Source organism: Dromiciops gliroides, chromosome 1 (genome assembly GCF_019393635.1).
Source record: "Dromiciops gliroides isolate mDroGli1 chromosome 1, mDroGli1.pri, whole genome shotgun sequence".
Lineage (NCBI taxonomy): Eukaryota > Metazoa > Chordata > Mammalia > Microbiotheria > Microbiotheriidae > Dromiciops > Dromiciops gliroides.
In genome coordinates, this window is record NC_057861.1 from 164,677,990 (window position 1) to 164,735,856 (window position 57,867).

Here is a 57,867-nt window from a genome sequence, read left to right on the forward strand (position 1 = left end):
CATCGGATTGGTGGCAGAACTTCACATGGGCTGCTAGGAAAGAAGGGTCTTCTCTCTGGCTAGACTGAATAGATCTAAGCTAGGGTTTCCATTCTATGAGGGATCTGTTCTCAACCTCTCTTCACTAACTTCTAATACACTTTAATAAATACTTAAAAGCCTAAACTCTTGCTGAATTTATCAGTAATTTTAGCCAGATTCCCCCCAAAACTGGGTAGGGGCAGGTTAGGACCCATATTAGATTTTAAACATCACACATATAAATTTTATTGTACTAGCTAAACATTTGCTTATCTGGTAAATACATTGACTAAAATTGAACAAGTAAAGTAGAGACATCCCAATAATTTTGTATAGTTTTCAAAAATATATTTTAAGCAAAGTCATCTCTTTTGCTTTTGCTTTGAGATTTGGTTAGAATTAGTGAAACATGGTTTGGGATAACAAAACTGTTAACCAGTGTTAAAAGTCCCACCAAAATGAGTCAAGAGGGCAAGGGGTTAATGGTAGGCAGAAGAAGAAACCAAACAGTTGCTGAGTTGGAGCCAGACACAGATGGGAATATATGACATCAAATGAGACAGATGAATGGAGAAAGCTAGGACTGAGGAACCAGGGGTTGCAGATGAAAATTGATAAAAGTCATTACTTGGGAGATAAGCTGTCAAGTGAAAAGAAGTGGTAGTTTATTGCCTCCTTCCTTTGAAAAAAAGAAGTGCTAGGCTTTGAAGGCCAAACCTAGAGTCTTAAAAAAAAAAACCAATTAGGAAGGAAGCTGGAACTCTACTGCCTGCCCTAAAGCAACTTACTTTAATGGATCTGTGATCTCATCAATGTGGAGATCCGTTCTATTAGTGCAAATCACAGCCCATCCATTCTTTCTTGCCCATGAACTCAATGTGTTGTGTCTAAAGAATTTTCATTTTGCAACTACCAGGAAAGCCTTCAGGTAGTCCCTCTGCTCATCTCTTGGTTTTGCCCTGTGGTTGCTTCATCTTTTGTTCTGGTCATGTTTCAGGATCACATCCCTTACACCTGTTTTGTTATTATTAGTAATATATTGTAACCTATTTTGCCTCAGTTTCCTCATCAATAAAATGGGGATAATATTAGTGGCCACTTCTCAGGGTTTTTGATCAAATGAGATAATAATTATAGAGTGCTTAGCACAGCTATATAGATATCAGTAGTTGTTATTATTTACCATACCTCCACCTTGTGGATCCTCCACTACTATGATTTGTAAGTCACTGTGTTATTACATGATTCATGTGAATCATGGATCTGTGAATTCATTCTTTTTATGTGATGCAGATCACAACTCATCCATGCCGCCCAATCTGTGCAACTCTCGTCTATGTTCTCCAATAAGTTTGCCACAGGAGATACACCCAAATGCTTTAAAAAATATTTTCCTCATGGGTAGCTAGGTGGCACAGTGGAGAAAGCACCAGCCCTGGATTCAGGAGGACCTGAGTTCAAATCGAACCTCAGACACTTGACACTTACTAGCTGTGTGACCCTGGGCAAGTCACTTAACCTTCATTGCCCTGCAGAAAAAAAAAAGGAGTAAAAATGTTTTCCTCAACTTGTCCTCATATCATGAGGGTGGAGGAGCACTGTGTCTGTCCATTTGTCACTTCTTGCCCTTGCCACATGACCAGCCCATCTTCTTTTTTCTATAGCACATTTCCCTGATGACATCCTTTGCCCCTGTTCTTCAACGTCCCTCATTGGTTATATGTTGCTGCCTGCCTACTCCTCCCACAGGCCTTTCAAATGCCCTCTGTTTGCTATTTCTCTTCAATTTTTCAGAGACTGTCACATCCCATGTCCCTTGGTGATACTACACCACCAGAATTTTGGTATTAAAACGCAGAACTTTTGTTTCTAGGAGCTTGAAGTGATTAAAAGAGCTTTGAAGAAAAAAAAAGAGAGCTTTGTGACATCCTGAAGACAATCCAGGCTGCTTTCTTCCTTTTTAATTCTGGGTTCAACTTGCCATCTATTTGTCCCGCTGGTCTTTAATATACATGCTGATAGACAAGCTATACAGATTGTCCAGCCAACTATTGGATCAACTCCAGTGGGTCCCTAGCATCTCAAGAATCAAATACAAAACCCTCTGTTTGGTATTCAAAACCCTTTGCAATCTTTCCCCACCCCATCTTTCCAGTCTTCTTACACATCCCCCCACCCCTCCTCCAGGTAATCCGATCCAGTAACATTGGACTTCTTGTTCTTCCTAGTACAAGACACCCCATCTCCCAACTCTGGGCCTTTTCACTGGTTGTCCCCCACACCTGGAATGCTCTCCCTCGTTTGTTCTGACTACCGACCTCCCTGACTTCCTTCAGATCCCAACTAAAATCCCATCTTTTACTAGAAGCTTTCCCCAATCCCCCTTAGTGCACATAGCTTGTTTGTACACAACTGTTGTCTCCCCCATTAGTCTGTGACCTCCTTGAGGGCAGGGACTATCTTTTTGTCTTTCTTTACTTCCCCAGCACTTAGTACAGTAGTGCATAGAAGGCACATGGTAGCCACTTAATAAATGTGGATTGCGATTGATCAGACCAAATTCTCTTAAACAGTTACATATTTCTTCCAGGACCCTCTGTAATGTTCCAGGACTTATCGAAGACTGAGTTGGTCAGCTCTGCATCCTTCAGCCATCCAGAGGCCACAAGTCCCAGGCAACAGAACAATCAACAGTATGCTGCTTCCTTTCCAGGGACAGAGGGAAAGAAGAGAAAGATCCACAGGGCCATAGTGTACTACTCTTGATCTCATATAACTTTACAGACTGTCTTCTCATCTTCCAATCTGGTGTTTTCACCTTTGTACACAGTAACAGCAACACTGTACAATGATCAACTGTGAATGACTTAGCTCTTCTCAGCAATAAAATGATCTAAGACAATTCCAAAGGACTCATGATGAAAAATGCTATTCATATCAAAAGAAATAACTGATGGAGTCTGGATGCAGATTGAAGCATACTATCGATATTTAATTTTTTTCATTTTTTTTCTTTTGATCTGTTTCTTCTTTCACAACATGACTAATATAGAAATATGTTTTACATGATTGCACAGTATTGGAGGAGAGGAGAAAAGGAAGGTAGAAAATTTGGAACTCAAAATTTTAAAAAAGAATGTAAAAATTGGTCTTTATATGTAAATTGGAAAATATTAAATACTATTAAAAAGACAACAATGAAAAGCTTATGTTAATTTAATTTTGAGTGTTTTATGGACTTAGCAGAATTCCTCTACATTATACAATAAAAAATTTAAAACTGGAAAAGGTCGCAGAGGCCATCTAATGTAACATTTTCATTTTTGAGATGAGAAAACTGAGGGAGAGTGACCTGGAAAGGTCACTCACATAGTCATCATCAGAGACAGGATTTGAATTAAGGTCTTCTCATTTTTTTTTTTTAAAGGCAATTGGGGTTAAGTGACTTGCCCAGGGTCACACAGCTAGTAAGTGTTAAGTGTCTGAGGCCGGATTTGAACTCAGGTCCTTCTGAATCCAGGGCCAGTGCTCTATCCACTGTGCCACCTAGCCGCCCCAGGTCTTCTCATTTTAAAGCCAGTGCTCTAGTTTCTGTTGGGACCACGCTACTTCCTCATCCTATGAAATAGATATTGGCATATAACTGTAATAATCTTTGACTTTTTTTTTTTAACAAATACTTATCATGAGCACATCAATACAAGACCAGGTATCCCATTAAATGACACTACTTGTTACCTTTGGACAAGCGATAGAAACAATTTTGCCAGTTCCTTTCTTTGCCTTTCTGAGGACCTGTGAACTATCCGATTAGCTGCAATTTCCTTTTGTTTCCTAATTTCATTTATAGAGGAAACATTAATACTGATGTCATTCAGTTCCTCCAGAAATTCTTCTTCTCACTGGTCATTGGATAAGGCTCTCCAGTTAAAATACCAATAGCTACATTAATGTGTAGGGATAGACAGTGGTGTGATATTCTTCCCTGATATTCTGTTCCTGTGTTCCTTGGAGAAGCAAAGAGGCCCCCAAAGGGCTGAAGGCCATTTATAACTTTCTTTGCTTCGTGGATTGCCAGGCCTAAAAATTAGTCACCTAGTGGTCGGCCAAGTGGTGATGGACCTGTCTATACTACGCTGAGCTGGTCACTGGAGAACAAACTCAATCTGTTACCACGACCCTCCTTGAAACTTTCAAGAATGACAGAAGTCCCTGAAGCTTGCATTCTGCTGTCCTAACCTTTGAGAATGCACGATCACCTCCGTTCCATGAAGAAGCATCTGAGCAGTACTTTGTAGAGGTGATCATAAGGACTAAATGCTTAAAAATTGTCTCTCTTGGCCAAAATATGTACCTACTAGGGACAGGGAATTACAATCAGCCAATAAATATTTAGGTGCCTACTATGTGCTAAGCACTATGCAAAGTACTGGTGATACAAAGGCAAAAAAAAAATCAGTTCCTTTTCTCTGGGAGTTCGGTCTAATGGAGGAGACAACATGTAAACAACTATACACAAACAAGCTACCTGCAGGATAAATAGGAAATAATCAACAGAAGGAAGGCATTTATGGGGAACAAAAAAGAATTCCTAAGGAAGGTAAGATTTTAGTTGGGATTTACAGGAAGCCAGGGAAGACAACAGTTGGAGATGAGGAGGGAAGAGCATTCCAAGAATGTGGAACAGCCAGTGAAAACACCCAGCGTCAGAGATGTTACAGGCCACAGACAGAGAATGGGGGTTCAGAGGGAAAGGAGGAATAGGAATACACAGAGAAACCAATCAAAGACAATGAAAACCAGATATCAAAAATGAAGATGAGAGCACCTCAAAGAACAAGTCAATGAGAAAACAGAATTTTATTTAAAATCATTTAATTTATGCAGATGTCATCCAAGAATACACCTATTACAAGAAGTGAAATTGAACTGAAATTCACAGGAGCCCTGGTAAATCCACCGCTTTAAACATGGGGAACCTTAAAGGCTGCACTACTGGGTCAAGAGATCTAGATTTATAATCATGGTACTTGAACTGGTATCTCAGGTCTGACACATCACCTGTTTAACTTTGAGGAAGTCATTTATCCTTTCTGACTCTCCCTTTCCCCAGCTTTAAAAACAGAGAGTGATTCAGATGACTTCTAAGGAGATGTTCAACTTTAATAAGTGATCCTAGGATACCAACTGAACCATGGTCCAACTTCCTTTACAGTCTATTTTGATGGCATATGTACTTGCTTCATTATAGACTGGAAGAATGGCTTAAATGTTAGATCAGGGGCTACAACCTTTGTGTGTCATTCATCCCTTTGGCAGATTAGTGAAGCCTATGGACCCTTTCTCAGAACAATGTTTTTAAATGCACAAAATGCATAAGTTTACAAAAGAAACCACTTATATTGAAATAGTTATCAATTAAAAAAAATTCACAGCCCCCAGGTTAAGAACTACTGTGTTGTTTGTTTTTGGTGGGGTTTTTTTTTTGCAGGCAATGGGGGTTAAGTGACTTGCCCAGGGTCACACAGCTAGTAAGTGTCAAGTGTCTGAGGCCGGATTTGAACTCAGGTACTCCTGAATCCAGGGCCGGTGCTTTAACCACAGCGCCATCTAGCTGCCCCAAGAACTACTGTGTTGTATACATCTAGTCTTTCTGCGGTAATCAGTACTGACAACCTTGGAAGCTGCAGGAAAAGCCTCATTTCTGGCTTTAGTGAATATTTTCCAATTCATACCCAACAGGACATTTTGAACCAAATCAAAAGGAATTTCACCTTGATCATTGGATCACCAATCACAACCATACAGTGTGTCTAAAGTTGATCTTCTCACTGGTGCTTTTTGTCTGCTCCCTCCAGTGAAATACAAATCCTTTAATGCTGACCCTAGCCCAGTGTTCCTGCCTTCTTTTAATTGCCTGAGACACGAGGGTACAGTATTTAGTTCATCCTTTCAGTTCTCAGTTCACACAAACAAACCACAAAGTTGGCTCTCTTCAAGCTGCAGGGATTTGCTGGTTCATTGTCCTATGCAGTCCTTGGTCTACCAGCTCCCAGTCTTGGCTTGGCCTGCCTTGCAGCTGCAGATAAGCAACACTGGCATCAGTTTTTATAAAAATGCAAAGTGATTGGCGATCACTCTATCAGGTATCACAAAACTCTTTGAAATAAGCTTAAAAAACGTTGTGTAAAAAAAAAAAAATTGGTCACTGCAGCAAACACCCCGCCCCCGCAACCCCCCCCCCCGAATATTAGCCTTGGTATAAGAAACCATCATATCATTTAAGTATCCTAAATATGCAACTTCCTTGTAATGAAGGCCTCCAAAGTCTATCAGGGGAAAAAAAAAAATCACAGGCAGCTTTATTTATTCTCATGGTGGACAGTCATCATTGGCCCCCACAGCCATCTGAAGCCAGTAGTCCTGATTGCTAAAAATGACAAAGTTGTATAAGTGTTCTCCCCCTTGTCGAAATCCGTGTTCATTTTCTTTCCAAGACACAGGGCTGTCTGCAAAGCCCTGGACAGACAAGGTGACCCAAGGAGTTAACTTTGGGTCATCAAAATAGTGACTAAAAGAGAAAAAAATTTAAAAAGTGTTAGATAGAGATAAAGAAGGAATAAGAACATCTGAAAAAAATCATATTTCCCCACGTAAAATAACCAGTGAGTTTGGTGATGTTCTAATCAAATAAGTCAAAACGTTAACGTTAGATTACAGCACTAAGAAGATGCTCATTAAATTCCTGCTGCCTTCTGTAAATATAGCCAATGTAAATGGACAATACACATAAAACATACTCCAATTGTTACCCTCCTTGGCCAGAAATTCATTTAACAACGGGCCTTCTGTAAAGTGCACAGTAGTCGTTTCCCTCCCTGGGCATTCCGACTTCATTGTTGCTATGTTTACAGAGTTGTCTTTAATTGGAACAATGAGGAGTCATCCCTCCTTCCTTAAGTGCCACCCTGATTCTATTATGGGAAATTAAAGTACTAAGCTAACATTAGTGAGAGAAGAGAAATTATACTGGAGTGAAAAAGCAAAAGACAAACTCCATGAATGTTCAAAGTTTAAAAAAAAAAAGATTATAGGAATCCGTCTTGATAAATAAAAGCTAAACTGAACAAGGCTCACTAGATTGAACTGGTCCACTAGTTAGCAAGTCTCTTCTTTGTTGTAAACTCCAGAGACTGTGCTTTATCTAACCTTGGAACCCCAGTGCCTAGCACAACATATAGCAGGTATTACACAGGTGCTTGCTGAATGGAGAACACTAATAACAAGTGATCTGCATCTACTACTATTACCTGAAATAAGAATGAGTATGTTTCCTTCGGTACCTAATGTAGTAGGCATGTGATGGATTATTGTCTCTACTAATAACAAATGAGCAATTATTTAACAAAGAACTCTATACTGTGGCAGAGTAAAATATATTGGAATACAGAGCTTACCAGTTTAAGGTAAATAGCCAGCAGCAAATGGATGAGTCGTGAAAATAAATTTACTTTAAAAAAAATTAACATTTTGCTTCCAACAAACATTTTTATGCTCTTTTCCAAAGAGAAACAAGATATTTCTTCATAGTTATTCCTAATAATCATGCTAGAATATCACTTAAGATGGCAACATTACAATCTGAAGAGACCTAAAGAAGGAAAAAAGGTATCTGGGAGCTCTCCCATACTAAGCAATGAGATTTAAGGTCCAGAAGAGAGATCATTAAAACAACACATCTGCATGGACAGATAAACAAGATTTTTCTCACCACAGCTGTTCCAGTAGCAGGCGTATCTTCTCAGAGACTATGAAGCCAGTAATTGTGCACAAGTAAGCTTTTTCCACCAATACACTTGGCTGAGGACAGCAATAGGTTGATACAAAACTGAATGCGTGATTATTTCTGCCACAAAACCACAAAAAAAGAGAGACATAAAGTATATATTGGTATCTGCTATGCAATCATTCAGTGGAATAAGAGCTGGCCCCACATAGGATCACAACCACCCTTGATACCTACAATTCCACATTGCTGAAGACAGCACCAAGCCAGTCAAAGAGTTCTGCTGCACCACATGATTCTTCAGGCTTTCCTTCAAGTGCTCCGCTCTGTAGCAAAGGACACTGAAGATCTCGTGATGTGCTCAATGTTACTTTTGGCTGATGCTCCTGAATTTGGTATTTGGAAAAGTATGATGTGATTGTTGACTCTTCTGTACCTTAAACACACCACATAACCTTGTTTAGAAAAATGTAAATTTAAAATCACTAAGTGCAACAAGCCATTGAACAATTCTATTGGTGCTCCTGAATGATGTAGAGAAAGGTTTGAAGAGAAAGGCTGAAAGACGTTATGAGGCTTATATTCAAAACCATTAAGGTCTTGCTCAGCAGCTTTGTGCTGGGCTCCAGAAAACTGCTCTTCTTCCTTCCCATGTTCCCTGGAAATGAAGCATAGTTTTAAATCCAGCTGATGTTATGTGCCAAGCTGAATAAACCAATTATGTGCTTAATATAGTAATTAAGATTGAGTGAAATAAAATTCATAATTCACATGCAGAATACTGTCATAGAAAGAGAGGTCTCAAGGTTGTCTTTAAAAAAAATAGAGAGAAGGAACATAAATGATGACTTTTTTTTTCATTTAATCTCATATTTAAAATTAGTAACACTGGATAGTCATTGAGCTATACATAACAGTTATGGAAATAATAGCTTGCCTCCCCACCCCCAAGCTCTTAAAAATAAGAGCCTGAATGGATGGGCAAAGTGAAAAGGTTTTTTTGCAGAATAAGACTGAATAGTCCTGGACCATGGACCAATCAGCATCTCTTTCCCACTGGACTAACACACTTTTGATGAGCTGGGAGGATGCATGCCAAGCTATGGATGGGAGTTTTCCCTATCGTCTTGTCTTTACCCCATAATTCCAGAAGTCATGTTTGGAAACATGCAAAAAGCCTGCCATTCCCTGTAGTCCCCAAAACAAACTGGGAACTCTGAGGGGATTGGATGAGTATATTTAGCATATGAAAGTCTTCTGTTTGGGAACATATTGTCTAAGAGTTTGATTAGAGGAGAGGTCACATTAAAATGTTTTCATTTCCAAGTCTTACATTTTATAATAGGAAACCAGGTTTTTGGGCTGGTTCTAATAAAAACTGAAGTCCTTACTCAAACAAATGGCCTTGAAAAGCAAAAACTAAGCAGATCGTAACTCAACAAATATTTATTAAGCAAGTACTATATGCAATAATGTGTTGTGATAAAGGCAACATGGCATAGTGTATTAGAATTTCGAGTTTTAAATTTTTTAATATTTTTATTCTGAACTTGAACACTAAAAAAGAGCATTCCTACACACACAGAATACAAAGAAGGTTGTATATGAAACCAGGAATAGACATTTCATACCACTTGCTTTTTACACACACACACACACACAAAAAAGGTAAATAAATTCCATGTGACTTTCAGAACTGTCCTACTTGTCTCCACTTCCTTCTGAATTTCCTTTGGTTCTCTCCTGGGCTTTTAAAAATGCCTCCTCTACCCTTGCTTTTTTGGCATCACTATGTTTAACCCTCTCCTCCCTTTCAATTAAAAAATGAGAAAAAAAATAATCAACTCTTGTAACAACTAAGCACAATCAAGCAAAATGAATCCACCAACAGTGGCCCTAACCAAATGTGCATAATGTCTTTTTCTGCACCTTCAGCTCATCACCTCTATCAGGACATGGTTCCTCATAGAACTTCTAGAGACATGGCTGATCATTACACTGGTCTATTCCAGTTTTCAGGGAGTCCATTACTAGGGTAAGGTTTGTCAAGTTTTATTCCAAGCAACTTTTTCCTTTTCAATTTTTTCCTCCAGAGCTTTTATTTCATTTTTAAATGTTTGTTTCATTTATTCTAGGCATGGGGCAGCTAGGTGGCGCAGTGGATAAAGCACTGGCCCTGGATTCAGAGAGGACCTGAGTTCAAATCCAGCCTCAGACACTTGACACTAGCTGTGTGACCCTGGGCAAGTCACTTAACCCCAATTGCCTCCAAAAAAAAAAAAAAGTCATCCCATTTATTTTAGGCATCCATGTATTTCTTGGGGAAAATAGATTTTTTTCCTTTCAGTCTTTGCTTGCTATTGTTACAAACTTATCTGAGCCTTCTTTTAGGAGATCTCTAAATGTGCAATACATTTTGATGCTAGTCGGTGCTTTACTTGATTTACTCATCTGACTAGCTGTAGGTCTTGAATTAAGGATTTGTGTCAGGGCCAGGCTCCACCTCCAATTCCCTAGCTATACTTCTGAAGTTGTTTGGTCTTCTCCTAGGTCCCTAAGTTCCTAAGCTGACCACTTCCACCTTCAGGGGGGTAGAACCATTGGCATCCCCTTTCCCCCTCCGCTGATCTCTGTGGCTTAGAGCACTGGATCTTTAGGGCCTTATTTGGTACATCAAGGCTATGAACCTCAGAGCCCCTGACCCTGGATTGTCCGTATCTGGGCACTGCAGCCACATTGATTAGTCCCCCACTGTTTCCTTTACCAGGACTTCTGTCCTCACACCTTGGGGCTTTCTGACCACCTGTATTTTTCATTAGCACCCTCTCTTAAATACTACATTACATCACTTCAAATCAACATCCAGATACTGACACATAAAAATGTTTTCTCAAAGGAGAAGCTATGAAGCACAGAAGAATATAAGGAGCATCATCTTTAGAGCCAAAAGGAACCTTAGGGGGCAGCTAGGTGGCACAGTGGATAAAGCAATGGCCCTGGATTTGGGAGGACCTGAGTTCAAATCTGGCCTCAGACACTTGACATTTACTAGCTGTGTGGCCCTGGGCAAGTCACTTAACCCTCATTGCCCTGCCAAAAAAAAAAGGAACCTTAGAGATCTAGCCTAACCCCCTTGATTTACATGAGGAAACTGAGGCCTGAGGTGGTAAACAACAGGGCCAGGATTCAAACCCAAGGCCTGTGTCTCTACATCCAGGTCTTTATTGTCTCTGGATCAAATTACTTCAAACAGTCAATCAAACAACAAGAGCAACCCTTCTCGGCCCCAGGGAGAAGAACCTGTGCAGCAATATGTGGAAGTTATAAACACAGACTGTGGTTCAGAATGAGTGTCCAATACAGCAGTGGAATGATATGCTTCAGAGGTCAGGGAGTTCTTCATCCCTGGACACCTTCACACAGTCACTGGATAATTATTTATCCAGCATGTCCTAGAAGGAAACCCTGTCAAGTACAGGTTGGAATGGATGACTTCAGGATCCTTCCCACCATTCCCAGATCTGTGGACCTTGGGTCTTCCTGGTTGGGAAGGCAAGAGGGTCTGCCATCTCACCTGACCAGTACAACAGCCTCAGCATGAACAGAGTTCCTTTCTGGTCCCCCCTTCAGTGTTTAGGCAACAGCTTTACATTTAGGAAGGCAGTTTGCTCAGTGAAACTTATGGAAAGTTCCCTGCCCAAAAATATCTCCCCACATAATTATTGGAAATTCCTCCCATTAGAAATTCCTTAAAATGGCATTGGGAGGGCAATGGGAAAGGTTGGGGCTGTTTACTGATATGGTTAGAAGAGATTCATTTAATTAGAGTGCTTTTATTTTTCTTTTCTTTTTTTTCTTTTTTCTTTTCTTGTGGGGCAATGAGGGTTAAATGACTTGCCCAGGGTCACACAGCTAGTAAGTGTCAAGTGTCTGAGGTCGGATTTGAACTCAGGTCCTCCTGAATCCAGGGTCAGTGCTTTATCTACTGTGTCACCTAGCTACCCCCTAGAATACTTTTCTAGCTGAGATAACACTGAGGAGATTCATTTCTGGAGAGGGAAAAGCACTTTGTATAGCATGTGGCATATAATGAATAGGAAGCAAATATAAGCAGCAAAAAAAAAAATAAGCAGCAAAGGTAGGTGGTGAAGGACTGTGTGCTTTGGACAGTCCAATAACAACATAACAAAAGGAGTGTTAGAAATTGGAAGCAGGAGCCTATCAAAGAAGCTCTGTCTACCTGAAAATGTTCCCTCAGGTTGATGCCACCCCTTCCCTCCTTCTAGAGACCAGGCATTGCTGTTTTTAACCAGGATGAGGAAACAGAAATTTCTTGCGATAATCTGACTCCATAATTCAATGAACAAGAACCCAAAGAGTCTTCCAGAAGCAAAGAATAGCTGTAGATTGGTATATTTTACACCACACTGACATGCAAGGCAAAAACACAGGGAGAACCATTGCCTCCCATCCAATGACTAAAAGAATTACTTGAATCTTCTAGGATATGACTGACTACTGTTTAAGAAATGTATCGGCCATGACTATCAAAATGTATAGCCCACACAAAGCTATATTGCACAAAATACAGCATAGGTTAACTAGAAAAGCTAATGGTAACATATAAGCAGCAACAGTAACTATGCAATGGGAGCATTTCTGTTCTTGACCATGGATGCAGACCTGGGGTAAATCCAATGTGATTTGCTTTTCCTGACTAATTTTATATCCCTCCTCAACCCCCAGAACTGAACCACATTCAATGTTCAGCTGACTCCTTACAAATGTTAACTGAATTTCAACTTCACAATATCATCACACAATGAATTCTCAATACCTTCATGATGCCAAGCCAAAAGGAAACTGAATTCCAGTGGTTTCTTTTCATTCAAGGCCCAAGATGCTCTTTTATACTTCTTAGACTCAGGATTGAAGGACGGATCCATCAAATCAAGGGTAACAACTTGAATAGTTAAAAAAGAAAAAAAAACAAAACACAGATTATACCACACAGTTTTATGCTAAATAAGTTACCAAAAAAAGAAGCTTTATCCTTTTACCCACAGCTTCCTAAAACCTAGCAAAAATTATTTTTGTGTTGTGTAGGCAACAATTTAAGAGAACAGTTTTCAACAGATTAATCATGTTTTACTAGTATACCTCAAAGCCTTTTTTTTTTTCCCTCCAAAGCCTTTTTCTAACTGATCTCCAAAGCTTTTGCTATCTCTATGCCCAACTCTCACAGAACTCACAAAGATTCCAAGTGCAGAAGGCAGCCTGTAAAGCAACCCTCTCATCCAATTTCCCCTGTCAGCAACTTCAATTCCCATCCTAAAACTTTGGGAAAATTTCAAAATAACAACTCAACAGGAAAAAGTTAAGAACCCCTGATAATGAGAATGATAACAATAAAATAGCCAGCATTTATGTAGTTTTAAAATTTTCAGAGTGCTTTACAGATATCTTAATTTATAAGATCTAGGATATCACCATTCATCACTTTTTATTGTTGAATTTAAAACCTCTGAGCCAACTATGTCCACATAAATTGGGAGGCAATTTTTGAAGGCAAAAAACCTCCAAATAAATCCTTATCTTCCTGAAACAAAAGAGGATTGACACAAACATTTCTATTTAAGCCTATATAAGGTCACTTCTGCCTTGTTAAAAAATGGGGGAAGCTAGGTGGCACAGTGGGTAAAGCACTGGCCCTGGATTCAGGAGGACCTGAGTTCAAATCCGGCCTTGGACACTTGACACTTAACTAGCTGTGTGACCCTGGGCAAGTCACTTAACCCTCATTGCCCCACCCCCCAAAAATAATAATGGAATCTTTATTTATTGGTTGAGGTCTTTTGTTTTTACATCCTATCCATTTCCAAATATATCCCTTTTTTCCCTACTCATCAAGCCATCCCTTCTATCGAAGATAGAAAATAAGATAAAAGAGACATTTCAGCAAAACCAACTAATACATCAGCTATATCTAAAAATATATTTTAAAAAAAATATATTCAATATTCCATACAAATTGCCCCTCCAACCTCTGTTTAAGAGGAAAAACAATGAGTTTTGCATAAATACTTACTATATCTCATGACTTTTCTGCCAGAGTACTGAGATGGGCGACCTTGAAGTCCAATTTCTTCATAAGTGTCCTTATCCAGGGACAAAATGAGTTTTCCTACACATTAAACCATGATTTCCATGAGAAGCATACTATAAACATAAGTAAGTTTTCTTTGAAATAAAAGAAAGCAAGCCATATTCAATAGTCTGATATTATTAGAAATAAAAGGAATATTACCATTGGGTAACAGGGCAACAGTATTGTCTTGATCGATATTTGTATTGTATGTTAGGGCATAACAGGAACCTGTAACAGAAAATAAGTCCAAAGAGGGGATTAATGGAAAATAAAAACAAACATCACACTGGTAGTAATCAGGTCAGAGAAATCAGATACAGATTTCCTCAGGATGACTGGAACCGAGTCATGGGGATGGCAGGGAATCCTAGTCAACTGACCACTGATCCAAATGACCCCCCCCCAACCATGCATGGTAGTGACTACACCAAAGGAAAGCAAGAACAGGAGAAAAGCCAAGTTGCTACTATATCACTCCACTCCAACAAGTTCAAGCTGGACCTTGAGGAATAAAGCAAGAATTTAAGGGCAAAGGAGATTTGTCTTCTTTTGCCACAACTGATCTACGTAGCATTTTGTTGTTTAATTATTTTTTTTTCCAATTAAGAAGCACTTATGTTCTCTCCCATTTCCCAAACCATTGGGGCAGGGGGCGGGGGGGGGGGGTGTTGGAAAGACCGAAAAACAAACTCCTTGTAACAAACATGCAGAGTTAAGCAAAGCAAACTTCCATGTCGGCCATGTCAGGTAACATATCTCCTTCTGCATATTGAGACCGTCACCTCTCTGGCTCTGATCAATCACAATTCCAGAAGACTGACGACATGGAGTGATGAAGCATGCTACCTACACAGGCAACATTTTCAACAGCTCTGATGCTTGATGCCTCCAGAGTGGAGCAACATTATTAGGATTAAGATGGACAATGATGCTTTTATTCAAAGGAAGGTTTCCCAGACAGCAGAAAAAGATCCCCACAGGCTAAAATCTGGCCTACTCCTAAGAGCCTAGGCAGACATTTTTTACTTACATAAATGAAAAAAGACCATTCAGGGGATCTAAAGCATCATATGCTTGCTAAATTTGGCTGGCAATTGGTTCTAATTTAGAACTTATCTGTTGGGAGAAGAAAGATTTTCCTTTGAAATTCAAATTACGGTCTTCCAATCCCTAGCTCTATAAGCAAGGATGATCCTGGCAGTACTGAAAATGACCCATTCAACTGAAAAGACACTGAGGGAGACCAACAATAATCACTCCTTTTTTCCTTCACATGACCACCCCTGACCTGGGGCACTTAGAAACCAACAATTTTGCTAATCTAAAGATTTCAGAAAGCCATTGTAGTGTCTTATTCATTGTGTTAGGTATTCACTCAACTTGTAAAACACTACTAAATGAGTCAATGGGTCTCCTGGCCACTGCCACAGCACAACTGTACTTTATCTAAACATACTGAAAAGCAAGAGAAGCCAGGTTCCTCTAAAGCACAGACATTCTAGGAAGTTAAAAAAAAATCACAGGAAAAAAACAAAACCCTTTTTACCCAAATTTGGGTTTGGACATAAGGATGTGAGCAAAGTCCCTATGGCAATGTGCGATTTCTTTCCTCCCAGACACTGCTTCCACTAGCTTTTTGCTTAAATAATCTGAATTAAATCACATCCTCCAGACACAGTAGGTGGTATTTCTCTCCTAAACACCTAAAATACCAGGCTTATTCCTGTTGGGGAACATTAGCACTATAATGGATTCTACTATATTTATACCCATGCTAGAAATTTTTTAAAAAGTTTTCTAAAATAGGCTTGATGTAATTCAAAGAGTTTATAAATTCTTTACCATTTTTCTTCTCAGTCTTGTTGTATGCAGGAGCTGATATAATCCAATGGACTAATTTGGAATTATAGCTAAAAATAGAACTAAAATGTTCCATACCCCTCTTCACCCAGAAATTCCACAATTAGGCATATATTCCAAGAAAGCCAGAATCAGAAAGATATACCCCAAAATATTCACAGCAGTAAAGAATTGGAAACAAAACAGATAGGAAATTGATCAGAAAATGGCTAAACAAATTGTGATATATGAATGTAGTGCAATATTGCTGTACCAAAAGAAATTACAAATCTGGGGAATTCAGAGAAGCAAAGGAAGGCTGATGTGACTGGAAGCAAGAACAATGATCAAAACAATATACACAAGGATAACAACATCAAATTAAATGGAAAGAACAAAAAAAATTAAGACTAAATGCTGTGTAATTTGTATAATTAAAATGACCAAGCATGGCATGAGAAATGAGAAAATAAACTTCCTTCCCTTCCTTGCAGAACTGAGGAAACAAGCGTCTGTGGAACATGGCATATCATATCAGACTACATTAATATGCTGGTTAGTTTTCCTAAAGTGCTTCTCCATGCCCTGCCAATACCTGTCAAGCCTATTGCATCCTAGTCTTATACTTCATTAATCCAGCTTTTTAAAAAAATCAGTTTCATCTATATCAGCTACAAGTTGTATGAATATTGAATGGCAAGTAAGAATCAGTCAAATTCATTTCAGGAGGAGTCCAAATGTGCTCTGATGAATTATTCTTATTTTCTACAAGAGATTTCTCTTTCTCTCTTTTTGGGGATTTTGGGGTTTGGACATAAGGATGAGAGCAAAGTCCTATGGCAATGTACTATTTCTTTCCTCCCAACCCCTGCTTTCATTAGCTTTCTGCTTAAATAATCTGAATTAAATCATGTCCTCCAGACACAGTAGGGGGGTGGTTTCTCATGGTAACACAGTGTAAAATACCAGGCTTACTCTTGTTGGGGAGCATTTGTATTAGAATTGGTTCTATTATATTTATACCCATGCTTGAATTTTAAAAGTTCTTTCTAAAATGAGACTGATTTTTTTTGGGGGGGGGGGTGGGTGGGTGAAGCAATTGGGGTTAAGTGACTTGCCCAGGGTCACATGGCTAGTAAGTGTTAAGTGTCTGAGGCTGGATTTGAACTCAGGTCCTCCTGAATCCAGGCCCAGTGCTCTATCCACTGTGCTACCTAGCTGCCCCGAGATTGATTTTTAAAAAAGGAAAAGGAAAGCGGAAGGGAAAAGGAAAAAGGAAAGAAGAGGGGAGAGGAGAGGAAAGGAAAGAATGGAGAGGAGAAGAGAGGAGAGGAGAGGAGAGAAGAGGAGAGGAGAGGAGAGGAAAATAAAGGAAAGGAAAGGAAGAAAAGAGGGTTATTGGAGAATTTAGAAAAAATGCAAAGGTCATTCAGAGGGAAAAGGAGAAACATAGGAAAGCTTTGAAAGAAATATGCTGAATTTATTATATAGGGTTATTTTTAAGTAAGCTATACATAATAGAGATTTGTGATTTCATATTTCTTTCCATTCCACTTGGTATGTGAGATCTTCTGTGTTATGTTCAGAATTACAGAAATATCTTTCTAGATTTATGTATGTAGCTAGTCTACTACTACAGTAGTGGTGCACATTACAATACAACTTCACTGGACAGGGTGAGTGAAATGGCCAAGAAGTAGTTACTCAAGCAGCTATTACAGAATAAGCTGGTAAGGCATAACTTCTAGCAGAACACCTCAAAACATTAGAGTAAAATTGCAAACAAGTTATCTAACCAGGGACTATTTTGGGTTACAACTGAAACAGACCCATCAACTCACAGCTACACAAATCTAAAGCCTTGGGTGAACTTGGGCACCCAGAATTTTTAGTGCAAACAGCCTAATCAATAAGAGTTTTTCTTGCTCGTTCATCTCTTACTAATAGAGTAAGGTAAAAATAAGTTCACAAAACAACATTTTGTGGGGACAGAGGCAAGGATTTGCTTGGGGAATCTTCAGGCTTCTAATGTATGACTGTGTCTTTTAATTGCGTGTGTGTGTGTGTGTGTGTGTGTGTGTGTGTGTGTGTGTGTGTGTGTGGCAATTAATTGGGGTTAAGTGACTTGCCCAGGGTCACACAGCTAGTAAGTGTTAAGTGTCTGAGGCCGGATTTGAACTCAGGTCCTACTGACTCTACGGCCGGTGCTCTATCCACTGCGCCACCTAGCTGCCCCATGACTGTGTCTTTTAACAGTTGAATCTTGAGCATTATTCTGTGTACAATTAAATGGAAAAAGAGCCCAAATGAAGAAATGAGCACTTTACTCCCAAGGCTAAGTGCTGGCCCTCACTGTCCCCAACATAGTGCAGGAAACACCCAGATCAACTCTGCTCAGCTTTCTTTAAAGTCTTTCCTGAGGAAAGACTTCGACACTTCTATTGACTGATTTGGATTTGGACCTGAGGGAGGATCAAATTCCACATGGCAATGTGCTGTCTCGTTCCCTTAAAGCCTACCAGCCTTTTGCTGATCTTTTCTTGGAAGCTGGCTCCTAACGGTCTAGGCTAGCCCTTGGGTCCAAAGCAAATTTGTCAAGCCCGAGACAGTTTTTCTTGAGCAAAGATTTTGAGCAGAGGCTACACCACAAAGTCTAAGTGTTAGGAGGAGAAGAGCCACAAAGATAACATGCTCTGCAAATAGCAGCTGCAGACATAAGCCACAGTACAGTCTTCAGAAAAGGCAAAGTAGGGACTATTGATTGGGCACTGATCTTTTCAGCCACAGAGTAGCTGTGTATTTGAAAACAAAGACAGCAATATCATTTATCTTCATTTGTCCTTATAAATGAAGACTATGTATGTTTTCTAGGGAACAGGCTAGCTAAGTATGGAAAGTCTCGTCACTAGAAGGCAAACCACCAGGTAATGAATTTTCTGGAAATGGCAACCCATGAAACAACTCAGCACACAAAAGCCACTCAGTATGTACCATATGGTATATACTTTATGGCCCTATGGTGACAGTAATGGCATGGCAAAAATAGGGGACACAGCACACTGAGAAATATAGTCCTTAGACTGTCTGCAAAAATTAATTTAATTGTTGGTACTTTTAATGTGTCGACTTTGTCCAGTGATCAATTAGGAGAAATTCTACAAGATGAACTGAACCAGTTTCATGCTGACATGCTCACTATTGTTTGGGGCAAACTGCCTCAGTTTACCCAAATAACTCAGGGAGACCACCAAGTCAAGCAGAGACAAATTTATTACATTCTTGCAAGAATGGGCAAACTCAATAACTGAGTCGCAATAGCTAACACATGCCTTGAGCTTTTATAGGAATGTTGGTGGGGGAGGAAGTCCCCATGCACACTAGGGCGAGCTCACAATCTAACATCCAATCCTGTCTCACCCAGGGTGTGTGTTTAGCTCATGATCAATGTATGGAGACATGCATACGTGTTCCAGGAACAAGGGGGAAAAGGGGAGGGGAAACAAGGTCAAACCGAAGGAAGAGGGAACGGGGGAGTGACAGTGAGAGGAATCACAGTTCTCACTGACTCCCCCCCTCCCCTTTCCCGGCCCCTATTTCTAAAAATATTCAACTTGAATAACAGGAAGAGTCACTCAGGTGTTTCAGCACTGTTTTATAAATTTTAGAAGGATGACAGGGTTAAAATTTATCTTCGGCTATGTTGGGAAATCAAAGAAATAAAGAATAAAAGAATAATCCATTGTTGGGACCCTAGGGTCAAGGGGATTCTGCTCTGAGAAAAAGAAACATGTCACTTAACATCTGGTCTCAACTTAATTGCCGCATCCTGTGCCTAGCCCTGTCCTTTCTTCTTGAGTCCCGAGTATTGAATTGGTGAGCGAACTCCCTGGCCCACTCAACAGGGACTGGGGTTCTGACACATGATGGATTCCAGATAAAACTAAGATGTAGCTGACAAGTGGGGAGACTGAGCAGAAGTAAAAATACTGTTAATTGGCAATAAAACTTAAAGAAGACAGTGAGAATTTGACAAGCAATAAACTTTTAAACTAACTCTACTGGGGTGGGGCTGGGTATCTTCCAGACCCCATCCTCAGAGTTTAATCTGACTCAAATCCATAATCATCTCATACACTATGAATGAAACCAGAAGCTGTAGCCAAATGGATTCTTCTCAACAGGAAAATAATGGACTTAGAGGAGTTTATTTCACTATATAACCAAAGGCAACAAGAAACAGAGAGAAAAAGCTTGGCACTGGAGAAGAGATGGGAAAATGCACCACCCTTTTCTGGTTGAAGGGGTGGGAAAACTATGAGTGTGGAATGTTGTTTTGGCATTAAGTATGGTCAGTATGCTGTTTTGATTTGCTGATTTTAAGAATCTTTGTTCCTTGGGAAGACTTGCTCCAGCAGAGAGGTATATTTATAAGTAATAAAAAGGAAATTCATCAATAAACCCTTTTTTAAAAATCAAAGACAAATAGATTACTATGAAATAATTACAGTTTATACATCAATATTCAAATCAAAATTAGAATCAAGGATAAAAATGAGATAATAATGATGAGATTATGGCGATTCCAATCTAATCTATTAAAACAGTCGGCTCCAAAAAAATGTGAAATGGGCAAAAAGAATGTTGACTTACCCAATCACCTTTTCTTTGCAAAGTTTAAAACAGTAACCAAAAAGAATCCCCGAAAGGCCAAGAAGTAATCTCAGACAAACACCTCAGAGCTGCCAAAGCATAGATCTGACCATGCAACCTCCCTAATTCAAAAAACAACACTGGCATCCTATTCAACTCCAGGATCAAATATTTAAAAAATCCTTTGTTTGGCATTGAAAGCACTTCACAAACAGGCCCCTTCCTACCTTTCAAGTGTTCTTCCATTTTACTTCCCTCCAAGAACTCTCTGATCCAGCCATTCTTGCCTACTAGCTGTCCCTCAGGCACAACTTTCATCCCCTATCACTATGCCTGTGTACTTGTTTCCCCATGCCTGAAAAGCTCTGCCCCTCACTTCTACATCTTAGAAGATCCAACCTCCTTTAAGATTGAGCTCAAACATCTCCATCTGCAGGAGGCCTTTCCTGGTCCCCTCAATTGCTAGAGCCTCCCCTTCTAAGGTTATCTTCCATTTACTCTGTCTATATCTTGCATGTATACAATTATTTACATGTTGTCTCCTCCACCAAAATGTAAATTCCTAGAGGGAAAAGACTATTTTAGCCTTTTTTTCAATGCCTGGCACATAGTAAGCACTTAATAAATGCTGTTGATTGCATTCTTGTGGTTTTCCTTCTGTTCTCTTCTCTGTGTGTTTTTAAAAAAATTTTAAGAAAGCAAAAAGACTTCTTAATTAACATGCATTGTCAAGCAAAGAGAACTTCCCCACTGGTTCTGTCCAAAACTTATTCTCTATCTTGAGTCTTCCCTGTCAAGAGAGAGGGAGTAAGTTTCATTATCAGTCCTCTGAAATGATGGCTGGTCATTGAAATTGATCAGAGTTCTTAAGTCCTTCTTAGTTGTTTTTTTTTGACAATGTTGTTGTTACTGAATAAATAGTTCTCTGGGTTCTGTTCACTTCACTCTTCATCAACTCCAACAAGTGTTCCCAGATTTCCCTGCAACTGTCTTCTTACAATGCAATAATATTTTATTACATTCATAAACCATAATTGATTCAACCATTCCCCAGTTGATAGGTACCCCCTAAGTTTCTAGTCCTATTAAAAAAAAGAGAATATAAAAATGATTGTACATACAGGTATTATTCCTTTTTCTTTGACCTCTTAGCAGTAAAAAACAATACTGGAGCTACAAACTGATGCAAATATTTGGGAAAGCAATTTGGAACTGACTATGCCCCAATGCTGCTAGATCATACATGCAGTTGATGCAGTGGTATCTCTGCTAGGCTTATGCTTCTGGGGGGGACAAAGAAACAGGAAAAGGAGGCATATTTATATGTTTATATATGTACGTAACATATACATATACATACATATATGAGAGCATTTATAGTGGCACTTTTTGGTTGTAGCTAAGAAGTGGAAGGAAAGTGAATGCCCATCAATTTGGAAATGGCCAAACAAATTATGGTAGGTGTATGAAATGTAATATTATTGTGCCATGATAGATTACAAATACAATGAACTAAGAGAAACTTGGGAAGACTTATGAATTGATGCAGGGTGAAATGAGCAGGATCAGGAGAACAGTTTATAGAATAACTCATCATGAATTTAGGAAACTGACAATGAAAGATGCTTCCTACCTCTTGGCAATGAAATGATAGGCTAGAAGGACAGCTAGGTGGCACAGTGGATAGAGCACTGGCCCTGAATTCAGGAGTACCTGAGTACAAATCTGGCCTCAGACACTTAACACTTACTAGCTGTGTGACCCCGGGTAAGTCACTTAACCCCAATTGCCTCACCAAAAAAAGAAGAAGAAGAAGAGGAAGAAGAGGGAAAAAAAAGAGAAGAGAAATGATAGGCTAGAGCAATGATGTTGAACTCAGAAATAGATCCCTGTAGGCACATATGCACATACTGATTTAGAAAACCATAAATTAACATTATCTATGGTGTAATGCATTTTTATTTATTTTGTTAAATATTTCCTAATTTTTTAAAAATTTGTTTCAGCTGTACTACTCTGAATTTGACATCTCTGGGCTAGAGGTTCAGAATACACACACATACACACACACACACACACACACACACACACACACACACACACACACACACACACACACACTTTTACAGACAAGCCTATGTGTCAATTTTTCCTGCATGGCTAAACTCTTATTATAAGGGAAGGTTCCTATGCAGTGCTAGGAGAGTGTTGGTAGGTAGTGACAGCAATGTAAAAAAAAAGAAAAGAGTGCAAATGAAGCATTAAAAAAAGCAAAGATCAGAAAAAAGTTTAGAAGAGAATGTAGACAAGCCACACAATTTTGGTACTATTGTGTTAAATTTAATATACACTTTAAAAATATCAACACATAACAGAGGTTCACAGTTTAACATACAATCTGCACTCCTAGTCATCTTGATTGAAATGTTCATGTTTGTTGATGTGGAAAGCACTACAGCAGCAATGGAATTTTGACTAATATCTTATACCATATGCCACAATAAACTACAAATGGATATAAAACCTAAACATAAAAGGTCAACTAAACAAATTAGGGAAGCAAATGAGATTAACAATTGAAGAGATGGAAGAGATTACAGAAGATAAATGGAAATTTTTAATTACATAAAATTGAACTCTTTTGCACAAGAAAACTAAAGGTAAAATTAGAAGTAAAACAATTAGAGGGAAAATCTTCACAGAAAGTATTTCTGATTAAAAAAGGTCATATATCCAAGATATCTAGGAAATGGATACAAATATATAACAAAACCCATGTCCCAATAGGTATGTGCCTGAAAGATACAAATACACAGTTCTCAAATGAAGACACTTGAGCTAGTAACAGTCATGAAAAACGCTCTACATAATTAGTAATAAAAGAAATTCAAATTAAAATGTCCCTAATGTTATAACTCACATTCATCAGAGTGACAAAAGAGGAAAATAATAATTGCTGGAAAGGATCTAAAAATACAGGAACACTAATGAATTGTTTGCAAATCTGTGAATTGGCTCAACTATTTGGGAAGATATAAACTATACACATAACCTTTGACACAGCACTTATCCCAAGGAGGTCAAGGACAGAAGGAAACATACAAGACTATGCACAGTAGCCCCTTTTGATGTCACAAAAAGCTGGAAATAAAATAAGTGCCAATCAATTAGAAAACTACTAGACATACAAATGAAGTAGAATATTACTGTGTCATAAGAAATGATGATGTTCAGAGTTATATCGGACTCAGGTCATCCTCTCACAGTTCAGGTTCAATGCTGAATCAAAATGATATACTAATAACAATAATAATAATGATTTTTAAAAGCTAGCATTTATATTGCAACTTAAGGTATGCAAAGCACTTAGCAAACATGATTTCATTTGATCCTCACAACAACCCTGGGAAGTAGATACTATTATTGCCCCCTTTTTACAGAAGAGGAAACTGAAGCAAACCAAGGTTAAGTGACTTCCCCAGAGTCACACAGCCAGTTAGTGTCTGAAACCAGATTTGGACTTTGGTCTTCCGGACTCCAAGTCCAGTAATCTATCCTCTTGTTACGCACAGTAGTATACCACTGAACAGTTATCCAAAGATTTGCTCAGCCACAGCAGGAGGATATTCAACAAGGAGAGACACCATGAAGTTGGTTCAGCTGAGCAAAGCTCCCTTGACTGAGCTGCCAATCGTTTCCCATCAATTAAGCATCAGGCACCTCCCAGACCTCCACATGGAAGAGGACACAGCCACTTAGGCCATGAGGAAGTGAGGTCAACAGTCTGAGCCTTCAGTACCCAGAGCAAATTAAGTCTTCAGGATGGTTTCAATACCTTTTAAGGTAAGACTTGCCTAGGGGGTATGCTGGTGAATCTTTAAGGACCTCTTTGGGGGGGGGGGGAACCCACAATTTTAAATGTAACCTGCTTGTGGCCACTGAGATTTCCCAAAACTGAACAATCTCGTTTAGACTCTAATACACCTTGCCCTCACCTAACTTCCATGAGGGCAGAGATCAGGCGATTGCTTGACCTCACAGATGAATATGGCAAATTAAAAAAAACCTGAGAAGACTTGAATGAATTGATGGAGGATGAAGTGAGCAAAACTTGTGCAATGATCACAGTGACGAATAAGAAAACAACTTTGAAAAACTTCAGAACTTCAAACAAAGCTATGATCAATTGTGATTTCCAAAGACTGATGAGGAAGCGTACCTACCACATCTTGGAAAAGAAGTAATGGACTGCAGGTTCAAAATAAGACGTGCAATTTCAGATATGTCCAAAAGTGTTTACTTCTTGACTACACAAACTTGTTACAAGGAAAGGTTTTTCTTGCAGAAAGGGGTAGGGAGTTAGCGGGCAGTGATAAAAATGCCCCCAAAAGGAAAATCAATAAAATATTTTTTAAATGTACAGAAGAAAAAACAAAGTACAAGTGATGCAAACTTTTAAAAAAGGCAAGGTATTCAAAGTTCAGTTTCTTACACAAACCTTTTATATTGAAATGTCTGTGTTGTTAACTCTTAAATCATAATAAAACAAGAAAAAAATTAAAATACAAATGTTTCCTATTACAACCCACTTCCCAGTTTTATGTGACTACAGAAAAGGAAGAACTTTCATAAATACAATAGAAGAAGTTATGTAGAATGAAAAGGCTTTACAGAGGGATAAATGGAACACAGATAAAATATTATATAAAGAAAAAGAAACCAATGTACTGATTATTAACAGTTCCTCAGTGTACCAATCTTCACAAAAATACAATTTTCCTACCTTTTTTCACAAAGTTATTGATGAACTCTTGTGCAATTAATTCATGAAGAGGTAAATCCTTCACCAAGTAGTATGGTCCAAAATCCATGACAAGATTTTTCAGTTCTTTTGATAATACCCCACATTCAGGAATCAGAAATGATACCTATATGAATGTGTAATAGAAATAAAGATCTTATTTTTATGGCAAGTAGTACTTAAATTCATAAGGACAAAACAATTCAACATTTTTAAAGTACATACTATATGTAAGGCATTCGACCCTGGAAATTCAGAGAACAGTCCCTGTCCTCAAGGACCTTATTTTTTTTATTTTGTTTTTTTTGGTGGGGCAATGGGGGTTAAGTGACTTGCCCAGGGTCACACAGCTAGTAAGTGTCAAGTGTCTGAGGCCAGATTTGAACTCAGGTACTCCTGAATCCAGGGCTGGTGCTTTATCCACTGCACCACCGAGCTGCCCCAAGGACCTTACTTTTTGCAAGAATTCAACATATAAATATAAATATATGAAATATATTTATGGCAAGCTAATGAAATAAGCTAATAGCAATTTGGGAAAAGAGAGCACTAGCAAGTGGGGAGATCAGAAGGGCTTCACAAAGAGGGAACAAGTAAAGTAAGACTTGAAGAAAGACAAGGATTCTGAAGCAGAAATAAGAAGGGAAGTGGTGGAATGTTGATTTTGGGGAGCAGCCAACTCAGACATGAAGTTGTGAAGGAAAGTAGTATGAAAAAAAAGTGGAAGGGTAGATTCCAGCCAGACTGCAGCAGGGGGAAGAGGGTACCTTCTTTTTTTTTTTTTAAAGTGAGGTAATTGGGGTTAAATGACTTGCCCAGGGTCACACAGCTAGTAAGTGTTAAGTGTCTGAGGCTGTATTTGAACTCAGAACTCAGGTACTCCTGAATCCAGGGCCAGTGCTCTATCCACTGCGCCACCTAGCTTCCCCTGGTACCTTCTTAAACAAGAAAAATCAGGTTACTTATATTTCAAGGTAAGATAATTTATAAAAGATTTGTTTTATGATATGCACGCCAACAAATAATACAACAACAGTACTGAGCAAAAATCCTTTTTAATTAGGAAGGCTTTATATAGTTTTGTTTTGGTTTTTTTTAGTGAGGCAATTGGGGTTAAGTGACTTGCCCAGGGTCACACAGCTAGTAAGTGTTAAATGTCTGAGGCCAGATTTGAACTCAGGTACTCCTGACTCCAGGGCAGGTGCTCTATCCAACTGCGCTGCCTAGCTGCACCTGTATATATAGTTTTAAGCTATTTAAGCTTAAAACTAAGAGCTGTTGGACACCCTGTATATTGTTGCTGTCTTCTCAATAAAAGTATGGTCAGGCTCTCACTCCAGGAATCCACTAATAATAGCTGTTTTCTCTGGTACCTTTTAAAATAGTTAATTTATATGCAAAGAAAATAAAGCATCATTAAAAATCCCATGTATCCATCGTCATTCTGAGACCAAAGGAAAGATGCTCAACTAATAAACTATAAAGAAAATTATATGTGCTCCCTCTAATGTCAAAAATTCTACAGGGCAAAATAGAGTAATGGAAAAAAATCACTGGCTGGTATGGAAAGGTCATAAGTGTTGAAATCCAAAGCAAAGAGCATTCTTAATATACAAATGAGATGACCAAGTTGCTACTTTATATAATAATAGTAATAATGATGACAATAAATAATAGTTAGCATTTACAAAGCTCCCAACTATGTGTCAGGCAGTATACTAAGCACTTTACAAAAATTATCTCATTTGAGGGGCAGCTAGGTGGTGCAGTGGATAGAGCACCAGCCCTAGATTCAGGAGGACCTGAGTTCAAATCCAGCCTCAGACACTTGACACTTACTAGCTGTGTGACCCTGGGCAAATCTCTTAACCCTCACTGCCCTGCAAAATAAAAATAAATAATAAAACTGGAAGAATCACAGTATTTTTTAATGGGAAAGATCAATCTTCTATGATAATCTATTTTATTTTCTCCAGGGATGACAATGGAGCTATTGTATTTGGACTCTTAACATCACAATTCGCTGATGTTCTTTAGGAAGATACAAAAACTAAATGTATAAAATAATTTAAAATGAAAATGGATGTAAAATACCTAAACTAACATTATTTGAAGCTTTATCTTTCTATTTCTAGCCCACTAATATCTATAAGTTGGTGATAAGAATCAGGCAAATGTCATAATGGGAGGCTTCCTACTTCTTGTCAGGGAGATGGTAGACACTATATACAATCTAGAAGGAATTTCAAACTGAACTATTTAAACAAGCTGTAGATACTTTTTTTTTAAATGGGAAATGTATAAAAGAAGGGCCCCTGGAATGAATTTTTAAAATACTTCTTACTAAAATAAAGACAAGTAATTGGAGAGATATTAAATGTTCATGATTGTCAATATAATCAAAATGATCATACTGAATTAATTTGCAGAAGTAGTACCATGGGTCATTTTATAGAAATAAGCAAAACAATCACAAAATTTATCTAGAGAAACACAAAGTAAAGAATCTCAACAGTAATCAATCAACAAGTAGTTTGTAGTGCTAATTATTTATTGGGACGATTAAAAATATGAGAGATATAGTTTCTGGGTAATTTATTCATTTTATTAATAAGGCTGGTGGGTTATCAGTAAAATGAGGTCTATGGCCATGCCTCTCATATCAAAGACCCCTAATAGCAGTGGGGTCACAGATTATCTGCCCTTCGAAGAGGAGATATTCCTGAGGAATGCCTAACTACTTCTGATTGGTCAACTTAATTTGGATGTAGGCTATATTAAAATTAAGGGCTGATAGCAGATTCACAACCTAAGGTTAACTATTAATCTCTACCCCAGGCCAAATTTTTATTGCCCTAACAAGAATTTAGAAGGGTCATTCTCATCATATCAAGATTTTTTAAAGTTTATAGCTGTGACCAGGGCCAAGGAGAGTTGACTTTATTTTGTCAAGAAGGCCTTTGGAATGGGGAGGTCAGGATTAAGTCTCCAAGATATTAATTACAAATTTTAATTATAGAAATTAATTTCAAGAATTACAAAAATATATCAATTACAAAAATCATTTCTTACATTATTAATATATTTATTAATATATTAATATATTTATTACATGCCTGGCACATCAGGCAGGCACTGTGCTAGCACTGGTAATACAAGTACAAAGAATCAAAAGAATCAAGGAAGGGGACCTATAAGTACCCAATCTCAAACTATATGATAAATGAGTAATCATCAAAACTATTTGGTGCTGATTCAAAAATAGAATAAAATAAACAAGACCCACAAGGAAACAAACATAGAAGTATAGTGTTTGATAAACCCAAATTTATCAACTACTGGAATAAGAACTCCCTACTTGAAAAAAACTTACAGTTAAACTGTAAACTTCCATAAAGCAGTCTGGCAGAAATTAAGTTTTTGGAGGGCAGTGATGTGGAAATCAAGCAGTGTTGTTCCCAGCTGTGCCAATAATTTAAGAGAAACCTTTAGATAAATTATGTAATAAACTTCACACCTTAATTAATTTCTACACCTGAACAACAGGGACAGGTCACAGTCCTTGTTCCCTTCATCACCTCACCAGTAAACTCTACCAAAACAGTTGCTAAATTTTATGAAGCAAACACATTGTTACATCATGATAATTAGGTGAAGAAAGTTGTATCTTCTTTGTATATATCTTTTTCCTCTCTCTCTGTCTCTCTATCTCTTGTCTACCCCATTTGAATTCAAGCTCTTTGAGGGCAAGGGCTGTTTTCCCTTTCCTTTATGCCCTCTGCACTGAGTAACTTAACATATAGTATGTAATAATAAATATTTGTTGATTAATTATTATACTCTATAAAGATAAGAGCTTTGTCTTTGTTTCTCCCCCCACCGCCTATCAAGATTAAGCACTTAATAAATATTTAATGAAGTGAATTTAAGAATCCCTTCAATTTTCAAATGTATAATGGATTTCATATTGCTTACTGTCTCAAGGGGGAAGGAGGGAGAGAATTTGGAATTCAAATTAAAAAAAAATGAATGTTGATGGGGACAGCTAGGTGGCGCAGTGGATAAAGCACCGGCCCTGGATTCAGGAGTACCTGACTTCAAATCCACCTCACACACTTGACACTTACTAGCTGTGTGACCCTGGGCAAGTCACTTAACCCCCATTGCCCCGCAAAACAAAACAAAACAAAAAAAATGAATGTTGAAAAGTTCTTTGGTGGCAAAGTCCTGGAAACTGGAGGGATACTCATCAGTTGGAAAATGGCTGAACAAGTGATATGATGGAATACTACTGTGCTTTAAGAAACTATGATTTCAGGGGCAGCTAGGTGGCGAAGTGGATAGAGCACCGGCCCTGGATTCAACCTCAGACACTTAACACTTCCTAGCTGTGTGACCCTGGGCAAGTCACTTAACCCCAATTGCTTCACCAAAAAAAGAAGAAATTATCATTTCAGTGGTCTTAGAAAAACATGGAAAGATTAGCCAAAATAATGAAGAACAAAATGAGCAGAACCAAGAGAACACTGTATATAGTAATGTTGTTTTAAGGAAGACTTTAAATGAATAAGTTCTTTTGACTATTATAAATACCCTAATTTGGGGGCAGCTAGGTGGCACAGTGGATAAAGCACTGGCCTTGGATTCAGGAGGACCTGAGTTCAAATCCAGCCTCAGACACTTGACACTTAACTAGCTGTGTGACCCTGGACAAGTCATTTAACCCTCATTGCCCTGCAAAAAAAACCAAACCAAAACAACAAAAATAAATAAATAAATACCCTAAATTCACTATAAAGGACATATGAAGAAAGACTTCATCCAGAGAAAGAACTGATAAATAGATGTATAGAATTTTACACACACACACACACACACACACACAGTTGTATATTTGAAAGGAATAGCAAGGTTTGCATAGTGAATTTGCAATTTCATGTTCAATCATCTTTTTTATTGTACTATGTTATAGAAATGCTTGTTTTATCCCACAAAATAAAAAATGAAATACATTTTTTAAAATAATGTTAAAAAAATTTACACGTAATTGGGAAATATTTAACAACAAAAAAATTTTAATAATTCCTTCCAAATCACTCCCTTCCCCAAAGGGTGGCTGACTTTAACAACTGCAAAAGATAGTAAATGCAATTCCTCCTTTAGATTTCAAGGCATTTCCAGTTAGCACCTTTTGGAAATGTAGCCCCTAAATTGGGGTTAACCAGTCTTTTGGCTTAAAAAGAAAACTATCCCAAATCAAGGTTGAGGCCGTGAGGAAAGTGTAAGAACTAAGGGACTCGAGGCTTTAGGAGAAAACACACGCTAGGGAATCCAGCAGCACCAGGCACCTCCACCCTGATCTCTAAACATCTAAAAAGGCAAGACGAGCATCACGAATAGCCTTCTCACTGCCATCTACTCCAGGGGTAACATCCATGGGGGCCCCAAACTCAGAAGGAAACGGGAGTCTGGAATACTGAAGAGCTAAGAGGAGTGTGCCCATCAATCTCCTGGACTTTTCCCAGAATGGTACAGGGCACTGGTTCTGGAGTTAAAAGGCCGAGTTCAAATTGTTCATCTGACACTTAGCCACCCTGGGCCTCACTTCCCCCAATATGTAACCTGAAAGAGATGGACTCTCAGATCTCCCGCAGAAATCTCCCAAATCTAGAAAGGAGAGCCCAAAAGAAAGTCCTACCCCGGCTGACTTGTGGGAGTTGTAGTCTTTCCAGGCCCCAGGACCCTCCGCCAGAGATGCGGCGGAACACTACAACTCCCAGGGTGCTTGGCGCGGCGCCATCACTACCCCTCCGCCCCCCGCCAGCGCCCGCCCACGTGCCAGCTAAAGGAAGTAGTACTCGGCAGGGTGGCAGGGGAGAAGCCATGGTGTGAGGAGCTGACGCGGGGTCCGGGTATGCTTGAGAGCAGCGCGGGCCTCTCGCCCCGCAACCTGTCCTCTGGGGGGCAGTGCGGTCCACGCCAGCAGGAGAGGAAGGGTCAGGGGCGGGACTCACCCTGTAGTTGTGGTAGTGCGTCTCCACGTGCTGCCGGTGCCGGGACTTGACATGGCCGAAGTTGGACTTCTCACATACCAGCAAGTGTCGTGGCGCCTCCCGCAGCCTGCGCAAGGTAGACATGGTCATCTGCGAAACACTCCGGGCCGTAAATTTGTATTTTACGAGCCGATGACCGCGCTGCGCATGCCCAGCACGTCTCTTCTGGTCTCCCACGTGGCTGGTGGGAGACTCGCGGCCCACAGTCCTATGTCGGGATTGGATGAAGCTTCCTGGGGGCGGTCCCAGTAAGAGGATAATTAGGGAAGGCGGGTCTCAGACGCGGCCGCCCTGAAGCCAGCACCTCCCCTTTGCATCTTCACTCTTTCCCATTTCTTCCGTACTCTTTCCTTCCTCCTCTCTTCTTCCCTCCTTCCTCTCCCCTCCCCCTCTTTCTCCCCACTCCTCCCTTTTTTCTTCCCTTTATATTCACCTTCAGTTTAAGAGTCTTCGTTATTAGAGGTTCCTTCCTATAATGCAGGTTGCAGTTAATCCATGCCTGACCATCCTGAGAGACTCATGTGCCTCTCCCCCATAAGTTAACCAAAGGGAATCCAAACGCAAGGGACCATTTTTTTCCTGCCTCTTCCTGACATTACAGTAATACCAGTGGACTAATAATAACAATAGATAACATTTCTATAACTCTTACTATGTGCTAAGCGCTTTACAATTAGTATTTCATTTGATCGTCACAATGCTTTGGGATGTACGTGCTGTTATTATCCGCATTTTACAGATAAGGGAACTGAGACAAGCAGGGGAAGGGGATCAGGTTCTATAGCTAGTCAGTATCTGAAGCCTAGTTTGAACTCAGGACTTCCTTACTCTATCCACTGTGCAACCAGCTCCCCCAGTGCTTAATAGTTCTTAGGCCATCCATACATTATCCCTCAACGTTGTCCGAAGACAGGCCTGGATTTTTCAATCAATTACTTGGTGAATCTTTTATTCCAATGTTAAAGTCAACAAACATTTGTTTAGCACCTACTATGTACCAGTCACAGTGCTAAGTTTCAGGGATACACGAAATGGCAAAAAGGCAGTCCCTTTATAAAAAAAATATATATTTGATATTTTATAAATTTTATAAAATATATATTTGTAAATAGACAAACATTTACATATCATTTTATATAAATATAAATTTGTCTTTATAAGATTTCTAATTTAACATTTTTCTCCCTCCCCTCCCTGCCCCCTCCCCAAGACAGCAAGCAATCTGATATGGTTATATATGTACAATCACATTAAACATATTTCTGCATTAGTCATGCTGTGAAAGAAGAATCAGCAAAAAGGAAAAACCTCAAAAAAGAAAAACAAAAAGTAATTAGAAATAGTATGGTTGGGGCAGGTAGGTGGTGCAGTGGATAGAGCACCGGCCCTGGATTCAGGAGGACCTGAGTTCAAATCCGGCCTCAGACCCTTGACACTTACTAGCTGTGTGACCCTGGGCAAGTCACTTGACTCCAATTGCCTCACCAAAAAAAAAGAAAGAAAGAAAGAAATAGTATAGTCATGTTAGAAGTGAGTCACGTTAGAAGAATCAGAGCAAAAAGGAAAAACCTCAAAAAAACACAACAGCACCAAAACCAAAAGAAATAGTATGGTTCAATCAGCATCCATATTCCACAGTTCTTTTTTTATTCTGGATTTGGAGAGCCTTTTCCATCATGAGTCCTTTGGAACTTTCTTGTACCATTGTATTGGTGAGAAGAATCTAGTCTATCACAGTTGATCAACACATAATGTTGATGATACTGTGTACAATGTTCTTCTGGTTCTTCTCATCTCACTCATCATCAGTTCATGCAAGTCCTTCCAGGTTTCTTTGAACTCTTCCTGCTCATCGTTTCTTGCAGCACAATAGAATTCCATTACATTCATATACCACAGCTTGTTCAGCCATTCCCCAATTGATAGGCATCTCCTCAATTTCCAATTTCTTGCCACCACAAAAAAGAGCAGCTATAAATATTTTTGTACATGTGGGTCCTTCTCCCTTTTTTATGATCTCTTTGGGGAAAAGACCTAATAGTGGTATTGCTGGGTCAAAGGGTATGCACAGCTTTATAGCCCTATGGACATAGTTCCAAATTGCTCTCCAGAATGGTTGGATCAGTTTACAACTCCACCAACAATGTATTAGTGTTCCAATTTTTCCACAGCTTCTCCAACATTTAATATTTTTCTTTTTTGTCATATTAGCCAATTTGATAGGTGTCTGAAGCCCTGTTAAAAAGGAAAAGCCTTTGAGCAGCCAAATATGAAGGGTCACAAAGTACATTGTTAAAGCTAAGGTACTTTATCCAGGCAAAGCTTGTAAAGCCTATTTACTTTTTAAAAAATTAAATGTTCTCCACGCACTCTTTCCTCATGAACCCAAAAATTCACCTTCTCTCTAACTTCCCCCTCCTGTTGAATAAGAAAGAAAAAACAAAACCCTTGTAACAAATATGCTTAGTCAAACAAAACAAATTCTCTTGTTGGCTGTGTCCAGAAAATATGTTTATCAATATGCACTCTGATTCCCTCACCTGTCATTTTTATAGCACAATATACCATCATGTTCATATACCATAATTTGTTTAGCCAATCAATCCTCAGTTGCTGGCCACCCCCTTAGTTTCTAATTCTTTGTCACTCTAAAAAGAACTACTATAAGTATTTTTGTACATATGGATACTTTATACACACATATTTTTTATCTCTTTGGGGTATAGACCTTTCACTGGATCACTTTGATCACTGGATCAAAAAGTATATATAAATTAGAAACTTTTGGGGAATGATTACAAATTTCCTTTCAGAATGGCTGGACCAGTTTAAAGCTCTACCAAGAGTGCATTAATGTACCTGTTTTCTTAGAGACCTTCCAACATTTTTCATTTTCCCTTTTTTTGTCGACTAGTCTGAAAGGGAAGGAGATAGAACTTTGGAGTTGATTAAATTTCTCCAATTTTTAGTAATTTGGAACTTTTTTCATATGGCTATTGATAGCCTGAATTTCTTTCTTTGAAAACTGGCTTCAAATTTTTTTTCACTATTTATGAATTAAGGAATAGCTATTCTTCATATAGATTTGAATCATTTCTCTCTATATATCTTAGAAATGAGACCTTTACCAGAGACACTTATTGCAAAGATTTTTTTCCCCCTAATTACTTGCTTCTTTTCTAATTTGGCTGCAGTCGTTTTGTTTGTGCAAAGCCTTTTAAACTTTACATAATTAAAATCGTCCATTTTAGCTTATGTGGTCCTCTTTTTCTTTTGTTCACAAACTCTTTTCCTAACCATGGATCTGACAGTTTATTCCATGCTAACCCTTTATGTTCAAGTCACCCATTCTGGAGCTTCTTTTGGTAAATGGTGTTAGATATTGATCTACATTTTATTTTTGCCAAACTGTTTTCCCGTTTTTCTTAAATACTGAGTTCTTACCTTGGTAGCTGGGGTCTTTGACTTTATCAAAAACTAGGTTATTATGCTCATTTGCTTCTGAATATTGTGCATCTAATTTGTTCCACTTATTTGTCTCCCTTTTATAAAAAGCCACTATAGAGGATCACAAAGCACTTTATTAAAGCTAATGTATTTTATTTAGGGAAAGCGCTTAAAGCCTATTTACTCTTTAAAAAAATTTTATTTAATTTTTTGGGGGGTGGGGCAATAAGGGTTAAGTGATTTGCCCAGGGTCACACAGCTAGTAAGTGTCAAGTGTCTGAGGCTGGATTTGAACTCAGGTCCTCCTGAATCCAGGGCCAGTGCCACTGTGCCACCTAGCTGCCCCTAAAATTTTATTTAATTTAAAAAAATAAATGTTTTCTATGCCTTCTTTGCTCATTAGCCTTATCACTCATTTACCAAAAATTCACCTTCTCACTAACTTTGCCCCTCCTATTAAATAAGAAAGAAAAACAGAATCCTTGTAACAAGTATGCGTTGTCAAACAAAACAATTTCCCTCATTGGCCATGCACTGAACCAGTATGAAAGCATTTTGATTATGGCTTTGTAATTGCTTTGTATTGGGTGAGATCTGGTACTACTAGGCCCTCTTCCTTCCCACTTTATTTCCCTTGACACTCTTGACCTTTTGTTTCTTCAAATGAATTTTGTTATTATTTCCATTATATATAATGCTTGTTCTTGGTTTTAGATAGCTACTTCTTGACACATTAAGGAAACATCTTTTTATTCCTACGCTTTTGAAGTGTTTTTTAAGAGTAGGAGTGGGTGTTGTATCTTATTTTAAAAATTCTGCACCTATTGAATTAATCATATGAGTTTTGTTGGTCATTTTTGCTTATAATTCTCCTAATATTGAACCAACTCTGAATTCCTGGTATAAATTCAACCTAATCATAGTGCTTAATCATGATATAAAGCTGTAACTTACTAGAAGATATTTTAATTAAAAATTTTAAAACTATTCATTAGAGATAATGGTCTATAATTTTCTTTTTCAGTTTTGACTCTCCCTGGTTTTGTTTAATAGAAAAGGTTTGGTAGGATTCCTTCTTTTCCTATTTTTTCCAGTTTATATAATTTGGAATTAATTTTTCCTTAAATGTTTAAGAAAATTCACTGGTAAATCTATTTCATCCCAGGCTTTTCCCGCTCCCATAGGAGTTCATTTATGATTTATTTAATATATTTTTTCCTAAGATTGGGTTATTTAAATTCTCTTTTTCTTACTCTGTTAATCTAGGCATTTTATTTTTTTATAAAAATTCATTCCTTTCATTTAGATTGTCAGTTTTGTTGGCATTTAATTGGGCAAAACAATTGGTAACAATTTCCTTTTTTTTTGATTTGTTGTTAAATTCACTTCTTTTCATTTTGATACTAAAAATTTGGTTTTCCTTTTTAAACAATCAAATTAGCCAGTTCTTTATCTAAGTTAGTGATTTTCCTCCAAGAAATATACTGCTGATTTATTTATTAATTCAAAACTGTTATTTCACTTCAAAATGTGTTTGTTGCTTCATTCATTTGTAGGATTTCTATTTTGGTATTTAACTTGATTTTTTAATTTGATTTTTAGTTGTATTTTTTTAAACTTGCATACCAAATTTATTCATTTGATCTTTCTCTTTTTATTAATGTAAGTGTTTAGAGAGATATATTTCCCCTTAAGAATTGCTTAGGTGGGAAAGATACCTTTCCACTATTCTAGTTCTCTCCCTGTAGTCACTCACAGTATTGCAATAAAACTTGGGAACTGAAAAAAAAAAAATTTGCTTAGGCCGAATCCACCTAATTTGAATATATTTTCTCATTGTTATTGTTCTTAATGAAATTATCTACTTTTTCAATGATTCACCCTTTGACTCACCCTTTCTTTAAGACTACATTATTTAATCTCTAATTGATTTTTAATCATTTATTCAATGCCCCTTTATTGGATATAAGTTCATTCCATTTCGGGCTATAAAAATATGTTTAATATTTCTGCTTTTATGAATTTGTGTTTTTGTTTTTGTGAAGGTGCCATGCATAGTTGAGAAAGACATATACTTCTTTCTCTTCCCATTCAGGAATTCCAGATGTCTATCATATTTAACTTTTCTAAAAATTCTATTCAGATTCTTAATTCCTATTATATTTATTTTTTAGTTATATTTATCCAGCTCTGAGAAACGTAAATTGAGGTCCTCTAGTTTTATTTTTCTTTTTCTCCCTGTGACTCATTTAAGTTTTCTTTTAAGTATTTAGATATTATGGCATTTTATGCATATATAATAAGTATTGAAATTAATTCCACATCTATGTATATGGTATCTTTCATCAAAATGTAGTTGCCTTGTTTTTCTCTTTGTCTATTTGTGCTTTTTTCCTTCTCTAAAGTCCTGATTCCTACCATTGCTATCTCTCCTTGATATCTTTTTCAGGTAAGTTGTTTTTAACATGAAATATTTTATACGTTCCTCTGTTTTAGAGCTCTTTGACTTTTAAAAATATTTCTTTTTTTCATGGAGTCATTAACTTTTATTTAGTCAGTTCTAATTTTGAAGTAATCTTTTGCTTGGGTAAGATTTTGTACCTTTTGGGCCAAGTTGTTAATTCTTTTTCCAATTCTTTCTTATATAATTCTCTTTTCTTTTCTAGTTGTCCCTCTAGCTCTCTCATTTCTTTTCCAATTCTTTCCTCTAGTACTTCCATTTCAACTCTTTTAAACAAATGTTTGCTTCATCTCTTCCAGGAATTCTAATTGAATTTATGCCCAACATGTTCTGTTCTTTGAAGCTTTTTGTGTAGATGCCTTAGAGTAATGCTGTTCTTCTGGATTTTTGTTTTAAGTATTCCTGTCATTCTAATAGTTCTTTATGGTGGGATTCTATTTTTTTGTTTGCTTATTCTTCCAGCTTTGCTTCATAATTTTAGACTTTGTTTTAGGACCAGGTTCTATGTGCTTTTGAAGGAATGTTTCAGCTCTACTCAGTCCAATTTTTTTTTTCTTCTTGGGTCCTAATAATGCTTTCTTAGGATAGAGTGTTGTGTTATTCAGATATTTCAGGAACAGCTTAAGTTAGGGACCTGTAAGCTTTTCATATGCTCACAGTGCTTTGATCCAGGATGAAGTCTGTGTACTGCCTTTTTAGTGTGAGCTCTGCAAATTGCTGTCCTGGGTTTGAGCAAAATAGCTAAGGGCTTGTACCCCTAGGCATGTTTCCTCCTCAGTCCACACTGGATCTGTGATCCAACTCTGAAGTATGAGAGACACATTGCCAATTGGCCCTGTTCCTGCTTCTACACAAGGTCAACCCTTTTTGTTGGATATGGGCCTTCTTCTTGCCCTGGTACACAGTAGAGTTCAGACTCATGCTTAGTCTCTGCACTGGAATGCTCTCCTCGGTGAGCTTCCCCTTTGTGAGTCCCATAGTCTGCACACCTAGAGAGGTCTATGCCAATCTGGACTGGAAAAATGATTCACTGTGATTTTTTATTTGTAATTCCTGATCGGTATTTAATTAGATCTATGTGGAATAATTGTGGGAGAGAGCTTGACCGTACTGTTTCTTCCTACTCTGTCATCTTGGTTAGCTTAAGCTACTTACTCTTTTTTTTTTTTTAGTGAGGCAACTAAGTGACTTGCCCAGGGTCACACAGCTAGTAAGTGTTAAGTGTCTGAGGCCGGATTTGAACTCAGGTACTCCTGACTCCAGGGCCAGTGCTCTATCCACTGCACCACCTAGCTGCCCCCAGCTACTTACTCTTAATATATATATTTTGTAATAATCTTATCTAACTATTTTTCAAGCCCACACCAAATTTTTTTTTAAGTGGCTTACATAGGAGAAAAGCTGCTACAAGCAAATACATCGATATAGCAAGAAAAGACAGTTACCAACCGGTAAGAATGTCAGAAGACAGGGGCAGCTAGGTGGCACAGTGGATAAAAGCACTGGCCCTGGATTCAGGAGTACCTGAGTTCAAATCCGACCTCAGACACTTGACACTTACTAGCTGTGTGACGCTGGGCAAGTCACTTAACACCCACTGCCCTGCCAAAAAAAAAAAAAAAGAATGTAAGAAGACAGAAGGATTATATAATAATCAGACATGAGGACTCAAAAGTTATGGTGCAGGCATTTATGATATAGCAAATATCCATGCATCATACATCAATATAAGAGAATCAGCCTGGTAGTTGGAAGAGATCTAACGCACCTTAATCCTGAACAAGAATTCCTTCCATAATTGACTCAATCTTTGATATTCATGGTGAAATCCTTAATTTATTAAGACAAGTTTATACTGAAGAAGGTGGTATGTTTAAAATACATTTTTATGAAGATTTTTATCAAAGATGAATAAAGTAAAAATTATGTTTATAATCTTCCTGAGGAGGAGATGAATAAAAACAAAGAAATGATGAGGAACAAATGTAGTATAATAAGAAAAATTGTTTCTTTAAAATTAAGGACATGAATTCAGATCCTTTGATACTACTCATATGACTCTGTATAAACTTACCTAACCTCTTTGGGCCTCCATTTGGTTGTATTAAATCAGTGTAAATTCCTTTCCAGGTCTAGGACTGTAAGTGAGATTCTCCTCTTGGGTAGCTATCAGGTGGTACCAGTGCTCCCAGACTGCTTAGTTTGGGCTATGATAAGCTAGAAGGAGGTGGATAGGAACAGCATGATTCTATTAAGCCAGATGAGGAGAGAGAATCCACTTTTAATTGACCCATCCATAGTTATGTATGTTTGGAATGTGTCTGTTATTAAGAGGGGACATAGTGTCCAGGACTAGGGAGTCCCCATGGTGCTCCACCATGTAAGACCACATTTGGAATATTATGTTCAGTTCTAGGTACAGTTCTGGTTTAATGAATATACAGTTATCCCTTCCATGTCATTTCAACATATTGTGGGTCAACATAAGAAATGGGAATTTTTTTTGGAGTTTTGTGGAAGCTGCAGATAACATGCAAAGGCAAACAATCAACAGAGAAAAAATGGTTAAACTCAGAAATGCATATAATATATGTATAGCATTGTATAATGACAACATTTTATCCTTTAATACTATAATAATTCAAACTGTTTTTCTAGTATTAAGGAAGGAACAAAAATTTTTACATAGATTTTCCAGAATGAAGGGGAACCATGCCCCTATCCCCTACTCTATGGAAGGGATAACTATATTGATAATCTGGAGAACTTTGAGAAGATAATGAAGGGTATCAAATTTGTGCCAATCCTTGAAAAAAGTGGGAATGTTTAACTTGGAGAAGAAAGTACTTAGAGGATATGGTATCTTTGTACTTAGAAGTACTTAGAGGGGCAGCTAGGTGGCGCAGTGGATAGAGCACCGGCCGTGGAGTCAGGAGTACCTGAGTTCAAATCCGGCCTCAGACACTTAACACTTACTAGCTGTGTGACCCTGGGCAAGTCACTTAACCCCAATTGCCTCACTAAAAAAAAAAAAATTAAAAAAAAATTTCTAAAAAAAAAAAAAAGAAGTACTTAGAAGATGTAGTAGATATATCTTTGTAGAGAGATATAAGATTGATTTATTGGGAGGAAGAAGGTATAGTAAGACAATGGTCACTAGCCTTTTAAGTCTTCTCCAACCAACCTAATTCTTGTGATTTTTCTAAACCAGAGGAGCATAATATCAGGTTGGGGAAGGGGAAAAGGTCCTCTCTTCAACTCTTCTCTTTACTGTTTTAAGCAGTAGAATCTTTTTTTCATCTAAACCTAACCTAAGAACTAAAATAGGTTTATGACCACAAATCAGATGAAGGTTTAACTGAGGAATTCAGAGTAGACAGTGGAAAAGAATTAGTTAAAAAAACTGTTCAAAGAAAAGCAGGTGGTCCTGAAGATACTGCTTCACATGAAAGCTATAGCTGAGGCCCAGTGAGAAGCTTTAAGAGCTGCAGCCCTCCGCCGTAGGGGAATGGCTTACTAACTACACATCCCTATTGGATATTGGACATGATTGTATGTGTCCCTGCAAATAGCTGGATGATTAAAAACCAGATGAAGTAGCATCATGAAATGCATAAGGGAGCGCCAGAGATTTGATGATGCCTGGCATCATCAGTGGAAAGCAACACCCTATAGGGTTCTCCCAGCAGGTTGATAACATCAGAAGACATCAGCAACTCTGTAGTATTGGAGTTGTTAATTGTCCTTTTACTAATATACTTTAGCCAAGTGTATTCCCCACATGTGTATGCTGCATATGTGTTCTTTCTGCAGGTTTACTCTTCCCAACGAGGTTGTGTGTATTTGCAGAAGAGTAAGTTCAAAGTATATAGGGTTACTAATTGTTTTTTTTTTTTTGAGGCAATTGGGGTTAAGTGACTTGCCAGGGTCACACAGACAGTAAATGTTAAGTGTCTGAGGCCGGATTTGAACTCAGGTCCTCCTGACTCCAGGGCCGGTGCTCTATCCACTGCGCCATCTAGCTGCCCCAAGGGTTACTAATTGGAAAGAAGGTCTTTTGAAGGTGGTGGAGGAAGGGCAGTGACTTGCCTGAGCTCTCCCCAAACCCCCTCCAAATACCTTCAAATAATTCCATAAGACAGTTCCTGGAGCAGCAGAACCCACAAAAGGACAGGGTGAAATAGTTTTCTAGCCAAAGACAACTTAGAAGGTCAACAGGAAAGGTCTGTTGTACCAGGGTAGGAGTGGAGAATAGTCCAATCCAGCACAGGCTGTACCAGAGTAGACCCAGCCCCAGCAAACCAGGAGCAGGCCTTGAGAGCCACAAGATCAGCAACACCAGTGACTGATTCTGCAGTTTTCAGCCCACAGATAATAAAGGGGGCAAACTGGTCAGGAGATTACAGGGGTCTCTTTGCTTGCACTGAGGCAGGATTCTGTTGCTTTGCCCATACTCGGATCCAGGTTCCAGTCCTGGGGGTAGTCTCAGGGCAAGGAGGAGTACTAATGGTCATAGTAGAGCAGGGACCCTCATCACAATTCCAGGGCAGAAAATAGTGCTTGTGGTCTCTCACAGACTAGAGCACAGGCCAGGAGAATAGTAAACACACCTCTCCTTAGATCATACCACCTTGGAAGAACTGAAAGCACACAGGTCCATAAAGGTATCTCTGAAAACAGTTGCACAAAACCCCCAAAGCTTGGGACAGTGAACCCTCCTCCCTTGTAGCAGAGCCCTACTTTAACCAAGAGGTAAAAGTCAAGAAATAGGCTGGGAAAATGAACAAACAACAGAAAAGGTTACTATGGTGACAAGGATGATCAAAACACACACTCAGAAGAAGATAATAAAGTCAAAGCTCCTACATCCAAAGCCTCCAAAAAAATATGAATTACTCTCAAGCCATGGAAGCGCTCAAAAAGGACTTTGAAAATAAAGTAAGAGAGGTAGAGGGAAAAAATGGGAAGAGAAATGAGAGTGATGCAGGAAAACCATGAAAAAAGTATATGGGGATAGTGTATTATTGTTACTTTTGTTACTAAATAAAGATGGCCAGAAGGTGCAATGGATAGGGCACTGGAATCAGGAAGACTTTCATTCAAATGCAGCCTTAGTCACTTACTAGTTGTGTCACCCTAAGAAAGTCACTTAATCTCTAATGCCTCAGTTTCCTTGTCTGTAAAATGGGGGTAATAGCATCTTCCTCCTAGGGTTGTTGTGAGGATCAAATGAGATATTTGTTAAGCACTTAGCCTAGTGCCTGGCACATGGTAGCCACTTAATAAATGCCTATTCCCTTTCCCCTATGTTATTTCATTAAATGTCTTTTCTTGTGCTAGGAATTTGGAGAAGCTGTCCTAAGCCCACGTATCGAGATGATTAAAATGATACAGCACAAGTGAGGAGCTTTTAGTTCTGGTGCTGATTCTGGTTATGGTTAGGACTGACTCATTTCTGTCTCCTTTTCTCCTCATGAAGATGAAGTTTGCAAAGGTGGCTAATATGGACCCAGAGAAAGTGGGAAAAAAACCCCATCAAGTCAGAAGAGGCACTACATCCTGCCATCCCAACACACACACATTGGCACACATTATATGTGTGTATCTGGAGAGAAGGCCTACCAGAAACCACCACATCAATGAGGTTTGAAAACTACAGTTGGGCAAGAAACAGTTTTGTTCTAGCTTGAGGTAGCCTTTGGCATAGTGGATAAAGCATTGGGTCTGGAGTCAGGAAGACCTAGGTTCAAATGCAGCCTCAGATACTTTCTTCAGCTGCAAAATGAGGATAATGATAGCACTTACCTCACAGTGACAACTGAGATAGTATTTGTAAAGCACTTAGCACAGTGTCTGGCACATAGTAGGTGCTATATAAATGGTTTTTCTTTAAAGCTACCTATGGGGGAGAGGTGAGAAACTACTGTCCACCAACATTCCTTTTGCCTCTTCTCCCACCCCCACTCTACTCCCAGTGACTTTTAATCCTATAAATTCTGTAGTTTAGAGACTTGGAATCCTACCGAAAACACAGGTGAGGACTTTCCCTGTTGAAATAAATAACTAGGGCAGCTAGGTGGCGCAGTGGATAGAGCACCAGCCCTGGAGTCAGGAGTACCTGAGCAAATATGGCCTCAGACACTTGACACTTACTAGCTGTGTGACCCTGGGCAAGTCACTTAACCCCAATTGCCTCACACCAAAAAAAAAAAAAAAAGAATTGTGAAATAAATAACTAGCTATCAATAAATGTTTCTGACAGTAGAAATTGTTCAAGTTTTGAAGCAGAACAAGATATCTTGTGGAGAAGGATGGTATTGTGAAGGTTAATAAAACATGAAACAAAGTATAAACAAACTCATTTTCTTACATAAAATGCTCATACTGATATCAGTTGGAGCTTTTTACCCATAGCAAATACAGTGTAGGACTTCTTATTTTTGTTTGGGGAGGGTTGTTTTGTTTTGTTTTAAAGGAAGGAAATCACTTAACAAGTGACACATACTTTATAATTTCCTTGCATTCCAAATTACTGTTATGATTCATGTGTACATAGATTTATTGTTCTGAAATTCCTTTCAGTGATGCATTTGTTTGCAATTAAAATTTGGGTTTCGTGTCCTGTGTTTCTTTTAAATTTAGGCATTGCTGTTGAGCCTTCATCAGAGCAGTCTTGCTTCTATCTTGTGCTTCTCTCCTCTCCAAATGTTGTTTACTGAAAAGAAAAGGAAGGAAGTTGCCATGAGTCAACTCAGAACCATCCTCACTGCTTTCTTTTTACAGAGAGTATGTTATTCAGGGTTTCTGGATAACTCCCGGCCCACCTCAGAATATAAGCACTCAAAAAAATAAAATAAGCAGCTCAGTACTTTAACCATCATATACGATTCTCCAGGACCACCCCCACTCCTCACTACTACCCCAACATGCACATTTTGGTACTTGCTGTGGATTAGCATGAGATAAGACTGGAAAAAGAGGATGGTCCCAGTACCAGCACAGTAGGGAGACTTGGGTACCACATGGCACAAGGGTGGAAGAGACAAAAGGTGGTACCTTGTATAGTGGGTAAGAGATTCCCCCAGGCTAATCCTGTATCATTGAGGCTGGAAGGAATCTCATGGAATCCACAGAGCACAAGGATGCTAGTGGAGCTGTTTTGTGAGTCAAATCCCAGGTCATGATTATTGCCACCTCTTCCTTCATTCAGAGGTGGTTTTAGGGTAAGATATTTAAAGAAAAGAGAGAGCAGTTACTAATGCCAGTGGAACTAAGACTGGTTACAACTCTCGTTTCTTTTTCTGTAGTTAGGATTAGCAGTGAGAAGAAAGTAAGTGGATACCTTGAGCAAGAGAGGAGAGGAACAATGCCATCAATGTGGTGGATGGTGTGGACATTTCGTAAGCTCCACTGGAGAAGGTCTGCTAGAGGCAAAATTTGATATTTCTGCCCCTCCCCCCTCCCTCCCACTCCAATGGTACTGTGGCTATGCTCGGTACTTATCCCAATGTTGTGGGTTAGTTTATTGGAAAGGCAAGTCCATGAAGATACAGATAATTTAGGTTTGATCTAGGCTGCATTTCTGACCAAGCAAGCAGCGATTCTGCCCCATTCCACAGGAGCGTATTGGACAGTATCCCTGGCATTATAGTCAGATTGTGGAAAGCTTTGAGTGCCACCAGAGAAAGGAGTTTAATCTTCATGTATTAGGCAATAATCACCAAAGAGTGTTGATTAGCAAACCAGCATGATTATATCCACATACAAAGATTTTAGTCTGGCAATAGTATAAAAGGTGAATTAGAAGGGAAAGAGAAGGGATGTCCTTCACAACTATCTTGGCCTTAATTTATCTCACAAGACTCATTCTACATTACTCTTATTCTCACACTCTGTGGTCCAGTCAGATTGGTCTTCTTGATGTTCCTCACATATGACATTCTATTTCTCATTTCTATGCCTTTGCTGCCCCCCATGCCTGGAATGAACTTCCTTCTCACTTCTGCCTCTCAGAATCCCTTCTTTCCCCTCAAGACTCAGCTCAAGCACAATCTTCTATGTAAAGCTTTTCCTCATTTTCCAACTACTAGGGCTCTCCTTCCCTACTATTTAGTGTTGATTTTATATGAGTAAAATCCTCCCTACTAAGATATTGTAATTTTAAGGGGGCTGGGGGTAGCTACCACTTGGAGTTTGGACAACACAGGAAAGCATTAAGTCCTAATGGACCTGAAAAGGACTTCAGCAGAGAAGACATAAATTATTGAAGGAGAAAGAGGAAAGGGTGCTATTCTTGGATTCTGTATTGACTTACTTCGTGTTGGTTAGAACCCCCTTGTTTACTGGGACACATGAGCAGGGGTCAGAGTAATGGCCAGCAGCCATTGTTCATCTACAAGAAAAGGACAAAAGAGAATGGAATAATGGAAACAAGGTACTGACCAGACACTAATAAGACACAATCACACCGAGACCAGCCAAATAATGTGTGTTTGATGTGTGTGATGAATACAAAGAAGCATGGAAATAGCTACATGAACTGATGCAGAATGAAGTGAGCAGAGCCAAGAAAATATACTCAACTACAATAGTGTAAATGGAAAGAACCACTACACACCAAAAAAAAAAATCAAGTGAATGTAACAAAATTATAAAGATCAATAAAGAGGGGCAGCTAGATAGATGGTGCAGTGGATAGAGCACCGGCCCTGGAGTCAGGAGTACCTGAGTTCAAATCCGGCCTCAGACACTTAACACTTACTAGCTGTGTGACCCTGGGCAAGTCACTTAACCCCAATTGCCTCACTAAAAAACAAAACAAAACAAAAAAACAACAAATAAAGACAATGTATTAAAAAAAAAAGATCAATAAAGAGATATAAGAAGACACCCCTAACCCACCCCTTCATGGAGATGGGAGGTACACAGGTGTTATATTGCACATATTTTCAAACTTGTTTAATGTATCAATCCATTATACTGATTATTTTTCTCTTTAAAAAATGCCATTTGTTATATGAGTTAGGTGTCTGGGAGGGGAAGGGATACTTGGGATAACTGATGATGTAAGAAACAGAAGATAGCAATAAAACTTTTTTTTTCTTTTTAAAGAAAGAACTGGTGTGTTGTTTGTCAATTCAGTCCACAGTCTGTCCCCACCTTTTTCATGGAGTGCTGTCTAGGGGAAATCTTCCTACATTTTAACTACAGGAACATTTCATGTCCAGTTAACCTTCCAGTCAGTGCAGAGTAAGGTAGGGGGAGGAGAGATTTATTCCTTTTTTGTAGCTTGCAGTCTTGGATATGGTGTGAGGGACAGCATGGTTTAGTTGTGTTAATATTGGAATTGTATTGAAGTCAGGAAGACCTGGATTCATATTCTGCCTTAGACACCTACTAGCTTTGTAACCCTGGGCAAATCTCTTCTCTTGGAACTCAGTTCCTCATCTACAAAATGCAGGGATTAGACATTGTGACCTCCGAGGTCCCTTCCAACTCCAAATTCATGATTCTGTGACTGGAAGTCTTGATCCTTTCAGTACTCATTTCCTTTTCTATGTTATTTGAAACTGCTCTTGAAGTGTATGGCCTTTTACAATGATTCTTGTATAAGTGTGTGGTTAGAGAATGAGAGCAGAGAATCTAATCCAAAGGGAAATAATATTTTCTCTAGTTCAAACTGAACTGGTGGACAATGAGTTGACTAGAGAAGAGAAATGCTGAAATTTTAGTAATATCCAAAATGTAACCATATCTACATCTCTATCCTACAGCTTCCTAAGGGAACTAGCTTCAGGGAAGTCTTTCTCAAGAAGGAACACATGGAGATGGGGTGTTTTGGGTCAGAGATGTGCAGGCAACTTACAAGGAACATTTTATGGTTCTTGGAAAAACAGGGAAAGAGAAGGTGTTAGGATTTGGGAGAAGGGGCATAGAAAGGAAAGTATTGGCCCCTAAGTTTTATTGAGGGCAAGGAGCATCTTGACAGCTAGGGAAAGAAATTTCGACCTTATTCAATAGTCAATAGAGAATTATTGAAAAGTTTTGTTTTTAAAAATCCTCTTTTTAGTGTTATGAATTGACAAACATGAGTATTTCCTGTATAAGGAACAGAAAAGTGCACATGATACCATGAAACTATTAACTATTGCTTGATTTATGCAAAAGCATATATTTAACATGGTAGTTACAATACTGCTAAGCTTGTCTGTGTGCCCAGCTGAAAATCCTTTTGCTCTCTTCTATTTTTAAGTGTTTCATTGATCTCTCTCTCTCTCTCTCTCTCTCTCTCTCTCTCTCTCTCTCTCTCTCTCTCTCTCTCTCTTTCTCTCTCGGCAGAGGGAATCACCCCTAAAATTATTATTGTGACAAGTTAGCAAAATCAAGCAAAATAAATCTATATGTAGGCCTTATATGTGACTACACATTTCCTTCTGCCAATAGGTGGGAAGTATGATTCATAATCAATGAATGATCATGTGAAAAACACTATACCAAGCCCCGGGCATACAGTAGAATCTATTGTAATTAGGGAAGACAACATATGGAAGAGGTTTCATCTACAAGTTAGATAGAAAGGGGGCAGCTAGGTGGCACAGTGGATAGAGTATCGGCCCTGGATTCAGGAGGACCTGAGTTCAAATCCGGCCTCAGACACTTGACATTTACTAACTGTGTGACCCTGGGCAAGTCACTTAACCCCAATTGCCTCACCAAAAAAAAAAAGTTAAAAAGGACCTATGAACTTTAGGGTACAGCAACAAGGCAGATAGAAATGCCTCTTCTTTAAAGTCATTTTTACTGGGAAAAATTATATAATTTCACATGTCAAACTATTTGAAAGTTTTGAGGACTTTGGTGGTGAGGACTTTCTTTTCTTGGATCTTTAGTAGCTATGGACTGCTGAGGAGGTAGACTGTGGACTCTGTTGATAGGCCGTGTCTCCACAACGGTTGATTTCCTCTATGGTGGCTGCAGGGGCTATGTTTGAAGCAAGATCAGTAGCATGGATGATACTAGTATTTCTGGGGCTCTTGGGCCATAGGTCTTGAACTGTGTCAATCACAACCTGAGGGAATATGACATTGAGGTAGTGGTGGTGATCTGACCCACCTAGCACATGTTACCTCCATTGTCTTCCTCAGAATACCTCACTTTTTCACTTTATTTCCTGCCCCATCAGTGGTGGTTGTTGAGCAGGTAGTTGGGATGGTCCCTTTCCCACAGGGTTTGATTCCCTAGGAGATGGCTGCATGGGCAGGTCTGGAAGAAGGACCAAGTGACCTTGGGAAACTACCCTTCCCAGGGCTCTTGGTTCTGGGTCCTGAGCTCTCTCTACCATGGCCCCAAGAGAGGTGATAGTCCAAGTGGTGATAATGACTTGACCCACCTAGCACATTCCTCTTCCTATCTCTGTGGACACCTTGTGGCTTGAAGTGGTAAGTACAGTTTAGTGACTTGTAGTATATCCTTTGACACAGCAATACTACGACTAGTCTTTCAACAGATTTTTTTTTTTTTGAAAAAGGAAAGGACTCATATACACAAAATATTTGTAGCAGTAATTTTTGTTGTAGCATAGGACTAGAAACAAAATAGGTTTCAATCGATTGGGGAATAGTTGAATTATGTTTTATGAATGTAATAGAATATTATGATAACTTAAGAAATTTTCAAAGATGAATTAAAAGAAACCTGAAAAATTTTACACAGATACATTGTGAAATGAATAGAACCAAGAAAAATCTTTTTTAATATATGTGCAATTATGTAAAATTACCATACTAGTCATTTGTACAAGAAAACTTGAATAAAAGGAAAAAAGGAAAGAAAATGAAAATGAACATGCTTCAGTCTGTGTTCAGTCAATATCACTTCTTTCTTTGGAGGCAGATAGTATGCTTTATCATTAGTCCTTTGGGATTGTCTTAGATCATTGTATTGCTGGGAGTAATTAGGTCATTCACAGTTCATCTAACAGTATTGCTGTCACTGTGCACAGCATTCGCCTGGTCATGCTCACTTCGCTATACATCAGTTCATATGAGTCTTTCCAGGCCTTTCTGAAATCATCCTGTTTGTCATTTCTTATAGCACAATAATATTCCATCACAATCATATATCACAGCTTGTTTAACCATTCCCCAATTGATGGGCATTCCTTTGATTTACAATTCTTAGCCACTACAAAAGAGCCGCTATAAATATTTTTGTACAAATAGGTCTTTTTCTCTTTCTGGGGATATCTTTGGGCTATAAACCTAGCAGTGGTATTGCTGGTCAAAGGGTATGCACAGTTTTATAGTCCTTTGGACACAATTCCAAAATGCCTTCCCAGAATGGTTGGATCAGTTCACAACACCAGTAGTGGATTGGCATCCCAGTTTCCAAGAGAAATCTTAATACAGTGCACACAATATTGTAAATTAAAACAACTTTGAATGATTTAAGAATACTGATCAAGGCACCAAAAACTCACAACTCCAGAAGAATGATAATGCCTCCCATCTGGTAGAGAAGTGATAGATTACAAATATGGAATGAAACATACATTTTCAGATATGACCATTACAATCTAAATTTGTTTTGCTTGACTATATTATTTTAACAAGAGAGGCTTTTGTCTCGAGGGAGAGAAATTAGAGGGGATGGTAGGAGATAGGAATAGTGATGCAAGGAAATGTAAAGAGAAGAAAGAAAAAAAATGCAACATACAAAGAGGAGATGGAGGAGGGGAGAAAGTATTCCAGAGAGAAACATGGATAAGCAGGGCAATGTTGTACTACCATATTAAATTTCATGTATATAAAGAGGAACAACCTATGTGTAGTGGATCCACGGTTTCATATGTAATCTCCATTTTCTTTCTTCTTTCTTTTTCTTTTTTGGTGAGGCAATTGGGGTTATGTGACTTGCCCAGGGTCACACAGCTAGTAAGTGTCAAGTGTCTGAGGCCAGATTTGAACTCGGGTCCTCCTGACTCCAGGGCCGGTGCTCTGTCCACTGTGCCACCTAGCTGCCCCTTGTAATCTCCATTTGATGACCTTCTTTGTTAATTGAAATGTTCATGTTTGTTGATTTCCTAGTTCCTAAAAATAAAAATTGATTTTTATCATCCATTGCTTCTCTTTGCTTTATGAGAAAATAGTTTTCATCAGTGTCATCCTTTACCTTTCTTCATAAGATTTTACAGGCACATTTATATTCTGTTTTTGGTGGTTTTGCTTTTGGCTGCTATGTCTCTCCATTTGGCAAGTAAGTCAGATGTTTGTTGACTAAGGCGTTTTTCTGAGCTCTTTCAATCTTATTATGGGCAACTGATTTGAATTGGTATTCACTGTGAAATATTTATTTCCTCCTTCTCCCTTTCCCTTTTGAATAATTGGGAGAAATAGAATGCCTACTCCAAGGGCATAATGATAGCTGGAGCTGGTAAGTGGAGGAAAGAATATTCACTGGTAACTACTTATGAAAGTGATAGGAACCAAAAAGAAGAGAACTACTGATATAATGTTTTGGCCTTTGAGATAGCATTGAATGATGAGAGAATCCATTTAACATTTCCCTGCTTTAATGACTAATCATGATTCCTGAAGATGATGATAAATTATGCTTCCTTTCTCCCAGCAGAGAATTGATGGACTAAAGGTGGAGAATGGGACATAAATCTTCAGATATAGCCAATGTGTGGTTTATTTTGTTTGACTATTCTTATTTATTAAAAAGAAAGGCTTTTTGAGTAGGAATAGTTATGGATAGAGAAGAAGGAATGTGATACCAAAAAAGGAAAAGAAAAGAAAAAAGTATTAATGAATCATTTTAGAACTGCCCTTGATGAAGTTTGGAATGGGAAACAGACAAGCAGGGTAGTGTTGGAACTACTGGGTTAAAAACCAAACTGTATGTAAGAGAGTCATAGTTTCATATATAATCCTCTTCTCCTGTTCTTTTTCTTGAATAAAAAATATTTGTTTGATGTTTTTCAGGTACAGAATAATAGAAAATAAAATAAGGGGGCGGCTAGGTGGCACAGTGGATAAAGCACCGGCCCTGGATTCAGGAGTACCTGAGTTCAAATCCGGCCTCAGACACGGAGAGGGGACACCATGTCTAAGGCCCTCATGGGCCCCCGCTGGGGGTATCTCAGCCTTCCCCTACCCTGACTCCCCTCATCAGGGAGTATCCCCCATGCCCAGCACCAACAAACTGGGGCAGAAAGGCATGCAGGGCTCTCTGAACCTAGAGGGTGGTCTATTGGCCCTCCCAGCTCTGGGTTCTAGGTCCCCCTCAGCCATGGCTTTCTCTGTTCTAGCTGGCAAAAAAAAGTTTGTTTTTAGAAAATAAAATAAAATTCTGTACTGTCTTTCCTAAGGAACTACAAGACCATGCTTCTGAACCGTGAATGTCAATAGGAAGTTGAAGAGAGGGACATTATTTCCTCATCTCCCTTTCCTTTGAGTGATGGGCAAGAGCAGACTGAGATAGAATTTACTACCAAGACACTTCTACCAGAGGATAGAAAACCCTCATGGAAGTGTAATTGACTCCAGGCATATATGTATGTATATTTATATGTATATGTGTATATAACAATGGGGCAGCTAGGTGGCACAGTGGATAGAGCATTGGGTTTGGAATCAGGTAGACTCATCTTCCTGAGTCAAAATCTGGCCTCAGATACTTAACCCTGTTTCCTGCAGTACCTTATCTATAAAATGAGCTGGAGAAGGAAATGGCAAATCATTTCACTATCTTTGCCAAGAAAACCCCAAGTGGGGTCATGAAGAGTCAGACACAATTAAACAACAGACACACACACATATGTATATGTATATATATCTTTGATAACACTGCTTACTCTTCCTAGGATTTCTCTTTTCCTCTTTCTGTTTTATTTTTTTTTGTTTTATCTATTTATCTGTCTATCTGTTAATTCATTCATTTATTTATGTGTTTGTTTATTTTGGGGGGACAATGAGGGTTAAGTGACTTGCCCAGGGTCACATAGCTAATAAGTGTCAAGTGTCTGAGGTCAGATTTGAACTCAGGTCCTCCTGAATCCAGGGCTGGTGTTTTATCCACTGTGCCACCTAGCTGCCTCTCTTTTCCTCTTTCTAATAACATTTGGCTCTATATTTTAAAGAGAATGTGTTTGGAAGTAAGAAGTTGTTCTTGGTATACTATGGGGAATAGATATGTTTTTCCAGGCCTCTTGAATCGGGGACTCCTTTTTATCCCCTGTGAAGGGGAGGAAACAGAAATATATTATATGTCTACTATGTACTAGGCGCTCTGATAAGTGTTTCACAAACATTTTTTCATTTGATCCTCACAACAATCCTGTGAGGTAGGTACTATTATTATGCATACTTTATAGATGAGGGAACTGAGGTACAGAGGAGTTAAATGAATTGCTTATGATCACATGGCCAGTTGAGGCTAGATCCCTTCATAATACAAGTATTTAACCTTTGAGACCAAACCCAGAAGTAGCTAACATAAGGACTCATTTAGCAACAATGCTGCATTTGGTCATTGACTTGGAAGGACCAATGTTATTGTAAGAAATATGCTGGGGCAGCTAGATGGTGCAGTGGATAAAGTACCGGCTCTGGATTCAGGAGGACCTGAGTTCAAATCCGGCCTCAGACATTTGACACTTACTAGCTGTGTGACCCTGGGCAAGTCACTTAACCCCCATTGCCCTGCAAAAAAACCCACAAAAACAAAAACAGAAATATGCTGGGGCAGCTAGATGGCGCAGTGGATAAAGTACCGGCTCTGGATTCAGGAGGACCTGAGTTCAAATCCGGCCTCAGACACTTGACACTTACTAGCTATATGACCCTGAGCAAGTCACTTAACCCTCATTGCCCCACAAAATAACCCCTCCCCCAAAATCAAACAAACAAAAAAGGAAATATGCTACTCTATGCAAAGATTGAGGTGATATTGGACAAAACTTCTTAAACTGTGGGGAGCTGCAAAAATTTGGTAGTAAATGTTTGATTTGTATACCTATTTTATATGCCTATATACCCAGGGTCTCATACAAATTTCTCAGGAAAAAAGTAGTCGCGAGTAGAAAAAGTTTAAGAAGCTCTGGCACAGGAGAGCATGTACTCTCTGAGGTATTGGGAGAAAACGTCTGTACTTCTTTTCTTGCCTTATCTTCAAAGTAAATATCCCTTTGTAAATGTTGTTTGGTGTTTCGTTGGCTAACTGGAACTGGGGGTCCTAGTCACTGGTATTTAATAGTGGGAGTGGGGCAAGCACCAGAATAGACACTGAGGTGAGAACATTTAAGAAAGAGATACCCTTAGAGATACTCCTACACTCTGAGAGGGACATGTAGCCAAACTTCTGGGAGAGGGAGATGATAGTTCTTGATATGAGAGAGACAGACAGACAGACACACACACACACACACAGATCACAGAAGCAAATTAAAATCATTCCCCAGGCTTGTGAAGTAAACCATTAAGGTCATATACATATTAGTATACCCAGGATCATTATTACCTCAAGACCCTTCAGGGAGTCTGTGCTCCAGCCAAACTTTCTCCCAATCTTGTCCCATCCCTTGCTGCTTCCATGCAGTCCTTTGTGCCTGAAATTTCCCTACTCCACATCTTTTTCTGTTATATCCTTCTGTTAAAAGGAAGCTTCAAGGTCCAACTAAGATAGCACGTCTATGAAACTTCTCCAAATCCCTCCAGATGAAAACTGTTGCTTCAAATTTCCTTTGAGTGCTTCTTTGGCTATCTCATTATCCTTTGTACATACCATATTCTCCCCCACCCTTAATAAACTGTAAATTCCTTGAAGTGAGTACCTTTCTCATTTTTCATCTTTGCCACCTCAAGTCACTGCAGCTTAATTTCATTTTTTTTTTTTGGTTTTTGGTTTTTTTTGACACAATCAATAGACTGGAAGATAAAGAGAATGCTGTAGACATGGCATATCTGAATTTCAGGAAGACATTTGGCAAGGACTCCTGCAATAATCCTTGTGAACAAGATGGAGAGATATGGATCACTAGATGATAGTAGAGTTCCAATGAACTCAAAACTGATTAGAGGGATCGATGTCAGGAGTATCCCAGTCCCTATTCTATCAGACATTTGTATCAGTGACTTAGATGAAAGCAGAGATGGGAAGCTTTTCAAATATGTCAATGACATGAATCTCTGAGGGGAGGCTAATGAATTGGAGGACAGAATCAGAATCCAAGAAGAAACTGACCTGCTATCAAGATTGGCTGAATTTTTATAGAGACAAATAGGAGAAAATAGTTGAGCTCCTAAACATGCGGTAAAAAATAAATTAACTGAAAAAATAAAGAATTGGGGAAACTACTATGTAATATTGCTTGTACAAAAAAATCCCAGGAATTCAAGTGTTGGAAGCTAAATATGAGTCAGTGGTTTCACATGACAGCCTGAAAGGCTGAAGAGAGCTCAGGTTCCACTTACCAAAGCTTAGTTTCCAAAAAGAGTTAATAGTCCTGTGCAATAATCTGGGTCACACAACATTTGGAGGAGGATGGGGCAATGAGGTTAAGTGACTTGGTCAGGGTCACACAGCTAGTGAGTGTCAAGTGTCTGAGGACAAGTTTAAACCCAGGTCCTCCTGAATCCAGGGCCGGTGCTTTATCCACTGAGCCACCTAGCTGCCCCCCTTGGTATCATATTTTAGGAAAGCAATGACAAATTGGAGGGTGACCAGAGAAATGTGACAAGAATGGACAAAGGACTCAAAATGAAGGAACTGCGGACGTTTTGGCTACAGAAGAAAAATCTTAGGAGGATATGATAGCTGCCTTCAAACACCTGAAGGACTGGCATGTGGCAGAAGGATTCAACTTTTTCTGTTTAGCCCTGAGAGCAGAACCAGAAACAGTGGGTGAAAATTTCAGAGAGGCATATTTTGGTTTGGTATAAAGATAAACTTTTTTGATAAATACAGCTATCCAAAGGGGAATGAATTGTCTCAGGAAGCCTTGGATTACTCCTCACGTGAGGTCTTCAAGTAAAGAACCTAATGGTGAAGATTTCTATTCAAACACAGGGAGAACTAGCAGACCTCTGAGGAGGTTCCTTCCAAATCTGAGACTTTGTGGGTCTATGATTCAGTACCTGCACATTCGGACATCCTTCCCATGAAAAATGCATCTGATACTCTGTAATTTAAAATTTTAATGATATTTTAGTCATTGATTTGAGAAGATTCTATTTTTAAATGTGATTTTCTAGCTGGTTCTATTTCTTGACTCAAAGGTAATTTTTGTTATTTTTTTTTTAGCTAACAAAATGTTAAAATAAAGATATAGTCAGTTTCCTATTTTTGTGGATTTGCCAAATGTCAATTTCAAAAACATGTTTAAAGACATCCTAACAAAGCTCTCCAAAATTCATTGGAGTTAATGGAATTAAAATAACTGGGATTCATTGGCTTAATTCTGTTAATCATATAATATCTTTTAAAGTACTGATTAGATGAGCTAAGAAGTAGCAAAGAACTGGAAACAAAGTAGGTGACCATCATTTGGAGAATGGCCAAACACATTGTTGTACATGAATGGAATGGAATATTACTGCGTGATGCAAAATCATGAATGTGATGAATACAGGGAAGAATGGAAAAATCTATGTGAACTGATACAAAGTGAAGAGAACCAGGAAAATAATGTAAATGAAATATAAATTACTGTGCGGTTTAAAATCTAACTGTGTGGTCGCCTTAAATTAGAAGCTTTAGCACCAGTCTTTGGGCATTAAACATTTATTAAAGCATACCAGATATTCACGTGGAGTTCAGAAAGTTAAGAAAATGCCTATCTAGCCTAGAGTTCCAGCCTGGTTGGGTTCTTCCTCAAGTCCTCTGTCATGAGCCTGCTTCAATCATGAACTCTCCTCAAACTGAGTGTGTGGAAGCTTTTTATTGGTCCAGAGCAGAGGCGGTCCTTACACACTGCTTCAAGCTGATTTGTAGGCGTCATCCAAGTCCATTGGTTCACTCTCAAGTTAAGTTAAAAGTCTTTAGCTTCTGAGAACAATAACTTCTTAAAGGCTAGCCAGGTGTGATTACAATCTAGTTAACTTGAAGTAGGCTTATCAGCAGTCAGTCACTCTCACTTAATTCAATCAGTTTAGATTAATCTCCAGGTGGGCCTTTGAGTATCTGCTAAATCCCATTATTTTATCACATTAATGTAACAATGTAAATTTTAAAAAACAAATAAAACAATTGAAACTGAATGTTGTAAAATTATAATAACCAAGTTTATACTAAAAGAAGAGATATAAGAAAACAATTTCATCCCCGCTCCTACATCCCACCTTTTTGCAGAGGTTGGTTGGGGGAGATCATGGGTGTGAAACACTATATATAACATTAAACTTTTTTGATGTTTTGATTTATTTTATTTAATTTTTTTCTTCCTCTTTTTTCTTTATTAAAAGAGATATATGTTTGAAAAGTGGTAGAGGGAGGGATACAATGGGGAAGGTAGATAGTGGTCTGCTGGAGCCAGATCACTATGAAGTTGGTTGTTAAATTTCTTTGTGAGTGTTTACACCTTGAAAATCAGCAAATACTACAAATAAGGGTTAGATTTATTTTCTTGTTGATTATCTAGACTTGAGACAGTGATGGAGAAAAATATTAATGATACAAATTAAATATAAAAGCATGTGTTTATGTATCTCTCCTGCCCTGAAAGATGGTTGTTAAACATCTATCAACATACCCATAAATATAGGCAATGTAAAAAACAAAGGAAATCAATAAAATTGGTATTTAAAAAACTACTTGCTGGGGGAAGGTGGAAAGGAGAGAGATAAAGTTTTGTTAATTAAAAAAATAAAATTTTTAAAAGCTGGTGGGGTGGGGTGGGGGGAGGGAACCAAGCAGCTTTTAGAAATTTATTTTGTTTGTTATAGTCTGACTTCTTGCTTCTTTCCTTACCTGATAAAGAAGATAGGAGGCTAGTGGCTAAAAAACTGACTGAAAAGCTCTAGGAAGGGGGACATCCTAGAATACAAAAAGAGAGTTGTAGAGAAGTTTTAGAGAGGCAAAGCTGCACAGCAGTTCAACATTTACAACAGCTGATATTCAAGGAGGAAAGGAAATACACACACACACACACCCTGTATTTTACAAGAGAGTTTCTATATAATTGAATCTGTTCTTTCTCTAATGCAAGAGTTCTTTGGGGTCTCAGAACTTTAAAAAAGTTCTGATAACTACATTTTAATATAATCATTTTCCTTTGTAATCCATATATTTTATTTTTATGCATTTAAAAACATAATTTTGAGAAGAGCCCTACAGTTTTCACCAGATTGCCAAAGGTATCCAGAAAACAAAAAAGGTTGGGGGAACTGTACGTGATAGGATGGATAGATGCACGTGCACACACACACATATAATGTATATATATGTACATAAATACATATAATATCTGTTTTAAAATAAAGGTGTGCTATACATTAAAAAAATATACAAAAGTGATCCATCCCCATGAGTTCTCTTCTTCACTACATACTGCAAAATCACTCTATATCCTGACCCTCCCTCTGTTCCTCTGTTCTCTGTTAAAGAGATCATCCTTCTACTTGTCAAGGTCAGCCACTCTACCTAGGCTTTCTTTCCCATATT

General features: G+C 38.5%; 1 protein-coding gene across 2 annotated transcripts; it reads right to left on the reverse strand.

Annotated features, from left to right (window-relative positions):
* Positions 1 to 5,535: 5,535 nt before the first annotated feature.
* RPP40 (ribonuclease P/MRP subunit p40) lies at positions 5,536 to 31,438 on the reverse strand. 2 transcript variants are annotated; one of them, XM_043975845.1, is made up of 8 exons: positions 31,260 to 31,438; positions 25,228 to 25,372; positions 14,115 to 14,183; positions 13,896 to 13,991; positions 12,645 to 12,770; positions 8,045 to 8,243; positions 7,793 to 7,927; positions 5,536 to 6,100 (listed from the first exon to the last, which is right to left on the reverse strand). In XM_043975845.1, the coding sequence occupies exons 1-8, from the start codon at positions 31,386 to 31,388 to the stop codon at positions 6,064 to 6,066; spliced, it is 936 nt and encodes a 311-aa protein (XP_043831780.1). In that variant the 5' UTR covers positions 31,389 to 31,438; the 3' UTR covers positions 5,536 to 6,063. The 2 variants fall into 2 exon arrangements, with proteins under 2 accessions (XP_043831780.1, XP_043831779.1); XM_043975844.1 differs by lacking the exon at positions 5,536 to 6,100 and adding an exon at positions 6,270 to 6,592.
* Between the last annotated feature and the right edge of the window lie 26,429 nt (positions 31,439 to 57,867).

Bases quoted from the DNA above. Each gene is read 5' to 3' on its own strand.
- RPP40 (XM_043975844.1), bottom strand. From the start codon at position 31,388: ATGACCATGTCTACCTTGCGCAGGCTGCGGGAGGCGCCACGACACTTG. The intron at 12,771-13,895 runs GTAAGTATTTAT...TAACTATTCAAG, and splicing joins CAGAAAAGTCATGAGATATA to TTGTTACCCTTGATTTGATG. The intron at 7,928-8,044 runs GTAGGTATCAAG...GTTTTGTGGCAG, and splicing joins GTCTTCAGCAATGTGGAATT to AAATAATCACGCATTCAGTT.